Source organism: Ochotona princeps, chromosome 3 (genome assembly GCF_030435755.1).
Source record: "Ochotona princeps isolate mOchPri1 chromosome 3, mOchPri1.hap1, whole genome shotgun sequence".
In the NCBI taxonomy this organism is placed as follows: Eukaryota; Metazoa; Chordata; class Mammalia; order Lagomorpha; family Ochotonidae; genus Ochotona; species Ochotona princeps.
In genome coordinates, this window is record NC_080834.1 from 10,745,518 (window position 1) to 10,806,465 (window position 60,948).

At 44.7% G+C, this 60,948-nt stretch overlaps 1 protein-coding gene across 2 annotated transcripts; it reads right to left on the bottom strand.

Annotated features, from left to right (window-relative positions):
• Nucleotides 1-12,349: 12,349 nt before the first annotated feature.
• CLRN1 (clarin 1) lies at nucleotides 12,350-53,040 on the bottom strand. Of its 2 annotated transcripts, XM_004597692.2 has the most exons (3): nucleotides 52,752-53,040; nucleotides 25,629-25,808; nucleotides 12,350-12,711 (listed from the first exon to the last, which is right to left on the bottom strand). In XM_004597692.2, exons 1-3 carry the CDS (start codon nucleotides 53,002-53,004, stop codon nucleotides 12,446-12,448), a joined length of 699 nt encoding a protein of 232 aa, XP_004597749.1. In that variant the 5' UTR covers nucleotides 53,005-53,040; the 3' UTR covers nucleotides 12,350-12,445. The 2 variants fall into 2 exon arrangements, with proteins under 2 accessions (XP_004597749.1, XP_004597750.1); XM_004597693.2 differs by lacking the exon at nucleotides 25,629-25,808 and having other exon boundaries at nucleotides 12,446-12,711; nucleotides 52,752-53,004.
• Between the last annotated feature and the right edge of the window lie 7,908 nt (nucleotides 53,041-60,948).

A 60,948-nucleotide genomic window follows, 5' to 3' on the forward strand; every position in this document is an offset into this window, starting at 1 on the left:
ACTTTGGGTGAATTAATTCACCTCTCTGGTACTTAATTTATTCTTCAGTTGGAAAAGTGAAAAAGTGAGACTGCACAATGATTTGCAGATGAGGGTCCACCAACAAAGTTTGTTCTGCCATCTGCTTATGTGTGGCCTGCAAGTTAAGAATGATTTTGACGCTTGCAAGCAATTGAAAACATCAAATTCCTATCAGTAAATATTATTATACTATTTCATAAGAGAAAATAACTATAATGTGCTATAATGTGCTACAATATGTCAGATTCTGATAGTTCATGAAAATAATGTGAAATTCAAATCTGTGTCCACAAGTAACATTTTGCTGGAATACAGTCAAACTTCCTTGCTTACTTATTGCCTCTGACTGATTTAGCACTCAACAGTTAAATGGTTATGACTGGGAGCATGTCTCCATGCTTACAATATTTACTATCTGGCCTTTGACAAAAAAAAAAAAAAAAGGCTTGCCCATCCCTAAGTGAGATCATCTCGTAGGTCTCTGGAACTCCGTTTTACAAAGTTTGGCTGCCACTCAGATCAGCTCCTTCTCAACCTGGTTCAGAAATTCCAGACTTTAGATGAACCAGACCTGAGTCATTCTTTGGCGTTAACTTGACACTTTTGCCAACTCCTGAAAAGGACTGGGAAATGTTGACCAGAGAAAGGATTGGCCCTGTTTTCTGGGTCAGCCCAGACCTGGGGGCCAGGATGGTGAGCCACAAGCTTGCTCTGAAACCGAGGGCTGCCGTGGATCTGGGCTGAGAATGTAGCCGTGACAACAAGAAAGACCCAAAGCAAGGCAGAGGCATATCCGTCTTTCTGGTAAATGTCAGGTAATCCACTGGTCCAAAGTCACATGTCAACTGACTGTGATTTGTGGAATTTTATTTGGATCCCAGAGAAAAAGTCTTACGAGATAATTGGGGAAACTTCATGGGTAACATACATGCTAAAATAATTATGGACACAGCAACTTGATGTCTGGAAATTGCCTCAAGCCAACCCTAATGGGAAAGTTGGAAGTTGATAAAGCCATGCAGATGAAACAAAATTGGCCAGTGTTGGTAGCTGAAGATGTGTTATGGGCACCTAGGGATCTATTACACTACTTTCTCTAATTATAAATTGTATATTTCTCCATTACAGATTTAAAATTTCTATAATTGAAAGTTTAGAAGGTTTAATGTTCATAACCAGTGACCAAAAATTTCTAAAGAAATTTAGTTCATGAAAAATTTTAAAATGCAGACACACATACATTTATGGTTATTACACATGGTTTTTTTTTAAAGATTTATTATTATTGGAAAGCTGGATATACAGAGAGGAGGAGAGACAGAGAGGAAGATCTTCCGTCCAATGATTCACTCCCCAAGTGAGCCGCAACGGGCCGGTGCACGCCAATGCCGGGAACCAGGAACCTCTTCCGGGTCTCCCACGCGGGTGCAGGGTCCCAAAGCTTTGGACCGTCCTCAACTGCTTTCCCAGGCTACAAGCAGGGAGCTGGATGGGAAGTGGAGCTGCCGGGATTAGAACCGGCGCCCATATGGGATCCCGGGGCCTTCAAGGTGAGGACTTTAGCTGCTAGGCTACGCCGCCAGGCCCCACATGTGTTTATAATAGAAATATCTAAAATCAAATTTCCCTATGACCAAAAATCCTTTGAAGATGAATGATTGTGTCAAAAAGTACCTGAGTATTTAAAATTTCTGATGGACTATAGTTTATTCATAGTTGTACCACTGATAGCTACTTAAGCTTTTTGGATAGATAAATTAAGAACAGAAATTATTAGTGCTTTGGAAAAATATTCTCACTTTTCCTTTGTATTATAGTCTGTGTTACCACATTTGACTTTTGAAGGTTGCTTACTGTGACGGTGTGCATGATGTATTGTAATTTATTGTTTCTTCACTCTGACTGTTATAAAGCCCCTTCTTGGACTAGGAAATGAGTCTGGGATGGCTTCTCATATTATCAGGTAACTGGGCTCCTCCTGCTTTATGGCTGTGTCATCCTCATATTTGGCTTGCATCCCTGGTCAATCTGACTGTTTTGTCCCCTGCCCTATAGTCTTGTGTAATGGGAAGGAGAGCGGAAGGGCATGACACAGATTGGTGCATATTATTGTTGCCCACATTCTGAAGGTCAGAATCACGTGGCTATTAGTAGTAAGGGAGGTTTAAACTATCACCTTCTCTGGGCCGTCATCCATTTTTCTCTGATTCCTACACAGTCAGGGGGACTGCAGAGCAGCTGTTGTGCAGGAGTCTCCGCCATAGACAGACTCTGCATGGCTCCTTTTAGTCTGAGCCGATTTCTTGTCTTTCCTTCTCCTTTCCCCTCCCGTTCTTCTTGCCTTCTCAACAAAAGCTTGGTTTGGGGTCCAAGTGATCACATTTGCTCAATCCTGATAGTTGTGATACAGTTATTCTGATCTACTGCATTCCTACCTGTTGAGGAGATGTGGGTTGAAGTCCTAACACCTTTATTTAGGCTATCTCTGACCTTAGAAGTATTAACTAACTCATTTTCCTCTTCTGGAAGAAGGCATCATTACCTTATAGGAAAAGTCCCTGCTGAGCCCACCATCGTCTTGGGGCTCAGTGCTAAGATTCAGGCAGAGTCGTGCACACGTGTTTTTGTTGTCTGAAAGTGCGTGTGGTCAGCCCTGGACATGTCCTAATCTGAGTATGATGCCTTTCTCTCACAGGGACTCCCCAGGAAAAAAATTTCTTCCCAAGATCCCACCCCAGTTGTAGCTGGTTGGTACAAGTGCGTAATTCAACCTCAAGCTGCCTTGATTGTTTATTTTGGAAATACAGCTTTTGACTCAAGGGTCATATGATGATGACAGATTCAGTTTCTTTAAAAAAAAAATTATTTGAGATGCGGAGTGAGAATGAGAATAAGAAGAGATCTTCCATCTGGAGGTTCAGTCCCTAGAAAGGCACAATGGCTAGAGCTGGACCAGAATGAATTGAGGGACCCAGAGCACCCTTCAGGTCTTCCGTGTGGTTGGCAGCGGCCCAAATACTTGAAACATCTTCTGACTTCTCAAATGCATTAGCAGGGAGCTGGATCAGAAGTGGAACACCTGGGACTCAAACTATTGCTCCCTTGTGAGATACCAGTGTGGCAAGTGGCACCTTAACTTGCTGTCCATCAAGACCAGACCATAGATTCTTACTAGAGGCTGAGTTCTCTAGGAACCATCCACAAACCTGATGTCCTCTAGGTCAAAAGTCCTTGGATTCTAAGCAATGTCTTATTTTTTCAATAAACACCATTTATTTGCTTGAATTTGTTAGTCTCTCTCCCTTACAATGTCAGTGCTTCTATCATTGGCAAAATTGACAAAGTTGAACATTCGGTGCCTTGGTCTGCTAAATCTGTCCCTTTTTGTTGCCCTCAAGACGAAAGGTGAATGTCATTTCCTCTTTATTTCCTCGCTTTTCCCTTAATCAAAATGAGTTGATAGAGAAATCTCCAACAGCCATTTCTGATTATCAAGGATGTGTGTTTTTGTGATTATATTATGAAGGGCGACTATAGGCCTTCATTTTAATTACACAATAAGGCAGATTTTCCCTGATAGAAGGAATTCCATGGGTCATGAGAGTGGACTTTCTAGAGACTGTGACATGTTTTCTAGCCCGTATCTCCTACAGGGCCAGAGGGTGCAGGCGGCTGCCTGGTGCTTGCATGTATGTTCACACATGCTCACATGTTCTCACAGCAGGCAGCAACAGGCAAACCTGGCTGCACTGTACTTGAAGGTAGAAGACCTAGCTCCTGCTGTGTCCTCATTACCATTTATCCTTGCTCCTGAGGCACTGTTCAGGCATTTAGACCCCTTGTGTGGAAGCCCCCATTGCCTCAGTGCTTGGGGGTTTTTTTGCTCAGACCCCAGCTCTACCTTCTGCCTTCCTCTGCCCCATCCACCCAGCACATTGGTGCAAGTTGACTGTGGGTAATCGGGAAGGTTTCACTAGACATTTACTATAGATGGCAAGACAAATTTTGTTGAGGGTGGGGACCGAGACTTCAGGTTAGAATAATATCCCCTTCTACACCAAATCCCTTCCAAATCCTGGCTACCCATGTGCCTCACATAAGTTTCTGCCACCTTTTCTTGTCTAAGTCAAACTTTCTTCCTCATCGGAGCAAGTTTATTTTCTTTACAAAATTTGTGTTTATTACTTATTCCCACTTTATTTCAAAGTCAAATACACACATGCATGAAGACAGAGACAAAACCAGTCACAGAAGAACTTCGCACCTGCTGTGTGTTCCCCAGATGCCCACAGAAGCTGGGGCTGGGTCAGTCTCAACTCAGGAGCTCGCAGATCAGTCTGGGTCTTCCCCGCGGAGAGCAGGATTGCTAGCACTTGAATCATTCATTTCTGCCTTTCCATGTTCATGTTGCACATTAACAGGAAGCTGCAATTGGGAGGAGAGCCAGATCTCCAACCCAGGTACTTCCATGCGGGACAGGGCTACCCCAGGTGGGACCTGCACGTCTGCCCTGGCCAAGTTTGTATTCAGTGTTCTTGTGAGTTGACCAGTTTCTGTTTTGGTCCTGCCTGTTCTGTCACATCGTTTGCTTCCAGTGATCTGCTGCGTAAACTCTGAGTGCATGAGGCCCCTCCTCAAGATCTGGGCTTGCATCCTCTGGGTTGCTATGCAGAGTTGGCCTCCACCAGGGTACCTGGCACATCTCCGCAGTTGGGTAGATTTAAATCAGCTCTGCTAATGCCTTTCCTGGGCTCTGTCAGCTCTGGGCCCACACAGGCCTTCCTACCTCTAACCAGTGTCAGGATAATGCTTCAGCTGCCAGCAGTGATTAATTAGACTTACAGTCCAGAGTATTCGCAACTCAAGAGGTGCTGAAGATAGAGGTTTGAACTTTCTGAGCAGGGAGCAGACTTGGAAAGCCCTCAAGGTGTTGTATATGGAAACTTTCAGTTTCCAAAGTGAGCCATTAAAAAATATAAACCTTTCACTGCTAGCAGAAAAATGGGAAGTTACATTCATAAAAAAAAGAACATGAAAAAGAGGAAAGCTTTAATGTGAATAGGGTACAGGAAGGCTTCAGATCTGCCTGCCACCTTATTGTCTGTTTTGATGGCATGGGGGATCATGCCCCGGACTTGAGACTGCTAGGCTGTGGCGAGCCTGGAATCTTCTGCTGACTGCTATAAAGCAGAGAGAGATGCTCCTGTAATGAATGCATCCCCTGGAGCTCCGTGGTCCTCAAGCAGGGACTGCATGCCTTAGAATCATTAGATACACCTGATGCCTGAGGTTGCAGGGATTTGTCACTCGCCAGACCATCCAGCTGTGAACTGAATCCTGATGCTGCAGTGTGCTGGGACTCTTGTGGATGCCTTGACAGAACACTGACAAGGACCGATAAGAAACACATTTTCCTTTTTTGGAAGAAACTTCGCAGCTAAGTACCTAGAGAGACAAAATCAGGGATTCCTAACAAAAGGATGCGGGCAGACACAGGCTATTCTGACACAAACAAGACTGGTTAGGGCATGAGAGAGAGAGAGACAGAAAATGCACACAAGAGCATGTGTGGTAGCGATATGGGAAGGGGTCCTCCCCCTCTTTACCCCTCCCTCTTCTTTTACAGGCCTCAGTGCATTCTGGAACCTTGGGCTTGAAGTATATCCCATGGGAACACTTCTTGTCACAAGCAGTCTTGTCATAGGGGCCCCAGAGCTGCCTTGGTGAGGAAGCTGGGATGATAAAGTCATTCCTGTTGACTCAAGAGGACTTAAGAAACTCCCAGAACAAAGTGGGAGGGATTTGCAGGAGGGGACACGAATGGGGAGCAATGCTCAGGCTCTCTAACTGAAAGGATTAGTAATAGCCTTTGAAATTTGGAAGTTAAAGCCATTATAATATGCTTATTTTTTTAAGTTCACCCTTGGTTGAAGTCTGGAGATATTTAGATTAATTTCAGATAAGTAAATAAAGGTCAGGGAAAACTAGAAGATGCCCCAACATCACAAAACTGTGAGAAGAAGAGATTGGCATCATGACCCAGTGGGATTAAATTGGTTCTTGTTGGGCCTGGCTTGATTGCCTAGCGGCCAAGGGTCCTTACCTTGCGTGTACCAGGATCCTGTATTGGCACCAGTTCTGATCCCAGCAGCCCCACTTCCCATCCAGCTCCCTGCTTGTGGCCTGGAAAGGCAGTTGAGGACAGCCCAAGGACTTGGGACCCTGTACCCACGTGGGAGACCCAGAGGAGGCTCCGGGCTCCTGGCTTCAGATCGGATCAGCTCCGGCTGTGGCAACTTGGGGAGTGAATCATTGGACGGAAGATCTTTCTCTCTGTCTCTCCTCCTCTCTCTATATCCGGCTTTCCAATCAAACTAAAATAAATCTTTTTAAAAAGTTAGTGTTTGTGATGTTGGTATCATAGATGAGCGTTTATTTGAGTCCCTGGTGCTTCACTTCTAATCTATCTCCTTGCTAATGCCACTTGGGACAGCAGCAGATGAAGGCCCAAGTGCTTGGCCACTGCCACCCACCCATGTAGGAGACTCAGATGAAGCTCTTGGTTTCCACCTGACTCCAACTGTCATGGCCATTTTGGAGAGTGAACCAACACATGGAAGAACTTTCTGTGTGTATTTCTCCCTTTCTCTCCATAGTTACACCTTTCAAATAAATAAGGAAATCCTGAGAAAAACAAGAAAAGAACTGGTAAGAGGATGAATCTGGCCACAAGGTTAGTCCCTTTGTCATTTGTTAAGCCGGTTTGATATGGTTTCCCTAAGAAAGTGATTTCCAGGCAGTAGGATGCCTGTAACTCTCAGCAGCGGAGTTTCCAGAAGCAGGAGCCATGTGTTGTACTTCTGTCTTCTTCAGGGCAGATGGTTCACTCCAATATCTTAAGAGTCACTGGATCCATTCATCAAAGCCAGCATTGGTGTCTTCTCTCCAGTGTTAGGGTTGGAAAGCTGTGGCTGAGCAATGGGTCCGATCCTCACAATAGTCACCTCCCACTCAGCAAAGGAGGGAGGACAGAGTCACATTTGGAGTTGAGTGGGGATGGAGAAATGACAATACAAGATGGAGGATGGGGACTTCAGCCAAGTTGGAGGCAGATAGTCTCTGGGACAGCTTTTTAGGAATGAAATCGGTCCATTGTCACTTAAGAAACAGTTACCAAGTGCTTTTCAGATGCCAGACTATGTTCTAGAACCCAGCAATAGTCAGAACAGCATAAATGTGAAGAATTGGGGATAATAGCCCATGTAAATTTCTCCTCATTCTTGTAGAGAACTCAAGGCTTGGACTTGTATCATTTAAATCCCATCCTGTTGTACAAAACTTAAAGCAATTTATCAAGGCGTGTGAGATTTGTGAAAAGACTACAAATCAGGAGTAGGAGGGATAGACAACTAAGTTGTTAAAAATCAAAAGTATCAGAATCACAAATCAAGAATAACCTAGGCACTATAGGCTTTCCAGTAATGAAACCACAGTGAGTAATGGTATCACCATGGAACAAATAAACCAGTGACATCAGGAACAGTCCTTTGGAAGAAGATTACTAATTTTCACCAAAAGACCAAAGATCGAAGAATTGTCCCAACCTCGACACACACGCACAAAGAGTGCTGTGACCTTGAACTTCAGGACTCAGACTCAGTTGATACAGGGTCTCCAGGCAGGTATGAGTCCCTATAGCTTTATGTGCAATATTAAACACAGGAAAATGTGGAACCATTGAGATAAAGAACTTCAATATGATTCTCAGGACAGCTGGAGGCAAGGCAGGAGGAAGATAAGAAGCCTTGATGCAGTGTTCAGCAGGGAAGTATGTTTGTAAACTTGATTGGAACAGTCTCCGCTGAGGCCCATTGCTGCACTCCCCATGTCTTGATATAAGCGTGGATTTAGCCATAGGTGAGCTATGATGTGGATGAGCAAAGACCAGGAGAGATCAGCCACATTGGAACTGAATGAATGCAACTAGAAATAAAGCTCCTTTACCTGCTCATTAGAAATCACCTGGAGTGCTTTTCACTGTCTTCGGAGTGGGGAAAGTACAGTTTTGCCAACCTGGATATTTGTGAATGAGATAACAGAAAAAAAATATAGCTTCTCATCACCTTTGTCTGACTTTATAGAACAATAAGGTGGGTTAGAAGTGAAGACAATTAGGTTAGCCATTTTAAGACAAGATTTTGGACTATAAGGCCCTTCTGATTGATTTTTATGTATTGCATGCAGAATCACCTTTTTAAGCAACCATTACAGGCACTTTTGAGATATCTGCCAAACCTAAGAGTCTCTTCTCTTTTTCTGCCACAGCACTGGAGAAAGGTGGGAAGTAAAAAGTGGGGGGAGAACCTTTGTTCCTGCCATCTTTCCAAGTCCTATATCCATGCCTTTCGGGAGCCTGAATGGGCTTGCAGATTTGCCATAGTACCCTGCACCTGTGCCCTGTTGTTGGGTCTCCAACACTCACCGTCTCTTCACATAGGATGACTTAAATGAGGCTCCCCATCCCAGATACTAAGTAAAACTGAAAGACTTTCTTTCCTTTGCGGCTAAGGATAGAAGATTAACTGATACAGGCAGTATACATACGCTTCGTAGCTGTGTATCATAAGAAAGAAATAACCATCATGTATCTTGGAGTACACCATCAAGTTTGTTTCATGGCAAAGAAAAAATAATCCAAAGCGAGGACCTGCTCGGGTGGTGTTGCTGTGTTGGAATGATGTTTCCCTGGCTCTTTCCCAAGGGTTCCTTGGCACCTCCACGTTCCTTTCACTTCCCTTATGTCCTGGAAACTTCTACCCAGGCTGGAATAATTGTGTGTCCAGAAAATAAAGTGGGATTTTGTTTTAAGGTTAATAGTAACAGGTTGAGTTGCTAAAGAAATTTAGTAATGTTTGTATAGAATAAATTTATTTTCATCTCTAAACCAGAAAGTCCCAAGGATTGTGCTTGAGCAGGAGGGGAAAAGACGCATTCATAGAACACATCAGGCATCCCCGCTGGACTGAAGGAGCATTGGGAAAACTGAGTCAGGACCTAGCACGCTCTTGCTGCTGTCTAGGTGAAGACCAGATTGCTCTCTTGCAGCAGCCTGTTGGAGAGATCACTCGATCAAACACTGACCATTGAAGGACCATTGGTCCCAGAAGAGCTGAACAGAAGGACCAGCGGTGGCTGGGAAGTTGGAAAGGCAGGGCAGGTGGCTTGGGTGACCTTGAAGTAGCATGTCTATCTATAGAAGCCTGTTAGAGAAATGCATTTTTTGTTAAGGTTTATTTATTTCAAAGGCAGAGTGACATGGAGAGAGAGTGAGAGAGAGAGGGAGAGAGAGAGAGAGAGAGAGAGTGAGAGAGAGATCTTTTATCTGTTGGTTCACTCCCCAAATGGCCACAGCACCTGGGACCAAGCTGTGCTACACTGGATAAAGGCGCTACCTACAGTGTGAACATTAAATACAGGTGCCTGTTCAAATCTAAGCTGTTTCACTTCGCATCCACCTCCCTGTTAATGTGAAAGGGAAAGCAGTAGAAGATGGCCTGAGTGCTTGGACACCTGCACCCATGTGGGAGACCCAGAAGAAGCCCTGGCTTTGGCCTCTTTCAGCCCTAGTCATTGTGGATGTTTGGGGAATCAATCACCAGATGGAAGATCTTCTCTAATCTCCCCTTCTTTCTGCCTTGCAAATGAAGAGATTAAATATAAAAATAAAAATAAATATAAATATAAATATAATAAAGAAATGGTACAGCCAAGACTCATACTGATGCCCATGCAGGATACCAAAATTGCAAATGGAAGGTTAACTTGCTACATCCCTAAAACAACGTTTTTGGTTTATTATTATTATTATTATTATTATTATTATTATTATTATTTTACTGTGCTGGACCTTCCCAGGAAGAGGGATTGGAGGAAATTGCAAGTGAGGTTATAGCACCCTGAGAGTGCCTTCAGGCCTCCTTGGCTCCATTCCTGTTCAGATTTCTCCAGGGCAGATGTATACTGTTGCCAAGGGCAAGCCACATTCACCCTTCAGCAGGCTTGCCTTGTGCTGCTGTTGCACACTCTGATCCCTCCCCCATAGACTGGAGGTGCTGCTCCCCTCTCCTCTACAACCTGGGCAGAGGGAAAGCACAGGAGAGTAATTCCACTTGCCCGGATTGCCCTAGCCATGTGGGAATGTGTATGTGTCTCCAGCCACATGGGTTGGCCCTGAATGCTCCTAAGGTGACCTGTGAGCCAACCCATCAGACAGGCAGGTAGATACAAAGGCAAAAAACCACGGAAAAATTGCTGGGCCCTGGAGATCCTGCCTGCCCTTGCACTTGCATCCTCCTGAAGTTTCCACTGCTCAGCAGCCTTGGCTGGCCTTGGCAGTGGTCTACCTGGAAGACTATAGGTTACATAGACTCTGCTAGCCCCTTGATCCTGGCATCATAAGCCCTGAGGCTGTTGGAACTGAGGTTGTGGCGTGCCCTTGGAGCCTGCCCTTGGAGTGCGATTGAGGTGCAGTGTTCGTCACCCCCGAGCCAGCAGGGGGCCCTAGTCTTCAGAGAATGGTGGTACTGGCCTCGACCTTTGCTCTTCTGTGTGCCAAGTCCTTCGCAGGAGCTGTGCCAGCCCTGCTGCCATCTCCCATCCAGGAAATATTGTGTGTGTCTTTGCTCATTAGATTACCAGTGGCTTCTCCAAGTTTTCTTTCTCTTGTAACTGAACAGAGAATGACCAGGGACATCTTTTTTTAAGGAAGAAAGTCTGGTGTTAAAGGTCAGAAAGAAGCCGATTGAGACTGTAATGTGGGGAAAGGGGAGATCTTAGCCCCCTTGAGCTTCCTGGTCCCTTTAACTTCCTGATGCCTCTGAATGCAGACAGGAACTGTAGCCTTTTGCCGAGGTGAACCCCCTCTTCATAGCTACACTGACTTGTGGTCTTCTAAAAATTCTCCAGGGACTATTTCCCAAGTTAAGGTGGAGGAAAACTCAGGATGCATTGGAACACCTGCCTGCAAGGAGAGTGTATGAACAATGGTTTCTTCCTTGTAACTTGAGACTTTGGTGTAATGAGCACTTTGTCCCAAGGGTCTAGTGACTTGTTCTCTGTCATTCGTGGCTCTTTCCTGAGTTCTTTTGTTGAAGGAGCAGCTGACTGAGGAAGGAAGGGTCAGTTCCATAGTAGCTGTGGGCCTTGGGTCAGTTGCAGATCAATTTCCTGGTTAATTCAGAAAAAAAAAAAAAAAAAGGAACCATTTGGGTCACGCTTTGTAAGAGCCAGACCAAAAAAGACCATGCCAACATAAGAATCCCAGAATTAGTATAATTTCCATCATTGGGGCCGGGGCATTATAAGACATTATCATGGAACACAACAGCTTCCTGTGAGTCATTTTGCATCAAGTTTATAAATGAGAATAATTTCCATCATTCCCTGAGGGTCCTAGCAATTACACCCGTCAACAGCACAATTGTGAATATAGTTGAGGAGTAGACGCAGGAAGGCAAGTACCTTTAACTTTGTTCTTTATTTCTCTAGAGGTCTGCAAATTTTTGCCAACAGGCACGGTGAGTAAAACCGAGCTTTATACAAACTTGAAAAGTGCCTTGATACATCTTGTAGTTGTTGCTCATTTAATACACTATCATTTTAGGCAAACAAATCTAGCTTCATTTTCTGGCATCTGTAACACCAAATATGTGGATATATCAGAAATAGTATTTGTTTTTATTCAAATATATCTCACACACATTTGCAGTCCTCCCTGATGGAGCAGCTATCTTACACCATTATGGACATGTGGATGACAAATTCACCAATCGCATCAAGTGTTACTGATGGCCTGGGGACAGGCAATTCCCCAGGTTAAATAGTTTCTTAAAGTGTCCCTCTTGCATCCTTGATATTTTAGTCTGCAACATCAATACATTGTCTATAAATATTGTCACCAAGGGGTTTGGTGCTTTTTGGTGTTTTTTTTTAAAGATGTATTTTATTTTTATTACAAAGTCAGATATACAGACAGGAGAGACAGAGAGGACGATCTTCCGTCCAATGATTCACTCCCCAAGTATGTGCAACGGCCAGTGCTGCGCCAATCCAAAGCCGGGATCCTGGAACTTCTTCCGGGTCTCCCACACGGGTGCAGGGTCCCAAAGCTTTGGGCCGTCCTCGACTGCTTTCCCAGGCCACAGGCAGGGAGCTGGATGGGAAGTGGAGCTGCCAGGATTAGAACCGGCGCCCATATGGGATCCCGGCACGTTCAAGGTGAGGACTTTAGCCGCTAGGCCACACCGCCGGGCCCGCTTTTTGGTGTTTAAATGTGTGAAGACCAAAAGCATGGACACCAGCAATCACCTGTAAAAGTGACCAAAGCAAATTTATACCTTTGCTGTGGCAATCACAGAAATGTCTTTCAGTACATGAGATCTGCAGCCACATTGGTTGTCTCTGTGTCTTTAGAATTTGCAAAAGGGAACTGAAACCCAGCAAGTCGTATGAGGAGCCCATTCAGAAAATGCACAAAAAAGCAAATGAAAATGACCCAGAATGAGGTGGTATATTTTTCACTTTGTGTTTTGTAGGCGTAAGTCCCTTCTTTATAATTTGCAATTTTTTCTGAGAGGTGGTGGATTTTCACTTCAGAGGCAAATAATACCATGACAAGACAGCCACAGGAGCCTGTAATGGGAAGAAACAACACGTTAGGACAAGTGTTTTCTGATTATGGGGGGAGGAGGAGGGAAGAGGGTCATTGTGCAAACCAAGGAAAACCTTTCCCCATCATCTTCCTTGTGTTCTTATGCAAAAATCTATTGTCGAAAATGTGTGGTCTCTTTCATCTGTGTATGGAGGGTGGTCCCTGGATTACAGCCCTGGATGAGGGAGATTTGTACATGTATATGTCGAGGTCTACAGGGAGGGTAGGGACAGGGTGTGGTTAGAATCAAGCTGGAAGGTGGAGATGTGAAAGCAGTAGTGGTAATTAGAATTGAGCTGATCTTGGGGCCGGCACTATGGTACAGTGGTGGGTTAAGCTCCCTGCTGATACACCTGGAAAAGCAGTGAGTGTGGTCCAATTGCGTGGGCCCCTGCATCCATGTAGGAGGCTTGACATGTTCTAGGCTCCTGGCTTTAGCCTGCGCTAGCTCTGGCCATTGTGGCCATTTGGGGAATGAACCAGGGATAGGAACTCTCCCTGCTTCTACTACTTTCTCTAATTCTGCCTTTCGAATAAATAATTTTGTTTCTACACAAAAAACTGAGCTGATCTTACAAAGACTGGGAAAGATTTCTCCTTGCTTGACTGGAAGCCTGAATGGCAGGATTAGGCTACAAGGCAGCCACAGCTGTGATGTAGAGAGCACAGCGCACTGCCACAAAGGATCTGCAGGAGAAATGCCAGCTATGCACACACCTTGAAGAAAGACCCCAAACCTCTGCCCAGAAGGGTCACTGTGGCTGCTCCAGCTGCCTGCCTGGCCTCAGCTGCCCAGAGGAACACCTGGGCAGCCGCAGCCAAGGACAAGGTGTTGGAGTATAGCCTATCTCTTCCCTCTCTTTTACTTCTTTGTAAAGGCAGTAGTATGTAGAGATAGCTGCTGAGCTATTCCCCAAATGGTTGTGACAGCCTGGGACTGGACCAGGCCAATATCAGAAACCTGGAACCTGATCCGTCTGGGTCTCCCTGTGGGTGGCAGGGGTCAAGTACTCGGGGCGTCTTCTACTGCTTTTGCAGGTGTATTAGCAGGGAGCTGGATTGGAAATGGAGCAGCTGAGACACAACCAGTGCTCAGATGGGATGCTGCAAGCAAAAGTGGTGGCTTAATCAGGATGCCACAACACTAGTTCCTGTTCTCTTTGCAACACAATCCAGATTTTTAATTGGATGTGTGGCTGCTTTCAACAAAAATTTTGGATGACAGTAACTGGGATATGGCTGACAGGGGGGTGAGCAGGATGTTCCTCAATGTGAGCTGGTGTTAGGGCCTTGCCTTTCATCCCCACCCCCACTCCAACATTCCTTTATGCAGCCTGAAATCCGGAGCCCCTGAAAACATTCTGGAATAGCTGGCCTTTCAGTGGACGCTGTGCATTGTGGGAAAATAGGAAAGAAGGGGTCTGGATCCCAGAAGCCTGCTTCCAGAACAACTCTGGATTCCAGTCTCTAGTGTGTATGAGAGAGAAAAGGAGCATTCATTTTGTTTAATGTATTATTATTTCCACTTGTAGACAGATTGATCTTAACAGCTGCAGTTGTGACCCAGGTGAGCTCCTGGCAGGACAAGTGTGCTCCACAATTGGGGACCAGGGATCTGAGGTGTCATCTCTCTTAATGAGCAGATGGCATAGAAAGCAGAAGCAGGTGGCCCAAGGAACTCTCCCAGGAGCACATCGGGCAGCTGGGACTTCCAAACTCCTCTGGTGTCCCCGGCCACTCCAGAAGGGTTCCAGTTAATAGGATACTGTAGATGGTTTTCTGACTTAGACAAATAAGTTTGGGTTGAAACCTTTATTGTTTCATGAAGTATGTGAGATTACACTAATTTAAGCTCCCATCTTCTATAAAGGCAGCTAATATAAATAATACATAATTAGCATTTGGCATTAGAATTAATGCATATACAAAGGCTCTTCAAACAATCTGACGAAACATAGAATTAAAAGATAAGTTAATTTTGATAGCAAGATTTTTTTTAAGTCCATGTGTAGTTTTTTCATAATACACATTGTTCATGAACTTTTTGAAGATGCATCATAAATGCTTATTGGTTTTATGTATTTCTTAGAATACCTTTTCATAATCCCTTACCCACCCAACCGAGGAAAACTTATGCCAGAGTAGGCAGTCCAGCATATATGCTATAATGCCCGTTCTTCCAAATACTCTCCCACTAAGTTTACGACTCTTTTCGGAGGACTGAATGTTCTATGTTCTTCAGTTACAGTCAATTCAAATACCATGGGAGCAGCAACACAGTAGCTTCAGTTCACATTCATTAATTCACTCATTCATTTGTTCAGTTCAATGTATAAGGTACCAAATAAAGGGATAGTGGTGGGTAGATAAACACTGAGTAAAACATGTGATTTTTGCTTTCACAGGGAGTATAAGCAGGCAGGGAGTAAGTACAGGGTGTATAACAGCAGGCAGAGTACAGGGTGCTAGGATAGAGAGGGTGCATGGGGCTTGGCAGTCTCCTTAGCTGCAGCTGGGAGAAACCGTAGAATTTAGGTGAGCAAAGGCCACAGGTCTGCAGGGAGAGAGCATTACAGACATGGGGGACTATGGTACTAATGATGACCCTGGAGCCTGGCATTGTGGTGCAGTGAGTTATGTCACAGCCTGTGGCATCAGCATCCCATATGGGCACTGGTTTGTGTCTCATCCCTTTCACTTCCCAACATCTCCCTGCTAGTGTGCCTGAGAAGGCAGGGGACAATGACTCGGGGCATGGATCTTTGCCACACATGTCAGGGACCTGGATGGAGTTACGGGCTCCTGGCTTCAGCATGGTCCAGCCCTGACTACTGTGGTCATCTGAGATCTCTTCCCCCCACCACCTCCAAACCTTGCCAGCTGTGCAACTCTGCCTTTCAAATAATTAAGTACATCTTTAAGAAAACAAACAAACAAACAAAAGTCCCAAATGATAGCACCCACCCTGTTATAAAGATGCACTTCAGGTTGGGGGTAGAGGCAGAGATAAAATGATGAGGGCCGGGAGGTGGGGTGGGGGGCGGCAGACATCAGTTTTTCCCATATTTTTAGAGTCTCAGGTGTCTGCTTGGCTATGATCACAGAACACCCTCAAATAGCCAATCAAATGGTATAGTTTTTTGAAACTTTACTTCCTAACAGCCTCGGAGAGGTAGCTGAGAATACTCCATTCTGGACATTGTCAGGCTATTTTTGTTATTCTGAGCTTAAAACCAGAGCTCTCCCCTGGCAAACCTGCCTTTTTCCTTTATTGTTAGATCCTAACACACACATGAAAAGTGGCAGGGCTGTTTGTTCTTTATCTTTTATTTGAAAATTGCTGAGAGAATGCCATTGCTTTTACCATAAGAGCTCCTTTTGTCTGGGCAGCAGTGAGTTTCAGACCCAAGTGAAACACTCCTTCCTTAGCACCTGGTAGGAAAACTCAAGTTCGGTTTCCTTTTCAAGTTGTTAAATATTTTACACGTGCTGCTTTGTTAAGCAGACAGCATCATGGTGAGCCTGCAATTCCAGTTCCTAAAGGGCCAGGGACTTTTGGGGGCTCCCAGGTTTTTGCCATCATGAATATTTCAAGTGTATGGACTCTCTGCATAGGCCAAGGAGTAGAAAGGAAACTGTGAGATTCCATCCTGGACTTGGGTTGACTAGGAAATCAACTTTGTCATTTCAGAGTCTACAGAGAGAGAGAGAGACAGGGCCTGAGTCCCCAACAGCCTTTCTGTGAATACTAAGTAGTGTGAAGGGAAATGACTCCATGTGAATTTCTGATGTATTTTGCTGCCTTCTGTCCTTGGCTCCAAAAGAGATGAGGAAGGAAGGATCTCTGATTTACAGATCCAGATCCACACAAAGACCTTCTCTGTGGTCTGACTGCTGGAAAGGTTAGTGATGGTGAGAAACGAGTTCAGCAATTTCCAGTCTGACCCTGAGATGCCAACAACGGGGGATCTTCCTCTGGGGGCTGACATTATGCTTCCACTTACACGCAGGTATTCTATGTTGGAACAGGGGTTTCAGTTCCAGCTGCTTTGCTTCCAGCCCAGCTCCCTGATAATGCACTTTGAAAGGCAGCAGGTGATGGACCAGGTGCTTGGGGTCCTGCTGCCCAAGTGGGAGACCAGGATGGAGTTCCTGTCTCCTGGCTTCTCTGTGGCCCAGCCCTGGCCATTGCAGTCACCTGGAGAGTAAACCAGTGAATGGAGGGTCTGGTCTCTCTTCTTCCTCTCTCTTGCTTTCCCTTTCTATCTCTCTGGCTCCTTGCATACCTTTTCTCCCCCAATCACTGGGCATTTCAAATAAATAAATCTATTTTAAAAACACACACACACACACAGCAGATCCTGCCGTGTCTATCTGTGGAGAGCTATTTGTCAGAGGGGGAGGAATCCTTCAAGTCAGTAGCTGCTGGAGGGGTCTGGTCAGAGCTGGCAGGTGCAGTGGAAGATCCATCCCAGTACGTTTGTGGCTGTCTGTGCAACATAGCCAGGCAGGGGACAAGGAGTGGGTAGAGCAGGGGCAACTCTGTTCTTGTCACCATGTTGTTCTGTTCCAGTCTTAAAGGCCAAGAATTCTCAGTTTGAATGGGGTTTTTCAGGATTTTGTGTTGGGATATCTGATTTTTATGTAGCAATTTTATTAACATTACACTTTAGACATTAGGATCCAACCTGTAGGCCGCCTTCCTCTTTTTCCCAGTCTTTCATATGCCCCAAGAAGCAAACAGCTGGAGCTATTTGATGTGCTTCCCATGTGCCTGGCTATACCGCCAGCACTGCTCCTGCTCTCTAGACAGGTCATAGTGAACGGGGACTTTCCCAAACCTGGCGTGCTCTGCTGAAGCTATGATTTGGAATCTAAGACCTGGGTTTTGCTGTCCAGTATTGACCTCAATGACCTGCAGGCATTTTTCCATTTCATCTGATTTCCACACCATCTAGCTGGTACTGTCAGTTTTTTTTTTTCTAATGACTTTGATCACTGAGTTAATTTCTGACTGAATAGAATAGCTGACTTATAGAGCTGTCACATCATGAATGATCAGCCAATTAACCAGCGTTTTTAGTGTGCTATACAGCAGCACACCCATGAATCTCTGCTGGCAGTTGTCTGGCACTGCGGGTTAGGCGTCTGTCCCCTCCTTCAGAGCTCACAATTGGGGTAGCAGAGGTCGCAGCCCATGAGACAGTTGCTTCATCATTCCTGTGTCATCCTGCCAGCATCCTCAGATGATATCTACTGGTTTAAATTCTCAAAGGGGGAAGAACTCTTGGAAATATTTTCCTCCCATCACTAAGTTCAACTTTTTGCAAATAATAAATTAGAATTTCAGTTCCATTCAAAGTAATGACCAGCATTCTTGGAGAGCTAACACAGCATCTTCCAGTTTTCCTAGAGGTGGCAAATATTAGTGGCCTTCCGTTTCTAATACAGAGTAAGAATGGATCATTTCCTTCTTTAAGTAGTCTTGGGAGATGATAGATGGGGCTGGAGGAGACTTTGCGGGTGTAGGTGCTAATTTTCTGTGAAATTATGCAATCTTGCTAGGAAGTCGGTAATCAAAGGTGAGGTCACCAGCAATGATGTCTTCCTACAGTAGAAGGGGCTCTGACTTCGTAGTGCTTCCGGGATGTGTGCCTACCTTCTAGAAAAGGCGGCAGAGGGACTTGTTGAGCAAGTGAATATCTAAGCATAGAAGCTGAGGTCCTGAAGGCAACCAGCACTAATCAGAGCTTTCTCCCTCTGTCTTGTGCAAAGGAGAGCTGAAGAGCCATGTCTAACCTAAGTATCACAAATGTCATGTTCTTGGGAAGTGTAATTAGTGTAAAGAATATAGGTCTTAAAAACACAATGTAGGGGTCTGGCACCATGGCTCAACAAGCTAATCCTCCACTTTGTGGTGTTATCGTTCTATATGGGCATATGGGAGACCTAGCTGCTCCAACTCCAATCCATTTCCTTGTTTATGGCCAAAGAAAGCAGCAGAGGATGGCTCAAGTCCTTGAGGCTTTGATCCCACATGGGAGACCCAAAAGGAAGCTCTTGGCTTTGGATCTATTCAGTTCTGGCTATTGTGGTCATGTGGGAAGTGAACCAGCAAAAGGAAGACTTTTTCTCTGTCTCTCCTTCTCTCTGTAAAGCTGCCTTTCAAATAAAAATACATCTTTAAAAGAAAGAGATAGAGAGAGAGAAAGAAAAGGAATCCCAGAATGCTGACTTAATTAGAACTGATTTTCAGAAAGGAATGTCATTTGTTAGCAGGAAATAAACAGATCTACTTGTAGATGACTTATCTGTCCAACAACTATTTGTTGTATGCTTGTTGCACTGGTCCGGCAATGAGGTTACAGCAATGAATAAAATAGACAAAAGTTTCTTTCTTCTTGAAGCTTCAGTGATAGGGAACAATGGAGAGAAAGAGAGCAAGCCAGAAAGCTTGAGAGAGGCTAAGCCCAGTCTTCACATTATGTATTGAGGAGGAGAGTGAGGCAGGGAGGGTCCTCGGAAGATTAAGAAAAGGATGATTAGGAAAGGACTCCTAGGGAAGATAAAAGTTGAGCATATCTTGAAGGGAGGGAAAAGGCAGGCATCTGGGCAGAAGGGTATTTCATGCTGTGGGCACCAAGCACAGAGGAGCCAGGAGGTTTCAGCAGGGGAGGAAGCAAGGAAAGCAAAGTGCAGTGAGAGTTGAGTCATCTGTGTGTACATCTGCAGTGAACACCTCAAGGATGCTTGGGAGCTGACAGTGACGTCTGAGGCTTTTGGAAGAGAGGACACAGGTTCTAAACACAGTGTGCTTCTCTTTGCAATTGTGATAGAAAAATCCTGAGCATCCGCTCGCAGAGTATCCCTGTGCAAAAGCAAATGCAATGCAGTCCTCTTACTGAACCCTCAACCCGACCTCAGCCTGGGTCCAACACTCTGGCTGGTGATGCAAGCCAAGTGCTTGCCCAGTGACATCATGGGCTGTCTCAAGTTACTTTCTTTTCCCTCTGTGACCTCTTTCCAAAGGGTTGTGTGGAGAGACTTGCAGAACACCTGTATATACATGGTTTCTGTTTTCATTGCTGCCTTTCCCTCCCGCCAGTCCTTCATCCTTCCCCAGGCCCTTGGGCTTTGATGGCTGAACATCCCTGGGTCTCTTAGACTCCTGAACGGTAGCTCCTTTATGAGGACCTGAGTGGGAATAAGACACAGACTTCGTCCCCCACCCCAGCACAACTGCAGAATAATATTCCCTAGACACATTGCAGAAGCCAGTCTTATTAATACTGAAAGTGCTGTATACCATGAGCATTCTTCTATTTTTGTGCTGTTCTTTGTTTTCTTGTCTCCATGCTTCATTCACGACTGCGCCTGTTTATGTTCCATGCCATCCTTGTAATTATCATAATTAATTGCACCCATCCCAGAAGCATCCCCCCTTTTGAAAAAAGATAGCAATTGTCTTTGTTTGGCTGGCTTGGTATAACTCACATGATATGATACCATATATAAAAGAAGACTGGAAACACAATTTTCATCAGATTTGCTGGGTTATATTGCCCAAAAAAGACTTGAGCCAATGCCTTTCACGTTCTCAACCTTGCATGTTGTATCACTGATCCACCTGCTCTGTTCTCGTTCATGTGCAAATCTGAGTAAAGCCCTGACCACCAGTGGGGGAACATCTAGAATTGATGTTCAAGTATCAGTACTCCAATTTGAAACTGTGGTCTAGTTACTTCTGTGCTCAGTTGGCTCCCTCTCTGCTCCTCAACTTGTGTACCACTCTGGCTCTTTCCCTCCCACCATATTATAAATCCAAAGGAAGGGTTTTTTTCCAACCTCTTTTTGTCCTTCTGTGTTCCCCTGCCTCCACCCTTCATTCATTCTCTCAAAGCTCCCTGTTGCGGGATGCTCTTGACACATTCCCCCAGTATGGCCTCTCCCTGGCAGAACACCTGTTCTCTGCTTTTCTCTGTCCTCTCTGGCTATTTCCCACCAGTGTCCTTTGCCAGCCCCTCTTCCTCCTCCTGCAATCTGACTGATGGTGTTCTGCAGGGATGGTGGCTGGGCCAAGTTTTCTCTCTGCACAGTCTCTCCCTAGATGATCTCATCCATTTTCATTGCTCTACATAATATCTATATCCTGGCAATGCCTAAAATTATGCTTTCCGTCTAGACCTCTTCCCCAAGTGCCAGACTCATATTTCCACCCCTCTGCCTGACTTCTCCCCTTGACCTCTTTGTCTTGAAGCATGTGGATTTGGTCTGCCTTGGGCAGCACACTGCATCTCAGGGGTTCAGCTTCTCTCCCCAACCTGCCCTTGCCCTTAGCCACCAGCCTGCTCATCTCCTTGTCTTATCCATCTTAATGAATGCCACCATTGTCTATTAATCATGCAAGCTACCTGAAAAAAAAGTTTATATCTACTTTCAGAACATTTTAGAATCTATTCAACCCCATCTCCAATGCAGTACAGCTATCAGTCATCTTAAAATCTTTCAAAAGTTTCTCATTAGCAATAGAATCAGTTCTGGAAGTCTTGTCATGGCTTTTGAGGTCTGATGTTAATTGGCATCAAATGAATTCTAACTTCATGATTGCTTATTTCTTTGTTGTTGTTGCTGTGGCCATTGTTGCTCATTGCCTACCACTGGCCACACATGGGGTTTCCTTTGGTTCCTATGGCAAACTGACCTCTTAAACTTCTCCACTTGGTGATTTCTCTGAGGGTTCTCAGATCCTTTTCATCCTTAAAACTCAGCTACTGAGGAGGGCTCTTGGCACATAAGTCAATTTACGACTTAGGACATACACATACCAAGTTGGTTGCAGGTCCCAGCTCTGCTTCTGATCCAGCTGCTTGCTAATGTACATCCTGGGAGGCCGAAAATGGAGGCGCTCAGTGGCTGTATCTCTGACGCCCACATGGGAGAGCTGGATTGAGTGACAGGCTCTTGCCTTTGGCCAGGCCCAGCTCCGGCTTTTCAGGGCGTTTGGGGAGTGAACCAGCAGATGGAAAATTTCTCTCTCTCTCTACCTTTCAAGTAAAACAGCAAGTTCAGCTCCTGGAAGCAGCCTTCTCTGGCACTGCATCACAGCCTGACATCTGCTATTGTCTCCTATCACACAGACCAGCTAATCCCGCCCGAAATGATTGCAATCTGAGACCATTTAATTCTCAGCATACACTTTTGTCTGACTTTTACCCTGGATTTCTAGTACCAAGAAGGCAAGACTATGTGTGACTTGCCAGTGTCTATTACAGTGGCCAGCACATAGTAGGTGATGAGTTGTGTTTGTCAAATCACCTCTATCTGTGGTCCTTAACATTGTCTGTGTAATAGAATTACCAGGATGGCCAAACGAAGAGCGATTGCCCGCCCCCATACCTGTGATCCCTTTCTGGAGACTCCAATTTAACTAGTGTGGTATGGAACTCAGTACTTTCAGAAAGGTCTTCAGGTGGTTTGAAAGTGCAGCCCGGAGAGAGAATCACTGCCCACAATGAATTATGAGGAACCATGAAGGGATGTAAGTCCTATCTTGGGAAAAGGGCTTCTCAGAACTTGGCTTATAAGTTACAAGACGAGAAGAGAGAAAATTACCTGACACACAAGGTCCTGGTGGCAGTGATGGTCAGAAATGCTACATGGTCAAGGCTGAGGAATAGGAGCCCAGCTGGGAGCTGGGAGCAGGGGACAGATGGGTGTTTGTCCCAGAAGGCAATGGCTTATTAGGCCGTAAGTGTGAGGAGAGTTAGAGTGGCTGAAACACTTGCTGGCCCCATCCCAGTGGATTATCCTTCTCTTCCCACAGCAGGAGTCAGAAGAAGATGCCTGTGGCAGTGTGACTAAGCAGCAGGTTCCAGACAGATGATGCGGAAGAACTTTTTTCCCTTCCTTTTCTATTTTGTCATTGCTCCAGGATGCCAGGGCTTGGGTTTCCATGCAGAAGAAAATTAGTTAAATAAGTGGTCCTGCGATGGTTTTAGCACAGGGAGGGAGAACCCTCAGGAGCCAAAAATGAGTGGGGAGGAGAAAAGGCGGAAGAGGGTTTTTCTGTTAACAGGAAGTGAGGCTGCCTGGGCAGTACACACCAGCAAGAGAAACAGGAGGAAATCCCATGGGAGAGAGTTACCTCTGGGGTCTCTCGATTGTGATTCCTCCACCCCCATTCCAATACAACCTCTGGCCTCAAAGTGTCAGTGCATTGCTTGACATTTTAAACGTTTGTGCAAAGAACTCTTCCCTGCCATAGTAAGTGTTTAGAACTGGGGTCTTGCCTGAATGTTACAATGCTAGAGAAACACTTCCAAAACTTGAGGGGGTTCTGGGCACCATATATGGATTTAAGGGGAGACAAGCTAGTCTGTATTTGAAAAGAAACCTATTTGACCCTCAGGCATGCTTTGGTTGTTATATACAGTTTTTAAAAATTATTGTAAAGGTTGGAGCTTAAAAATAAGGATTAGAGGCCTGGAGGGGTGGGATGGAGAAAGCGCTGGGTGGTTTGGAAGCATAGGCCTTTGCTCTCTGCAAGATGCTGAGCAGGTTCCTGGCTTAGCTTTCTCCCCGGCTCTTCCTTCCTCCCCTGCTTCACAGACCCTTACTGAGCACCTGCTTTCACAAGTTTGCTGCTGAACAAGATAGGAAAGTAAGTATAGGGTCTGACTGTTCCTGCATGCATGTGCTTGCTCTGGTTCTTCTGGCATTAGGTTGAGCCAAAAAAATAAGGGGACCTTACTTTGAGAACCACTGGTGTGTAATAGATGTTCTCTGACAAAATGGTGTGCATTTTGCCATCTAGCCAGGTTCCAGCTGACTCAGTGGGTCTTGGTTGGTTGGCCCACACCTTGCTCCCGAGCTCCTGCTCTTACTCCCTGGTGTAAAGCCCTTGACCTCCTCCCTACTGATGCTTCAGCCCATTCATCTCTAGCTCATGTTCTACTGACTCTGTGCACCTGTTCTGCTAATCCCAAGTCACTGGAATTCTGTCCTGTACTGTCTAGGTGACCATGTTAACATCTCCTTCCTGGGCTTGCTTTCTCAAATGCACCCAACCATGCCTCAGAAACGTTTGCATCAAATCAAATTAAAAAGTAAATTTACTTTGGTGCAAATATTGTTATCAATCCATGCATTGCTTTCTTATAAAATGCATTTCCCAAAAATCTTTTTATGTGCTCCGTGTATTGATTCATTTACTGCGGGCCAAGCCTCAAGCTGGATGCTTTGGCCAGAGATACAAAGATGAGAAACACTCGGCCTCTACCCTCACAGGCTAATCATGACCTGGACCAGGAGCAAATGTATCATAGGCTTGTGAAAATGTGGAGAGAATATTAGCAGATCCCATGCTAGATGCTTTGCCTGGGTAAACAACTGGGTTAGCAAGATTGGCTAAGATCATAGGAAATGTACTCAAGGGACAGCAGGCAGGACCAACATAGCCACCTGAGATGAGTGAGCCATTGTTAACTGCAGGGCTTTGCTCTATAGAGAGAATCTTCCAGGTGCTTGTGAGTGGAGAGGGATTGTGTGGGAGAAGGAAGTAGTGTCCAGAGAAAAAAGGAGCCCCTGGCCTGGGGTCAGGAGGCAGAAGGCAAAGGGCAACTTTAGAAGAGGCAGTCAAGCAGGGTTTTCTTCATGTTGTTGAATGGAGTGAGTTGTAATCTTTCTCCAGGAAACCATCAATAGGAGTACTAGCCTATTAAACCATTTTTGCTAGTCTGAAATGCAGTAAAAACAGACCACCTAAAGAGGAATATCTACGTGTGGATTATGTATGTGTCTGGTTGTCATTTTCTTACCTTTTTTCTTTTGTGCTTTGTAAATATATTTTAAGTGCCCTGTGACATGGAGTGTATTTTATGTTCTTTTCCATCAGTCAGTTCTGGTAATTGAGTGACACATATTTATTAATGAAATACTTCCTGGGTTTAGAGTGTATCCTTGGTCTGACCCACCTTCTGTTAGGTTTTACCAAATACTTACTGCTGTAAATAAGGTGACTCATGTGAGTGGAACACTGCTTTCTTACTCTTTTGTGATGGCAATTATTTAGATAATAAATTTTAAAAGCACAGTATAAAATATTTAGGAATACTGATAACTATAAAAATTTTAAAATCACCCAGTGTTTCACTGATCAGAGATAAATGCAAACAACAGACCATAGTTTTAAGTGACAGTCTCCATATATACACATGCATGTATCTACATACACATGCATAAGATATGCAAAATGTATTTTGCATGTGTATGCTATATTTTAGTATCTAATCACATTGCATTCATGTTTACAAAATTTTGTATACTGTTTGTCCACTTAATTTTTAAATTATACCCTCAAAAATAAGTTTTTTTGCTTTTAAAACTTTTAATAGGGATACTAAAATTGTGCATATCTGTGGGATACTGTGTGAGGTTTCCTGATATGTACATACTGTTTAATAACCCATCAGAGTAACTATGTTTTTTCTTTTCAAGCATTTAATACCCCTTCATAGTAAAAATATCCAAAATCCTATCCTCCAGTTTGTTTTAATTAGGGAAATACAAAGAACATTACCATTACCTATAGTTATCCTACTGTACAAGAGAACCCCAGAACTTCTGAGTCCAATCAAATCACCAGCACTCAGCAGTCAACCTTTTCCCATTCTTCCTTCCCTGAGTATCTCTCCAGTACAGGGTAGTGGTCAATCAGTGACCACCAGCTGCGGCGATATTATCAAGATATAATTTAATGCCAGCACATCATTCATATAAATGAGTATGATACAGTTACTGAACTCCCCTTGTTGGGCAATCGGGATACTTCCCACTTTTTTTTCTACAGTGAACATTCATCTATGTATACATTTGTGTCCAAAAATAAGTTTTTACTTACCTGAAATGAAAGTCAAAAGATATAGTCCTAGTGGACCATGTAGAGTTTCAAAGGGTTTTCCAAAAGCATTGTACATGAAGAAGGCGGTCCCCACCATGGTTAAAATGATAAGGATTGTGGAGAAGAGAATGACATTGACGTGGATGCTCACTGGGATTGCTTGGAGCAAATCTGGGAAAACTGAAGATAAAACAAGAATTAGAAGAAATTTTATTAGCAGCAGTTTGCAAGCATAATTAAACAAATAAAATCCCTCTTTTAAAATTTCAAAATCGCTAAAAATCCCTCTGGTGAGTATATTCGCACTTGCTAATTTACAAGGGATTTACAAAAAGGTTTAAAAATAGGATCATTTTCTAGAATTCACCAGTAAAAACTAGACGGGAGATTTGAGGCATTTTTTTTTCTGTCCTTGTTCACATGTAATTATCTAATTAATATAATCAGAAACTATATATCTGGACGATCAAACTTTTAATGACACTTCTCAGTAGTATTTCATAATGCCATTAAATCTGGGGAATGTTTGGGGAAATTCAAACATCAGGTTTTTAGATTTACTTTGTCTCCATGCCCATTCCCCAAAAATGGTTTCAAGGCTATACCCAGAATACAGAATGAGCTATTTCTCAGCTAATTTAAATATTTTTGATGTGGCACAAAGCTGTGGGAAAATAATTTCTAGTGCTGAAAAATACCCTTATTTCCCACTTCTAGGATTCGTGTTCAGTACAAGTTCCTCTTTGCAGGGGAAATGAAAGACTATAGGTGGAGGATCTTATTTGCAGAAGCGTTGGCCTCAGCAGTCTGGGCACGGCCAGTCTGAAGGAGTTCAGTTGAGCCCCTCTGACTTTGCCTGACATTTATTAAGTACTCAGCTGACTTGCTCAGTGCCCACTCTGTTGCAGGCACTGTTCTAGGAATTTCATGTATCACTATCAGGCAAGATCAAGTCCTTCTTTCCTCATGGAACTTACAACCAAACACAAGTGGACAGACAGGAAGCAAGGTGGTCACTACGTGGGGCATGCGGTTGGCCTAAGATGCCCACAGCCCATGCTGCTGTTCCTGGGTTTCAGTCAAGTCCCAGCTCCGCTCTCCATCCAATTTCCTAGTAACACACACCCTGGAAGGCGCAGGTGATAGCTCAGGAGACAGGGTTCCTGTCAATAGTGTGTCAGGCCTCAACTGAGTTTCTGGCTCCCAGATTTTGGCTACTGGCCATTGCGGGCATTTACAAGGTGAACTAGTAGGTGGAAACACACACACTCTCTCTGGCTTGCTGTCTCTCAAATAAATTAACAACAAATTAAAAATATGGCTGCTCTCAGCAACTCCCCTTCTTCCATGCGCATCAGTTTCCTATGAAGAGGCGGGGTCTATTCCTCAGTGCCTGTAAGCTTGGGCAGGCCTGTGACTGCCTGGACCTCCTGTGTCTGGCAGTGGAACTCCAGGATGTCAAATCCAGGCCTTCCCTACAAGAGGACCTGCAGTTTCTGCTGCTTTGCTCTTGGGGACTTGAGCTGACATGCAGGAAATCCAGGCACCCCGAGGAGCCCAGAGGCAGCAGACTTGCACAGAAACAGCTGTTTTCAACATCTAACCAGGAAAGCCACTAGATGACTGTAACCCAGCTGCTGGATACCTGCCAGGGCGCAGGACAGCAACCAAAACCAGACTGAATGGCTGAACTCATGCATTTTTATTTTAACCTGCTGAATTTTGTGGTGGGCTGATATGTAGTGGGAACAATAAGATGTGGTTGGCCCTGGGTGTTCACGGCTGCTGGTGCAACAAATCGTGGATGGAAAATATTCAAGGGAAAAAAAAAGTAACATCTGTGCGGAACACATGCATGCTTTGTTTTCCCTTGTCAATGTTCTCTTTCTCAACAATGCCGTAAAGCAACTGCTTATGTGTAATTTGCTTTTTCTTAGGCATTACAACTAATCCAGAGATGACCAAGTGTCCTGGACAATGTGATTAGGTCATAAACAGACAGCACATCTTTTTATGTAACACCAGAGCATTTGTGGATTTTTGTATCTGCAAAAGTGAATTTAGTATAAGCTTGACTCTCTACAAGGATTTCATGGGTACAGTACTCTGATCCCCACAGAACAATCCCACGTCCACCCCCTCCCACCGCCCCTCTCAGCAGGCTGCCCCTCTCTGGCTCCATCCTGTCTCAGCGTCCACGCATGTCTAGGGATGACTGTGCGTTCACGTACCACTGCTGTGGTCCAGGGAAACAGCAATGAGGGATTTGGAATGAGTTGGTGAGCAGATGAGATGGTCAGGGCAGTGGCACTGGAGCTGAGACCCAAATGCGGAATGAGAAGGCAGACGCATGAAAAGATCAAGGAGAAGAACATTTCCCAGAGAAGGATTGAGCCGGTGCCTGGAACCTGCTGACCGGTGGGGAGTAGGTAGATGAGATCCTAGTAGGAAGTCTAGAGTTCATTCTAAATTGACTGGGACGCCACTGGAGATTCCTGAGTGGGAGAGTGACATTATCATCTTCCTGATGTCCCAAGACCACTCTGACTGCCCAGTGGTGACTAAGGGGGTGACAGAGGACAACGTGCTTCAGGAAGACCTGGGGGAAATTATTTGCAGAGGAAAGGACAGGAGCCATGCCTAAGGTGGTGACAAGTGGTCAAGTTGGGGAAATAGAAGATCTTTGCCTAAGCAATCAAATAAAGAGTGATACTGTTAGCTGAGATTGCAGGGTATTTCCAAAAGCTAGTGGAAAATGGAATTAAAAGATAAGTTTGTTTTGGTACAAAAAAATGAAATCCATGCATAGCCTTTCATAATATGCATTTCCATGAATTTTCCAGCAAGCAGAGGAAAGATTTGGCAATGTGGGCAAGAAGTGAAGTAAGAACTCTGCTTTATATATTTAAGTATAAGACACCATTTAGATCTTCATGTACATATAGCAAGTAGGGTCTGTACATCAGAGGTCAAGGAGAAAACTAGTGTGAGTAGCAGGGCTGAACCTAGCTGAGGCAAGCAAGGCACCTAGGGATTGCAATGAGATATAATCAGTTTTGGATGCTAGCCCTTCAGGGTGAAGCCCAGAGTGGATGTCTTAGATTTGAGGTGCAGGATGCCTCCAAGGCCTCATCCTAGTCCCAGCCCTGCGATTAAAACACATGGATGGCCCAGCACTGTGGTATAGTGGGCAAAGCTGATGCCTACAATGCTGGCATCCCTTATGGGTGACGTTTCAAGTCTCTGCTGCTCCACTTCCTATCCAGCTTCCTGCTCATGGCCTATGAAAATTTTTGCAGGGGAAGCTAGTCTAAGTACTTGGGCCCCTGCTACCAATGTGAGAGACCTGGAAGCAGTTCCTGGTTCCTGGCTTTGGTATGACCCAGAGCAGGTCATTGTGGCCATTCGGGGAGTAAATTAGCAGGTGAGAAGCCTATATCTCTCCCTCTCTCTGTAACTCTGCCTTTTGAATAAGTAACTTTAAAAATAGAATAAAAATCGGGCCCGGCGGCATGGCCTAGCAGCTAAAGTCCTCACCTTGAAAGCCCCGGGATCCCATATGGGCGCCGGTTCTAATCCCGGCAGCTCCACTTCCCATCCAGCTCCCTGCTTGTGGCCTGGGAAAGCAGTTGAGGACGGCCCAATGCATTGGGACCCTGCACCCGTGTGGGAGACCTGGAAGAGGTTCCAGGTTCCCGGCTTCGGATCGGCGCGTATTGGCCCGTTGCGGCTCACTTGGGGAGTGAATCATCGGACGGAAGATCTTCCTCTCTGTCTCTCCTCCTCTGTGTATATCTGGCTGTAATAAAATGAATAAATCTTTAAAAAAAATAGAATAAAATAAACCACCCACGATGGAATGGATGTGGCCAAGGGAGAAGCTAGAAAAAGCAGAAGGGGACTGGAAGAAGCCCCAGCCTCCTTCACATCTTTATTGTTTTAATTATTAAACTTTTATTTGCTTGAGACAACGGAAGGGAGGAAGGATGGAGGGAGAGAAAGAGAGACAGAGACAGACAGAGATTCTTCTCTTTGCTGTTCCCTCCCCAAATACCTGCGGTGGCCGGGATGCAGAAGCCAATCCGGAACCCAATCCTATATGGGTGGCAAGGACTCAATTCTTGATGCCATGCTGGCAGGAAGCTGGAATTGAATGCTGGAGCCGGAAGAAGAAACCAGCTACTTGCTGTGGGATGTAGACCTCTTACCCTTTTTCTTAATGGCGGAACCAAACACCTGCCCAACTCCGTACCTTTGTTAGATGGTTTGGCATTTTTTTAGAAACTTTTTCACAAGCATTTCTACCCAGTGAAGACATAAATAACCTTTTAATAATTAAAGATAGAATACATATATCTCTGCAGCTGCTATAAATGGAAAGAAGCATCCAAATGCAATGTGTAGATATTACTTGTAGATACGGTTTGTGTTTTGAATAAACCATTTGTCAGAAGAGAGTTTGAACATGGATTGCAGATTAGGTGATATCTTATAATTGTAACTGATTTTATTTGGTTATGTTAATAGTGGGTAATTGGATGGAGAAATTATAAATATGATTCCTCAGCTTGAAGGAAAAGGTGGTGGCAACTCGCAGGCTGCATGCTCACAGCGACCGAGTTCCTGTGAGTGATTGCAGGGGCCACTCTGCCCTGTTTTCCAGGCACGTTGCTGTCCTAGAGTTCCAGAGGCGTTGCTGGCCTTATGTTATACTTCCTGCCTTCGGCTATTTCCGAGTGGTGACACAGCACAAACAATGTAACCTGCTAGTCTTGCACTGGGTCAGTTGTTAAGTTGGTTTCTACAGTAGTTACAAAAACTACCTGCCTTCATGCAGCTCCCCACCTGTGAAACCTCTGACACTCTAATTGTCTAAATTGAAAACCGTTACCAGATTGAAACAAATGCAGAAAGAAATTGCCCTGATTTTGTTTCTGGAAAGAAAAATCTAGAAGCCAAAACAGTCAGGCACTGCATTTTAATCATTAGGAATTCTTTTTCAATCCCTACTGCTGCACATTATGCTTGTATTCTTTCAGTGTTTTCCTTTTCTTCTGTCATTTTAGATCAGAAGGCCCTGCATCTAAGGCAGACATCTGGCCCAGCAGTTAGGGTGCCTGCAGCCCCCCATCGACCCACCTGACTCTGATTCTCAGCCTCGCCCCGCCTCCTGGGCGGCAGCAGTGATGGCTCGGGTAATGAGATCTCTGCCACCTTTGCAGGAGACTTGGATGGAGCTCCTAGTGCCCAGCCTGACCTCCGTGAAGCCTAGCCCTGGGATCGTTTGAGGAATGAGTCAGTAAAAGCAAGGCTCTCATTCTCTCTCCCTCTCCTACGCCCTCTTGCTTTCCCTCCCTCTTGATCCACTGCTCTTACTTGCTGTTTCCAAAACAACAACAACAAATATCAGGAGATGTTCTTTAATGATGCTGAATATTGTGTACCTAGAGTCTTATTTGGTCTTCCTGTTTTTTGGGTCTTTTTTTAAGGTTTTGGATTATAGTACAGAAAAAGCATTTGAGCATTTTGATTGGTGGAGGAACTATCATTAGTCTAGTAAGTCACTTCTGGCCTCCAGAAATTACTTGATTAGCTGTTGACAAGTGAAAGAGAATTTTTTTTACTGTAACAGGCAGCTGATGCCACGGTAGTGGCATGGCTTCGGGCTGTGTGTTCAGAATCGTGCTCCCTCCGTTTGGGTCTCTGAGCATGGATTCCATCCCCAGGTCTTTGTATCAGTGCGTCTAGCTGTCATCCTGAAAACACCCAGAACCCAACTCCCCTCTTTCCAACCCATGATCACCGAACTTCTCTAAAGAGCAATGCAGAACAATCAAAATGAAATAACCAGCAATTGCATAGCATTTGCTTTAAATGTATTGTATAATGCAGGCAAAATAGAAAATAATTCCATCATCTGGGAACTCCTCCTGCCTGTGCTCCACCTGTCCCCTGCCTCCTGCACCTGTTTGTGTAACTTTTAGAGAAAAGCCAGGTGTTTTCCAAAGCACTGGTGCCAGTCCCACCTTTCTGCCAGGAGTGTATGGAAGTCCCTGATGTTCCGCATTTTTGCTGGCATGTGGCAGCTCTGTTTTTTTTAATGGCACCCTTTGAATAGTTGTGTAGTTTAACTTTCATTTTTAAAAGATTTATCCATGTTTATTTGAGAGACAGATTTATAGAGAGGAGAAACACCCATGCATGAACACACACAGAATTTGCATCTACTGGTTCATTCCCTAAATAGCCACGATGGCTAGAGCTGAGCTGATCCGAAGCCAGGAACCAGGGGTTTCTTCCATTTCTCCCACATGGGTGCCGGGGCCCAAGGGCTTGGACTATACCCTGCTGCTGTTTTCAGGCCACAAGCAGGGATCTGAATGGGAAGTAGAGCTGCTGGGACACAAACCAGCAAACATACGGCATCCTGGCACTTGCAAGGCAAGAATTTAACCACTGAGCCATCACTCTGGGCCCCTGTCATTCTCTTATCAGTGCCTTTGAAGAGCAGTTGTTATTTTTATGAAGTTCAACTTATCCATTTTCTTATGTCAAATCTTAGATGATTTTGCTTAGCACAAGACCACAAATATTTTCTTTTATAATCTTCTTCTTCCAGATTTCAGTTTAACGTTCATGTTTAAATCTGTGATCAACATTGTAAACATTTTTTGTATATGTACCAGGCAGACACAAGAAACGGCCTACTCTGTGAGTGCAGCATTCTACAAGAGACAGGATAATGAGGGCAGGACATAGTTCTATGGGCTCCCCCAGTGGGATGGGAGCAAGAGGGGGTTTTGGGAATGATGGAAATATTGTATCTCCACTGACATGGTCCTTACAGGTCTAACTGCATTGGCTGAAATGAATAGACCTGTTCACATCAGAAGAATACATTTTACCATATGTGAACAACGCCTGTAAGATACCTGATTTAATACAGGATGTGGAACAATAGGCTTTTTTTTTTTCTAGAGATATGACAATTTGGGACACAAGAAGGAAGGGCTTCCTGAAAAGAAAGGAAAAGGACAACTGACAGAGGTGAGCATCCCAAGTTTTAGCTCCCTGAGCTCCCTGAGAGGTGACAAGTCTCGGTTTTCTCCTATAAGTGAGATGTCCAATGGGGCAACCTGAGGAAGGGCCGGGTATTGAAATGAGACAGAAGAGGTGCCCATTGCAACTTCTTTTCTAACTGGGAGCTCCCCACGCCTTGATTTCTTTATAAGAAAAACATGGGTCCTTCAAAAAATTGTGGAAAAATGGAATTCAAAGATAAAATTTATTTTGATACACACTTTTTGAAATTCATGCACATGAGGGGGTCTTCACAAAAGTTCACAAATTATGTATAGCAGGAATAATAGTATGTGTAGATTTCAAAATTTATTGCACCCAAATAAGCAGATAATGGAAAACATAACCATTTTCCATAAACTGGTTAAAGTGTCGTGTAAAACTCAGAGTGATTTTCAGTCAAGTCTGGGGACTCACTGTCGTCAAGGAGCGAAGTCCCTGACACGGGGCAGGTGCTCAGCAGTGGCTTCCCCGAGGTGTCTCCATCTCCCTGCTCGCCTCCTTGAAGATGCTGTGGAGGCAGTATCACTGCTCCTTTCTTGGCCATGTCACTGGCTTCCCTTTCTCTTCTGGATCTACCTCATATGTGCACAGACATGGTGGCCTTTCCTCATCTCAAGAAGCAAACTAAACCTCACTTAAGTATTCCTCCAGCTGTCGCATCCTTGCTTTATCTGTCTTACTACAAACTCAGAGTTGCCTCTCGCCTCAATTTCTCTTTCTTCTCTCCACTTGGTCTTTTGCAACTATTGTGCTGTTACAATGCAACAGGGCCCCAGTATATCTCACAGTGCCCATCCAATGGTCAATTAGAGAATTGGCCCTCATTTTATGGGGCCTACGTTTGTGCCAGAGCCCACTACCTGGAAATGTTTCCTGTTCCTGGCCCGCAGAGAGCCCATGCCCCTAGTTTCATTCCTACCACAGTGGCTGCTTGATTGATCTGCTCTGTTGGTCCAGCCTCATCTCCTGAGTCCCTCTGAGGCTGTCCTTGGACCTCTTCCCCAGCCCTCTCTCTCTTGGTGCTCTATTCGCTGTGACAAACACAATGCACAGATTCCTGAATGTCCTGCAGTGCCCACTCAGCTCCCTGAGCAGGTAACAGGTCCCTATTTTCTTCTGTGATATGTCTAATGGGGCAGCCTGAGGAAGGGCCAGGCATCACCTTTCTAAGGACTTGGAACTGGCATTTCAATGAGTCCAGACTGAATCTGTGTGCTTCCCTTCATCATACCTGTTCCTTCAGCCATCTGCAGTGCAGTGCAGCTGTTGGCTGATCTAGCCTTCCTCAAAACCCATCACCCTCGATTCCTATTTCATATTCCACTCACCACGAGCACCCAGTGGTATTGCTTTCACAATCAGACCATTCTGCACCTTCCTCACTGTTCTACCCTCACCAAGCTGCCATCATCTTTCACTTGAACCATGGCAAAGCCTTCCTAGTTGGGCTTCATGCTTTCACACAAGCACTTCCTATAATTTACTCTCAACCCCACAGTCAGGACACGCTTGAAGAAGTGATCTGGTTGGACCAGCACTGTCATGCTCCAGGTTCACCAGCTGCTTGCGTCACAGCATCTTGTATTAGAGTTTGGGTTCAAGTCCCGGCTGCTCTGCTGCCACTCTAGTTCCCTTCTGATTGCCTGGCAAAGCAGCAGGTGATAACCCACATCCTTGAATCCCTATCACCCACATTATAGACCCAGATGGAGATCCTGACTCCTGGCATCAACCTGATACAGCCCTGGCTATCGTGCCTTTCAAACAATAATCAATCTTTAGAAAAAGGAATAAGTTGATTTGTATCACTCTAGTACAATCACCTCTTACTCCGAGTACAAGTCGACAATGGCATAGTCACTGGGCCTCTTGCCACAGCTCTGACGTCACCTGCTGCCTGTCTCCTTGCTCCCGTGTACCAACCATTGGGCTAGCCTGGTTCTTGTTACTGTATTTCTGCATAGCAATGACCATGGTCTGAAACACAGTGCACTTCCACTTATCCGTTTCTTGTTTGTTTCCCCCACATCAGGAAGGTAGGAGCTTCTTTTTTTTTTTTTTCTCCGTAGGGTTCCTAGCCCCAGGGAATGCCAATTGCCAGGCAGATCAAGATTTCTCACTGTCTGTTTTTCATTATCATACTAGCTGTCCCCAGCTCAGGAGTCTTTGTTATTTTTCTAACCACCCTGCCCATGAAATTATCCTGCCACAGATAATATTGTATATTTCTCTCTGTGTTATTACATGCAAGCATTTCTTTTTAAACTGTAAGGGTTTTTTTTTTTTTTGTCCCCCATTGCAAGCTACTTTTCACTTCCTCAGGAGGACATTGTTTCTGCTGAATCCGTGATTGTTTTGGACCCATACATGTTTGCATGTTGGGTATCTTCATACATGTTGGATGACTGTGGTCTTCTTTGACTTGAACATGGAGACGACAGACTCTGCTCTGCTTAGGCCTGGAAGTTCCTGACACAACGTGAGTGGGTCACAGTGAATGCCACAGAGGTGAACAGACGAGGAGGAAGAGGAGCAAGCGTGGACAAGCCAGGGCCAGAGAACCAGAGCAGCCCTGGTGGCTTCCACCATATGGGACTTTTGGTTAAGAACCTGGATTTTTCCATTGGGAAGCAAGTTGTGTTAAGCCATTTCTGGGGAACCGTAGCAAGAGAAACTGGAGTGAAAGGGGTTTGGAGGAATCCGGGGACACGGAAATGACGCAGAGCAGTCTGGAGGTGCTAGGACCCAGGGCCCTGGGTGTTTTGTTTTGTTCCATTTTACTTTTAGAAATTGAAAGACCTGAATTGGCAACTGGAATGGAATTTCAAATCCTTTTATTAAATGGAAAATGTTAATCCACATACTTGGGGGATTGTCAACTTATTATATGGTAACTGCCTGCTGTTTGGCAATAGGTTTAAAGTTCGGGGTTTGAAGAAAGAATGTGTCTCCAACCTGAACACAACAGATCTTGCTTTTTTTTTTTTCTTTCCTGGTGAACAGAGCGTGAGGAATAGAGGAAAACTTACTCCTTATCTTGCTTTTCATTTTTAAAAAGGTTATTCAAGGAGGACGTTTCTTATTTGTGGACAGTACCATAACAATCTCAATCAAAATAAAAATTTCACCCTTGGACCACTCAACATTAAGGCAATCTTTCTGTCTTTTCTTTTTTCTCTTTTTCACATTTTTGTCATTTATTATTTCTTTCTTGTGTTACTACTATAATCACAATGTAACTTTGAGATCACCTTCTATTCTTTTTCTTTAAAGGTCTATTTATTTATTTGAAAATTTAAGTTATACAGAGAGAGGGGAAGAGAGATATGCCTTCCATCTGCTGCTTCACTCCTCAAATGGCCACAGTGACTGGGGCTAGCGCAGGCCCGCCAAGGAGCCTGGAACTCCATCTGGGTCTCCCTTGAGGGTGCAAAGGCCTAAGCTCTTGGACCATCCTCTACTGCTTTTCTGGGTGCATTAGCAGGGAGCTGGGTTGGAAGAGGAGCAGCTGGGACTTTAACAGTCACACATATGGAATGCCAGGACTTCTGGAGGCAGCTTGAGCTGCTGCTGCACAATACTGGCCCACATTCTGTAATCTCCACTCAGAGTGCACGTAATTTTCTATGTCATATGTGCTGCCTTCCTAGCTATTATTTAGATAACTGCATGCATTATTTTTCAAATCGCTTTTTCTTTTTTTAAAATTTGAAAATTAGAGAGAAACAGAATTTTCTGTCCTCTGTTTGGTTCATTTCCCCAAAGCCTGTAACAGACAGGGCTGGGCCAGGCTGCAGCTGGAGCCTGGAACTAACACAGGTCTCCTGCAATTTGAAGGCACCCAAGTACGTGAGCCGTCATCTGCTGTCTTCTAGGGTGTTCATCAGCAGGAAGCTGAATCAGAAGCAGAGCAGCCATGACTTGAACTAGTCATTCCAATGTGGGATACAGTGTGTCGAGCAGTGACGTGAGTCACAGTACTAGATGCCTACCCCTGAGTGATTTTACCAAACTGATACCCTGCTGTCCATTGGGTCACCTCCTATAGTTGAAGTATTGTAGTTCATGCTACCCAAAACATCTTAATACTCTTTTCTTCTTTATTTTGGGGATAGTGATGAATGGGAATAACGTTTTGGACATATTTTCAAGAAGAATGTGACTTGGTGTGGCACAGAAGACTTGTTAAATTAATACTAGGTATGGCAGAGAAATAGTAAGCTAAACACCAGGAGAAATGCTTTGTAACATGCTTATGAAACTTTTTCTACTGCATTCAAAGTTTTATCCCCCTTCTGATAAGTCTGGAAAACAAATTATTTAAAAAAAAAATACATACACATGGGGGAACATAACAACAGTTCACTGAGACCTGCAGAGGATGTCCAGTGCCACGGAGGGCAGAACAAGTTGGAAAGCTCTTTTGGCCAAGCTTTGACATCACGTATCTGGGTGAGCGGAGACTCTAGGTTAGACTATGTCAGTCAATGGGCCTTGGAAGGATTTCCTCAACCTTGCAGCACTGTAATCGACAGCATCTCAGAACTATCAAAACCACTTAAGCAGGAGCCTTGGGACATGCTCTACACTGGGGACCCTGGGATGACATCCGGTGACCATCCCCCATTTATGGGTACTGATGCAATTGGCAGCTGTAGTGTCCCTCCTCTCTTTCTCCCCACATTCCCCAAATATAGGAAGAAGAAATGGAGATTGGAAACAGTTGTCTCATTCATTTTCCTTCATTCTTCCGTCCTCCCCACACTAATAGGTGGTCCACATGGGCATGCATTCTATCTAAACATTATCAAAAATAAAACAAATTTGTTCTATTAAAATAACAATAATGCAGGCAGAACCAGAGAGCTGGAAGAAATTAGGCCTTGGGTTCACTAGCCTTGTAGCAGAACAAAAGCATCTGAATCACAGCAGGGACAGTGTGAGGAAGGAAATCCGCCCTGCCCGTCTCGGTGTGCAGAGGGAGGCTGTCACACCCAGGTTACTCCAGTGTGCTGCTAGGAAACAGTCACTCAGCAGTTAGTGACTGCATGGCAACCCCGGCTCAGAGATCCTGGCCATCAGAAAGCTGGCCTCCTGAACTCATGGAGGGAGTGGAGTCTTTAGGTCATGTCCGACAGTATCTGACTCAAAGGGGCTCAGAAAAAGCTGGTGAATGGAACTTTCAAATTGCACAGAGGAAGCAGAACCTATCAACTCCATGGCCACTCCCTATACCTTCTCCATGGTCTGCGTCCAGCCTTCTCCTTGTTCTTCTTGAAAGAATCAGGGATGTTTTCCCCCTCCTGTCCAGGGTTTGTGCATTCAGACCCTCCTACCCTTTCCTATTTCATTAGGGTCTTTCCATTACCTACCTGGCTGTCTATTCCTCCTTCTCTCCTGTTCTGTTGCTCAAACCTTCCCATTGTGTACACACACACACACACACACACACACACACACACACACAGCCAGGCCTCAGCTCTTCCCCAGCTAGTTCCTGACTTTCAGGTTTCTCTTTCCATCCCCGGTTCTTGTGGCTGGGCCCTCACTTCCACTCTCCTCCTTAGCTCCTGAAGGGCCCCCTTTCTGCCCCACTCCATCAGAGATGCTTGGGCAGGATTCACCTGTGACCTTCTGGTTGTAGCATTTGAAGAACATTTTTATGTGACATTTCCATGCTGGTTGGGCTGATGACCATTGCTTCCTTGATGACAGTCTCTGCCCAGCTTCACCACAGCTGATTTCCTTCCTCCTTACTGACCCCTCCCTCAATCTCTTTGCAAGTTCTCTCTCTACCAAGTCCCCGCTCTCCACCTGAACCTATCTGTGGCTTCTAGGACACGCCAGTATCCAGCCTTTCATTTGATTTCCTTCCTTGGGCACCTTCATCTTCAGTCAGAGTTGAACAACCGCCTCTCCTCTGCCAATTCCCACGTCTCTGGCTCTACTCAAGGTTTCTCTCCTAATACCCACCTTTGTGTTACGGATGGACACCTCTTGGTTTAATTTAAAGCTCAAGTTAAACATGACCCCAAACAGTTTCATCTTCCCTCTGCATTCTGGACTCTCTATTTCTTATCTCAGTGGATTGTTAACAACAGAAATCAGTGGTTAGAGACCGACAGAAACACTGTCGTTTCTGTCCAGCAGAAATCCAGAGTGGATCATCTGGAACCTCTGCTATTTTTTCATTCTGAATCTTTTAAAGAGATCCCCCTTCCTTTCCTCTTCCTCGAAGGTCTTAGCTTACTCCCCCATCTGTGAGTACTGGAGTCACTCTCTGACTGCTCTATCTCTCTTGGTCTTCTTTTAATCCATCTGCTGTCCGGTCACAGATTTTAACTTCCTCTGTTGCTTTCACCTTGCCTACTGGATAGAATTAATTCTGTCGGCTCAGCAGACACGACCTGACACATTTGGCTGCTGCCTTCCTCTGCAGCAATGCCTTGCCCCTTTTCTTTATTCTTTCTCTCATTATAAGCTTTTTACATCTTTGCTCATGCTCTTCTTTTATTGTAATGCGTATTAATGTCATTTAGTGAAATATAGCTTATCCTTAAGAAACGTGTTCTGGTTTCCCTGTGCTGTGCCCTCCATGTGGGACCTTTATTGATAGGGCTTTCTGAACAAATACAAGAATTGTGAGAGTGATTAATGCTATTAAATGGTAGATATTCCTAACTCTGGCTTGTGGTAGGATTGCATATACTGGACCCTCTGAGATTGTATGTGGCTGTGTGTGACACACTTTGGCCAAGAAAACATGAATGAAGTTGGCAAGTATCAGTTCTAGGTCAGAGGACTTAAACACCACAATCCTTTCTCTCTGTTGTAACAGAGGGGCTGGGCTCCAGGTTGGACATCTGGCTGATCTCTGAAAACACATACTTGAGCAAACACATACATCTCTGTGCATTTAAACTTAGCAAGTTTGGACTTGATTGTTATTAAAAGATAACCTAGCCCATCCTGATTGATATAGAGTAATCATTTATTTGAAAACACTTCTGCTAGATTCCAAGTTGTTGCACAAACTGTCTAATTCTTTTCCCATCTCCCAGTATAGCACAAGGCTTAAATACATTGTAGATACCCAGTGATCTTACTGTGGGTAGAGTGCTTGAAGGCACAGTTACTCTTTAACTTAGAAATCACCTTGTCTTCCATGGGAGGTCATGCTGTTTTCAAGAGGTCATTGAGGAGTCACAAGGATGAGATGAGAAACATTTGCCTCTACTAACTGTTAAGGATGCCCCTTTATTGCTGACCCTTAATTCTTGTTTTATTTGATTTCTCTAAACGTATGGCTTTCATTTTAGTTGTCTTAACATTTTATTTTCTTTCTGCTGGGTTCTTCTGTTACATTGTGTCCTGAAGTATGGTTCTGCTCTTTGCTAATGTTGATTCCAATCTAAGAATCATAGCTTTTATCCTACAAATCTTAAACACGGATTAGTAAATTTAATCTAAATCCATATGTAATGGCATTTAACTAGGAGACATGGGTGACTGGAATATAACATACAATCAAAGTAAAGGAGGTACAGATACTCATGGCAGGGGGGACAGAGAGCCAGGCATTAACCGAGATGACATGGCAGGTAGACAAGAACATGGGAAAACTGGTGGTTAGTCTGATTTTGCCATTCACCATGCATGTGGCTCCCTTGTCAATGGCAACAAAGTTGATCTTCCAGAAGCTGAAGGTAGAATGGTGATTACCAGAAGCTAGAAAGAGCAATAGAGGGTGAGGAGGAGGTGGGAGGAGATTACACAGCACAAACAAAGTTATAGTTTCATAAGAACAATATGTTCTGGTATCCTGTTGCATAGTAGAATGACCATAAATGATAATTTGTGCCAAATATTTAAAATAGATGTTAAAATGGAATTTTGAATATTTCATTAAAGATATGATTTCTGTTTCTCTCAAATGAATAAAAATGATTAACAACAAATGATCAATGGTTGAGAGGATGGATATGCTGATTCTCAGGGCTTAGGCATTACCCAATGTATACAGGAATTGAAACATCACATTATAAAGAGAAATCTCTTATCTGCTGGTTTGCCACCCAAATTTCCAGAATAGCCAGGACTGGGCCAAGCCAAAGTGATGAGCTAGGAGTTCAATGTAGGTCTCCCCGCTGGATGGCAGGGGCCCAACACCCTGAGGTGCTACCTACTGCCTCTCAGGATATGTACAGCAAGGGGTTAGAATAAGGGGCAGAGCTAGGGCTCAAATCCAGTGTGGAATATGGATGTCCTTAGTGGTGACCTAATAACTACACTCAATGCGCCCTCTGAAACATACATTATGCTCCCACTTGTAGAATTATTACGTGAGAATTAGAATAAGGCAGGTGTTAGGGTGCAGTGGGTTAAGCTTCCACTGAGGATGCCTGCACCCCATGTTGAATGCCTGGGTTCTGTTCCTATCTCTGTGCCCAGCACAACTTCCTGCTAACGTGTATCCTCGGAGGTAGCGATATTTGAGTTCCTGACTCCTGAGTTCAGCTGGGTCCAGCCCTATCTGTTACAACCACTTAGGAAGTGAAGCAGCAGATGGAAGATCTCCATCTGTGTCCCTTTATGTCACTCTTTCAATTGAAGGAACCTTTAAAAAGGCACAGAGCCTACAAGTAACATAGATGAGATTACTTCTATGGAAGTTCTTTGTAAATATTAAATAATTGCTGCCATTTTTTTTAACATCATGAGAACAGTAGGAGAGTTGTATTTCTGAGAACAACAGGGAATGTCAGCGCTCAAGGCAGGGAGAATGTCTGTATTTTTGTCTCTGGAACAGCCGTTGGGAGCAAATGTGTTATTTGACCCACAAATGGTCAGAATGAATCTGTGCATTGGGATTAAAGAGCGCCCCCCTTAGGAGTCCTTGGAATTCAGACAAACTTTCTGTGCAGTGGCTTAGGCTTGTTCCTTCCCAACCAGGAGGGTGACTGTTGCTATAAATACTCCAGGAACTGAAGATTTAGGGTTACTGATGTGATGCTGTCACACATTGTACTCACTGTCTAACAGATTGTTCCCATTCTCACTTTGGTTCCCCTTGTGCAATTTCCTGGACAGTCTCTGTAATGGCTTGCTTAAAATGATGTTTGGACTGATAACCCAGCTCTGAAGGCGACCCCGGAGAGGCTCTGTAGGAAGCAGACTCTGTCCACGGGAGACGGACAGATGGAGCTCAGAAGGCCGGCTGGCTGGCTTTCTCTATTAAGCATGCTTGTTTTTAAAAAATATTTGTTGTTTTCATTTTATTTAAAAAGCAGAGAGAAAGAGATAGGTTTCTATATATGTGTGTGTATACACATATATACATGCAATATATGTACACAGAGAGGGAGGGAAAGTGAGGGAGGGAGAGAAGGAGTGAAAGTGTGCTTCTGTTTGCTGCTTCATTCCCCAAATGCCCACAAGAGCTAGAGCCAGGCCTGGCTGAAGCCAGGAGCCAGGAGCCAGGAGCCAGGGGCCAGGGGCCAGGAGCCAAGAGCCAAGAGCCAAGAGCCAGGAGCCAGGAGCCAAGAGCCAGGAGCCAGGAGCCAGGAGCCAGGAGCCAGGAGCCAGGGGCCAGGGGCCAGGAGCCAAGAGCCAAGAGCCAAGAGCCAGGAGCCAGGAGCCAGGAGCCAGGAGCCAGGAGCCAAGAGCCAAGAGCCAGGAGCCAGGAGCCAGGAGCCAGGAGCCAGGAGCTCTTTCCTTCATGGGTGGCAGGTAGTCAAGTACTTGAACCATCACTCATCATCTACTGCCTCCCAGGCTGTGTATAAGCAGAAGCTGAGTGGGGGAGTGGGGACAATGGTGCAGCTGTGTAGCAAGCTAATCCTCCGACTGCTAATGCTAATATTCCACATGGGCATAAATTCTAGTTCTGACTGCTCCACTAGTGATCAGTCACTCTGCTTACGGCTGGATGACCCAAGTCCTTGGGACCCTGCACTCGTGTAGGAGACCTGGAAAGATCTCCTGGCTCCTGGCTTCGTGTCTGTTCAGCTTTAGCCACTGCAGCCATTTGGGGAGTAAACTGGCAGATGGAAGACTTTTCTCTTTGTATCTCTCTTTCTCCGTGTTAAAAAAAAAAATCATAGTAAGCAGTAGCAGCTGAGTAGGTGCTCGAACCTGGGCCCTCTGACGTGGGATGCAGGTCTCCTGAGTGGGGGCTTAATCACTGCACCAAACGCCTGCCGTCTTAGCTCTATTTCTGCTAGAGTACTTCAGGAACCTGTCTTAGATGTTGCACCAGGTTCTCCAAACTCACCAGCTTAACCCACACAGTTACAGGCATGGTGGATTGCTGAAGGCTTCCACGCCAAAGGCAGAGCTGACTCCTGTGCCCCAACCAGTGGGGATGCAGCTTCCTGTCCTGGCTGGGCACATTAGCCAAGAGGAGATGCCTCTGGATGCAGAGCCAAGCGTACTCCATTTTTACTGCAGATACCTCAGTTGGGTCATTGTCCACCCTGAGGCCATATGGGTATGGATAAAGCCGAGCCCCCCCTTGCAGAAACAGGTGAGTAAAGGAGGATCTCAGCTTGAGTTGGACCAGAATACCTCCCAACTGTATAGAAACAGTGTCGAATACTGCTCGCATCAGGCCCTCCTTCCCCAGGCTTCCCCCATCGCTGTCAGGGAGGGCTTGTAACTCATGGCCTCACCTGATTCTACATATCACGGTCACCATCCACCTCAGTAACTCCCAGCCTCGGCTGCTCGTGAACACTGTCTGGGGAACTTAACCACAATTCTGAGGCTCCGGCCCCACTCCCTGAGTGCTGAGTTTGGTTGGTCTGGGATAGATCCTGGCATCAGTAGTTTTCAAGGCTCCCTGGGGCATTCTGAAGTGCTGCACAGGTTATGGGCCAGTGATCTAATGGCTTCGGTCTCTTCATCACATTTTGCCTTCATCTGGCCAGATGTCAGATGCAGAGAGCACCATCTGTGAAGCCCTCAGAAACAAGGCAGCCTCTGACGATGATGTCAGCAACGGTACAGCAACTTCTTAGATTAAAGCTAAAGAGGCGGCTGCAGAGGCTCTGCATTCCTGCACACAAAACGGTGTGTTAAAGAAGGGCAAAATATTTGGCCCTTTAGAACTCAGCTGTTCACTTTCCTGAAAGGAACTAAGAGGAAAGCTTGCTTGCTTCTTCCAGAAATGCTCGTGGTCTTTCCCTTCAACCCATCCACAGGCAGTAGAAGACATTCCCGGACATAAGCCCACTGCGTTCATCTCCTTCTCACATCACCTCAAATCTCACATCCAGAAATCCAGCCAGACTTCTTTCATTCAGGAGAAATTAAATTCATGGCCCCAGTACTTAGAAGGAGGCCCCCTGATGATAGCATGAAACAATGTATGCTGCGATGCTCCCAGGTGCTCACCTGGGATGTTCTCCACTGAAGCGAGCCCACCTGTCTCAGCCCATTGTGGAGCAGCCCAAACAGGGCACTTTAATCAACCGTAGTGGCTTTGGGAACACAACTGCTTTGGCACATCCATGTTTCTAGTAGTAGAACCCATTGCACAGTTTCTGATGCACGGAGGTAGGATTCCGTTGGCAGACTAACTCTCAAGAATGCCTTTGCCACACTTAACAACATGCTGAGATGGGGGGAGTGTGAGCCCTGCGTAAATTATGCTTCCCAGCACAAAACTGACTATTAGACACGGCAGTTGCACCTGTAACAGAAGTGTGTCCCCCACAACCCTTCTGGATGTTTAGCTGTATGACTAGAAGAAAAATAAGCTAGTCATTATGTAACAGAGACGTGTTTTAAGAAAAGGTGTGTGTAACCTGAGGAAACTACCAGCATATTTCAGAGATAAAAATGAAATTTTGCTTTTCATTCCATTTTTAAAAATGAGATTTTAACTGACCTACTAACTCTATACACTGACTCTTAATAAGGGAAGTTTTGAAAGAGAATCAAGTACTGTGTGCCTACTTTTCTTTTGATCCTTGACTTGAAGCTTATCATGTTCCTGCAGGAGAGCCTGCCATTTTGGTATGGGCATGGTGAAATAGTTGCTGCAGTCAGAGTAGCTGACTTCAAGGATGACAAAGATGACACCGCAGAGTCCTGAACTGCTGTGGCTCTCACCAGCTAACCACTGCTTAGACCTGTCAGCATAAAGGTAATTTAATTGCATAAGCCAGGTTAGCAGCTAGCCTGTGTCCTGCTCATTCTAGATTGGTGAATGGCGTTGGGCTCACCATTCTGTCTCCCAAAGGTCACAGGGTAGCATTTACAGAAACCGAACTGAAGAGGCCATGAGTGAATTCACGTTGTGGGACCAAATACTGTCACCCAGATACACAGGAGCAAACTCCTGTGACGTCTAGACATCGTTTCAAAAACAGTGAAACAGAAAGCTAATCTTAGAATTTCTCCATCTCTGTATTTTTGCTTACAAATTCTAAGGAGATAAAGTATGTCAAAAAACAAGGCAGAGTGTGATCTGTCATACACATCTGGAGTTGTTTGGATCCACGTCTGCTGCCCATTGGCTGTATCACTTTGTGGGATTTTTGTGACCTCCTCACTGTCTCCAGTTTGCATATTTGTTCATGAGGAATAAAATCATAACCCTTTCCTTGAAAGGATTGGAAACAAACACACAAACACCTTGCATATGCAAGGCACCAATTAAAGGGACAGTGGAAGTAAGAATTGTTTGTTTCTGAGATGTCAGAAAGGCTATAGATAAGATGTACTTATCAGAAAGAGAAAGCTGCAAGTTGAGAAGTTTTTGAGTTGTGTTTGAGCAGATAAAGAGAGCTTGTAGAAGTCTCACTTACAACCTGCCAGAGTGCTGTACAAGCAGCTCTGCAGGCCTGCTCTTCATCTCCCAGGTTTGCTCAGACCATGCTGCTAGCGTGGGGGGTGGTTTTTGTTATTTATATGAGAGAAAGGGAGAAAGAGCAAGAGTGCGATCACACTTCCCCCTCTTTTTGGGTCATTCCTCCAACGCCCTTGACTTGGGCTAGGCTGGGTGAAAGCCCAAAGCTTGGAGCTAACTCTAGCATGTGGGTGTTTGGGATCCAGCCACTTGAGTCATCAGCTGCCACCTGCCAGGGGGAGCTTTAGCAGGAAGTAGCAACTGGGAATGGAGCAGAAACCTGAACTGAGGCACTTTAATAGGAGATGAAGGGGTCCCAACTTCTAGGTTAACCTGGAGGTCATCGCCTGTCCAAGGAGTTCAAATGTAGGGTTATTTAAAGGGAAATCAAAGGTGTGTGGGGGTTGGTGGTGCTCATATACAAATGTATACATATGCATAATTAGCATTCTTAATGTGGATTTTGTGATTTTTTTTTAAAAGTTCTTCCTTCCTTCCTTTCTTCTTTCCTTTCATTCTTCCTGCCTGCCTTCCTGCCTTTCTTTCTTTGAAAAAGGGAGTGGAGAGAGAATAATGTTTTCACTGCTAGTTCCCTTTCTCAAGTATCTGCAGTATTAACAGCAGGCAGGGCTGGGCAAGGTCAGATTAAACCCAGGCACCTCTGCATTAGCAGGAATTGGATTGGAAGTTGAGCAGTCAGGACTTATATGGAATGCCAGCATTGCAGGCGGTAGCTAACCTACAATGCCAGTCTCTGTGGATTTTTTTTTTTTTAGTATTAGAGAATAGTTATTAAGAAAAAGGAGAGATTACATAGGGGAAGTGGATATTTCTTTCTTTAGAAATGTTGCCCCATGTTTCTTTTCCATCGGGGGAAAATTTCTGCATCAGGCCCCTTTCTTGGGTGAAGAATACCCTTGTCAAGTCAAATATGCTGAGCACCGCTAGCTTCCTGCAGTTGTAAGTTTAAGAAATCAGATTCAGCAAAGCAAGTCTTTGTAAGGGAGAGTGGAAGAGGAGAAAACAAACAGGAAAAATCGCCAAGAGCAGATCGGTGTCTTCCTGTTGGTCATCCCCTCCTGTTTCTGCACCCTTGCCACCAGCATCCCCCTTGCTGGAGCATTTCTGACTGCCCCTGCTGTCCAGCTCTTGCCAACCCATTTCCTCAGAATCCCAAAGCATCTCATTCTTCTTTGGCTCTTTCTTCCACCTGCAATTTCCCACACAGAATGTAGGATGGGCAGAGAAGAAAAGAGGCATTCACTTTGATCATGAACTTTTGTCTGGTTTCTAACAAATGGTAGGTATTTCAGAATACTTTGAGGACCAGAGTAAAGGCACACTTCTAATGATGACAGCCGAAATCTATCAGCGGAGGCTTCAAGTGACTGAGACTGGAGGGGCCATGTGATTTTAAAGTGGCAATGACTTTGTCTAGAAGAGCCAGCTCCTCATTATACAGATCATAAAGCATTTGAACTGGCAAAGATGTTAGAAACCCATAGTTTCACCTCTCCCTTACAGATGCAAGAACTGAAATTCCGTGGTATGAGATTCGCTCAAGGTCCCCAGGGAATGGGGGGAACTAGCTCGAGTCTAGGTGCCTTAATCTCAGCAGTTTCAGTTTGTGAATTGTTTATCAGGTACTTCTTTGTCCTGGACACCGACCCAAGCGCTGGTTTGAGGGAGGACCTAAATGAACAACTAATGGCTCTCCCAAAAGCTTATGGAAAAAGTGTATTATTTTAAAAATACATGAATTTCAAATTCACCAAACAATTTTTTAAAATTATTATTACTAGAAAGGCATATTAGAGAAAAGGAGAGACAGAGATCTTGCATCTGCTACTTCATTCGCCAAATGGCTACAACAGACAGAGTTAAGTTGACCTGAAGCCAGGAGCCAGGAGCCAGGAGCCTCCTCTGGGTCTCCCACACAGGTTCTGGGTCCCAAGACTTTGGGCTCTCCTCCACTGCTTTCCCAGGCCACAGACAGGGAGCTGGATGGGAAGTGGAGCAATTGGAACACAAACTGATGCGCATATGAGATGTTGGCACTTGCCAGGAGAAGAAGATGAGCCAATTGAGCCATTACAAATGACAATCTTTTAATTTTATTTCCATGTACTCTTTAAAGTATCCTTATCTACTTCATGCCTTCTTGGGGATCAAGGTCTCCTTGCAGAGAAATATACACACTGCAAAACTGCCAATCTTGCTATGTTGAAATGATAGGGTGAACATAAGGCCTAGGAAAGTCAGAGGATTGGCTCGCTGAGAACGGGTGAGGTCTGTTCCCTAGTGGTGCTGCTCATGCATTGTTGTCTTCTGCTCTGTTGAAAAGCACCTTTGCTCCAATGGGAGGTAAACAAAACTTGTATTTGCTGGGTTATTTTAGTAGGTGATGGGACTAGGCAATAAGCTGCTACACTGCAAGGCAGGAGGGTCCACGCTTGCTAGGTAAGATGGTAGAAGTGACTTCCTTCCTTTTTTATCTCACCAGCTAGCCTTCCCAGGTAAGGTCCATAGGCTTCCCCCGCATTCATCAGATGCCTGCTTCCACACACCAGGAAGGTACAGGAGAGTTTGGCACTGGGGCTAGAAGCAGGTGCATCAAAAGAAAGAATGTGGAAACAACGCTCTTACCCACTTTCCTGTAGCTTTTGACCCATTGTGCCCTAATAAACTATGTAAAGATTAATAAAATAAAATAGTAATTTTTGAAAAAGCAGGTGCATCATAGCCCTTTGAAGCTGTTCTATAAGCAAGGCCACAGGATAGAGGCAGCGTGTGTAGGCTGGTGACCAATGGACCTCCTGTGGTAGGTCAGAAACAAATGTCACACTCACAGGAGATGATGGCCATGGAGCTCCCACTCCCAACTATTCTGTCTTAAAATAGGCTTGAGAAGCTGCCTGCCAGAGCCCAGAAGTGATTTCAACATCTCCCCTGCAATCTGGGCCATATGCTTCACTTGGTAAGGAAATAGTTATTCTAAAACATGAATGAAGCAAAGTCTCCATTAAGCTTTAAATTTTTTTTTCAATCATCCAGTCCACATTAAAGTGCTTTTCAAAGTATGGCTAGCATTTCAAGGCATGATAACGATTGGTTAAATTTTATTTTTTTCACATCTTAAAAAAAAATCATTCTGTATACATACATATATTTTTACCAGCTCATCGAACTGTCTTGGCAATGAATAGATGACTATATCTAGGAATGATTGATATCATATGATTTTTGGGCATCATATTTTGATGATGCTCTGAAGTGTTTCAAACCACCAAAACAGAAATCCACCCACACACCCTGAGCTCAAAACTGGCAGTTTTTGTCTTGATGGCTACAGTTAGAGTTTAAACATCATCATTAAAATTTTATAGGTGGTGTACAAGGAAAAATTAAGCCCATCCATTGTGTTGCCTTGAAAGGAAAACATTCTTTCATCGTAGTGAATGAAATTGCGTGCTAGATATGAATGCTGGTGACCTCTGGAAAATGAGCCAATGACCCATAAATGGAGGAGAATTGGGCAGAATAAATGAGGCAGAAGTTTACCCAGCAGAGCTGTGCATGCTGGCAGGGCAGACTCTTGTATAATTAAGAGAGAGAGAGAGTGGTCAATAGGGAACATTTAATAGGCACAGACATGGCTACCCTGCCAAACTATTTTTCCGATCCATTCTTCATTCTCCAGTGATATATCCGGTAGCCAGCGAAATGACCTGAGTTAGCTCTTGTATGAGTGGAAGATAGATATGGGATTTTGAAGTCTTAGGACCAAAAAGAAAAAGAATATAAAATATCTCAAAAATTTTATAATGCTTATCTATTAAAATAATAGTTTGAAGATCCTTTCGAAAGTCTGTGGGAAATGGAACTGGTATAAAAAATTCTGAAATCCATAGATAATTCATTCACAATATACATTTTCATGAACTTGAAAAATCTCTCTTGGTTTTGGATAGCTTCAGATAAAAAAGGTACCATTCACTGATTATCATCATTAAATGAGATAGTGATTCTAATTTATTTAAATGATTTATTTATTTACTTGAAAGACAAAGTTGCAGAGAAAGAGGGAGAGGCAGAGAGAGAGAGACAGAAAAAGAAAGTGAAAAAGATAATGAGAGTGAGAGCAGGAGAGCTCTCATCCACTACTTCACTCCCAGATGGCAGCAATGGGGGTGCTGGCCCAGACTGAAGCTAGGAGCCAGGTGCTTCATCCGATTCGCCCATTTGTGTGCAGGAGCTCAAGTACTTGGGTCATCTGCTGCTCCATTCCTAGGCATAGTAGCAGCAAGTTGGGTTGGAAGTGGAGCAGCTGGGACTTGAACTGGCACCGATACAGGACTTGGAGGCTTAACTTACTATGACACAGTGCTGAGCCCTGATAGAACATTTAAAATTACGTGTGGGGCTTGCATTCATCCATGGCATGGATTATATTCCTGTTGACTCATAGTGATACAAATAAAAAGTTTGGATGAGCAAGATAGCATTTATTGATCCAACAGAATGGACATAAAAATCCACATTAACTGTTGATAATATGGCTACATGAAGAAGACTGCCACTTAGTGATTGATGCCATTACTTTCCCATTTGTGCTAGGCTGTAAGTCTGCAGTTTTCAGTGTTCACTTCTTCCCTTTTTAAATGCACAATAAATAAATGTGCTTGATTCAAAGTTGGGTTTTGTGAAAAACAGAAGAAGGTCCCTAACCTTGAAGTCCCTGGATTTTGCCGTAAGGAAGTCATGACTGAGACAATGTCTCTTATTCCTTTATACTAACAGGAAGAACTGGGCCTAGTGCAATGGTCCAGTGGCTGGGATCCCATATGGGTGCTGGTTCATGTGCTGGCTGCTCCACTTCCCATCCAGTTCTGTGCTTATGCCCTGGAAAAGAAGTACAGGGTGGCCTAAAGCCTTGGAACCCTGCACACGTGTGGGAGACCCAGAAGAAGCTTTGGGTTCCTGGCTCAGCGTTGCCTGTTACACTCTCTTGGGGAATGAACCAGCGGATGGAAGATCTTTCTCTCTGTCTCTCCTTTCTTTCAACAATATGTTGAAAACATCATTGACAGGGGATGGCATTTAAATGAGAAGATGTGAACTGTGGAACTGTATTGCAATGGGAGCATAGAGTTGGAGCGTCCATTGATTCAGAAATTTTAATGTGAAGGGAGGGTGCTTATTTAATGAGTGTTACACTCTGTGCAAAACCCTGTGCATCTATTTTTATGCAGATTTCACAAGTACTTCATATATCCCATTGAAACACATATGTGTGTTCTTAGGCAGAACAGGGATGTTACAGGTGTGCTTTGCTGGGCCTCACTCAAATGCTTGGGGTCCTATGGAGAGAGGGTTGTTACCACAGAACAAAGAAGCAACTTTGATATTTTATTCAACAAGTGGTGAGGAGGGAGGCTCAGGGTACTCTGGGAACTATTGCAATTGTGTGAGATAAGTGAGAGTGTTGTTTCAATCCGCCAGTTCTGTGAGTCCTCAGAAACAGGGACAGGCCCCTGGCAGGGCCAGCACAAGAGGACACAGCCACAAACAGCATCCACTGAGCCACAGACGTGCAGGACAGTGTGAGGGGCCATGGAAAAAGCACTTGGTATGGCATAAATGCTGAGAACACATCTTATTGTTCTGAAACATGTTCAGTCCATGAGTGGAGTTTATTTTCATTTCACTAGAGAAAATGCAAAGGTTCTAGAACGTTCCCCGCTCACTCCCTGTCATTGTCTATGTTCATGTATGAGAAGCTTTACTCACACTTTGGCTGCTGGTGGCCCATGATGAAATCATTTTACTCATCTTATTTCCTTTTATAGTTTCTAATGTGGTTGCCAGTCACATATTACTCTGCTTTGTGCCTCCCTCCCTCAAAAATCTGGGCAACTCCCACATCTCCATTAATTTAATGAATTGAAGCTACTCAATGAAAAGGTTTGGTGTGCCCATCATCACAGGTAGTCAATGACAAGGTTTTGAAAAGCTGAGGACAAATTTTGTGGGAGGAATATTCTGGAACCCTGTGAAGATACACATCACTTAGTAACCCATGTGAGCTGCAGGTGCCCAAAGACTGCTTCCAAGACAGAAGGAATGTCGCAGAAATATAAATAGGGCAGCACTGGAATTTAATTAGACACTTCATATGTTAATAATAAATTCAATTAATTTAGCCTTCTACCTATACTGGAGGAAAAAATAATCCCAGGCAAATAATAATTCATTTTAAATGCCTCAGTTGGTAGCCTCCTTCCCTGAAGAGTGATTTATGCAGTAATTTACTGACTGTGTCTTCATAAGATTGTTCCAAGCCAGCCCTTTTGAAATAATAATAACTTCTGAATGTGTGTTGTGAGAGATATAACAAATGACTTCTTATTAATTTTCATTTAATGAGGTGCCTATTCACATGGTAATTTTTTTCAAATTCCCTCCTTACGATAAACAGGTTATAAATGCAGTGGATAACACTTGATTTCACAGAAATCACGATGGGAAAAATCTGCCAGTCTCTACCTGATTTGAAGGTCAACCAGCTGCACATTTTCTATGCTAAACAGGCATATATTTCTTCTACAGTTAGCACAGCACATCATGTTAAATTTCTGTAGCGACATGATTCCAAATTGGTTAACTAAAAAACCATACTATGTATCAGCAGCAAAGATCTTAGCAGAGATGAAGTAGGGGAGAGACAGACAAATAGTCATGATCAAAGTGGAAAAGTAGAGTGGGAGGAGGTTAGCTGAGGAGCCCATAACATTTGTCCTTTGTTAAAGAGAGAAAGGCGTGAGAACATTTCTTATAGCTTTCTTATTTCTCCAAGTTCCCTCGTTTTAAAAGAGCCCATGTTTTGTTATATAAATGTGAATAGTTCAGAATCTCAGTCACTTATATTTTCAAGAACCTTGATTACATATTAACTGATTAACAATATGCTACCATAGTGAAAGAAAAAGCAAGATTAGAATAATTTTAAAGAAAGACAAAATAACAACAGCTAGGAAGAAGAAATTGCTCAGAATCCTGGATATTTCAAATCAGTCAGACGGGCTTTTGAGAAATCTGCAGCAGACAAGACTCTTAAACACAATTCCTGCCACACGTGTGAGAGTGTTCCTGAAGGATTCGTTAATTCAAACACAACTGTTACTTACATGAAAATCGAAAGGGCCTGGCTCCTAATCCGCACTGCCTCACTCCCTCTCCGTGGAAAAGCCCATACTGCATCTCACCCATGAACTTGTCCAGCTCCTTCCCAGAGGCATTGACCAGCAGAGCCCCTGTCTTGCAGAGGACGGTGGCTTTGATCCACACTGGGGTCCCCAGGGCTGTCACAACTCCAAGGGCACACACAAAGCTTAACACCCCGGCTGTACAAAAAATGATCTTCTTCTGTTGGTTTGGCATGATGAGAGCCGCCTTTTGCAAGAGCACAGCTCCAAAGCAAGATCTCTGTGAGCAAGCAGAAGGGCCTGGCCCTTTGACTGCATTTATTACACAGGCTGAACGCACAGATCCCAGCCGCAAAGGCGACTGCACCGTCCACAGTGGTTCCTGCCAGTTCCAATGGCAGTGAATGAGGGTTCCTTCATGACTTCTGTTGAACTTTGCTCCTTTTCTGCTTCTTCCTTGCTCTCATTTGAACTCTTGGGACTCAGAATTTGTAAAAGAAAACTTTCAAAGTGCCTTGGAGTGTCTCCTCTCGTGTCCCTTGGTAACAAGTGTCTAAGATAACAGATGGAGTCCTCTGTGTAATTTGATCAATGCCTTCTGCCCGTCCCAGCCTTTGGTCTGATTGGGTGAGTGGAAACTCACAAACAGCTTGGACTCCCATAGTACACTTTCTGCAACGTGAGAACTTCTTTTATGAATGGGTTTTCTGCTAGTTTCTTTGTTGGCGGGGGAGAGAAGAGGAGGTTTGGCAGAGGTAGAAATAATGTATGTCTCTGTGTTTATGTATAATTGATTTGGAAAAATTTTAATTGTGGCGGTATAATATAGGGTAAATTGGGTCTTTTGTGGATACAGAGTGCCCTAGGCTAAGCCCAGGGGTTTGTCTTCCCAAATTTATTTCTTTATTTGATCTGTGCTTTAGAACTGATGCATCCAAAGGGACTTTAATTCCAGTTTTTCATTGCACACACAAAATATAATTTTGAGGATCTAAACATCCAGCATATTGAATGTTTTTCTTTAGCTGCTTGGGAATAAGAGCAAAAGAAGGTGGTTCTGGCTCCAAACAATACCAGTGCCTATGAAGTCAAGGGAATTGTCCAGAAAAATGGGGCTGTGGTCTGACAGATGGCTCTGAGTTTTCCTTGGAAGAAAAGGGTTCCCACCAAAGTCATACAGAGGAAAATGAAGTGCCAGGATGAATCTGATGAAATTGTCAAGAACTGAAAACTGACAGCTTCTTTTTCCATTTTGTTTATTTGTGAAGCTGAGGGACATAAAGTTAAAGTTGCCACCAGCTGGCTCACACCCCACATGTCCACGGTAGTCAGGACTGGGCCAGGACCAAGGCCAGGAGCCCAGTCTTTATCACTGGTGGTAGAAACCCCATCACTGCAGCATCCAGGGTCTGTATTAGCAGGAAGCAAAAGCTGGATCTTGGAATTAGATCCAGGTTTGGTTATATGGGATGCAGGTGTCTTAATCACAATGCTAAGTGCCTTCTTCCCTGGTGACAGCTGCCTGACTTGGGATTTCCAGTGGGATATTCACCCTTGCCATCAGACACAGGACTCTCTGTGTTTGTGCGTGTGCCTTGTTTATGGAATGCCTATTACATACCATGTTATTGTGCTGAATTCCCACCTATGACGTAAACTTTTTAATAAGAATTTAGTGTGTCAAGTCTTCTAAGGATTTTATCTAAGTTACATTATTTCATACTCACAATTATTCAATCAAGTGATGAAGAGGAAGATCACCATGATAAGCCCATGGTTTATACAAAGAAATGGAGCTCAGAGAGATGAGGCAACTTGTTGGAAACTGCACTTCAGTCCCAATTCCTGTGAGTTTTATGTCCTAGTCTAGCAATAACCCCTGACCTGCAAGAGATGGGGAGCCCTTCCTTTTGGGTGTTGATTGGCTTGGGGTAGCCCATTATTGATCTTGGAAATTTGAGAAACACAAATACCTTCAAAGATTTTCCCCAACAGGCCTAAAGCAAGTGCTTATGTTAGTTTCTATTCCTTTGATCACTTTTATAGAATTAGTAGAAATTAGCAATAAGGATGGATTTCACATCACCATCATTTCACCTTATACACATATTGGAAGGAACGCTCAAGCGACCTTTGAGTGCAAGCAAACTTCTCAGCACAGCTACCCTCTCTTAGTAGCTGCCTGAGTTGTCTTTTGTTAAGGACAGACCACTCAGAATAGAAGTGACTCAAGAATGCCCTCATCCCTGCAGCAGAGAGAAGCGGGGGGGGGGGGTGTCACACACAACTGGCCAAGGAAGAACTGGGCAGGCAGAAGCTTCTGTAAGAATTGTTTGAGTTAGGGTCTACCCTGCAAGTAGGATAAATGCTGCAATGCAAATGTGAATAAACAAGTCATCACAGATTACTGGGCTTCCTTTGGATTTAGTGAAATTTCCATCATTGTCCAACAGCAAAGCAAGAGGCACCGTGCCCCCACCAGGCAGTTACCTGGCGGTCATTTGTGCCGCATCCAGCCTTGAAGTCTTAAACTGTGTAAAGGGAGGTGAACTTGTTAAATCAACACTCATTAAGTGAAACAGAAAATCCCCCAAACCTGGGATCAGATATTACCAGTAATCTAATCAATGCTATTGATAACTCCATAGAAAGAATATAGCAAGATGGAGTAGGTAGCCTGGGAAAGTGACTGAATGAACGAAGACCCAGCCAAGCATATCTAAAGTCATACAAGGAGGAAGGCTCTAATTATGGAGAGGAGAATTTGCCACCTCGCTTCTTAAATTTATATCCATTTACAGTGAGGTGTCCCCTAATCTGTGAGAACAGCAAAAATAAATATAGAATGATGAATTAATCTCTTATGTCAAACTTGAGCCTTTCTGATTTTTGTTAAAATTTCCTCTTTGTAAAGGACATAACAATAGTTGAATTTTTAACGTCATCGCTGTAACTCAGTGGTTTTCAACTTTGGCGGCTTATTGTAGTCACTGGAGGAGCTTTTAAAAATACTCCTCTTTGAATCCTGATCCCTGAGATTCAGAACTGTGCGAATTTGGAGTATAGCCTTTGTGTCAGATCACCCCGTGTGAAGCCAAGGTTGCGGACCTGTTCTTAGCCCCTTCTCACACAGTTTCCTTCTGATGAGTAAGGTAGACTTTGCAACTATGTTCAAGAGGCAATGTGAGCAGGCGTGAACAGCCCAGGTACTGGAGAGGAGTACCACATAGTACATCAACAAATAGCAGCAGTGGGAGCTCTCACTTGCCTGAATGCTTTCATCAGCAGGAGCATGGTCATGGCTTACGGTTCCTGATGGGGGTCAAGGTTTCAGCATGTCCAAGACTAGATCTTGGACCTAGATTTACCCCCACCATGTGAATATCCTGGGCCATGGTCCTCATCATGGGAGGCGACCCCGAGCCGGGTCCTATGCCCACCCTCACTTCTTCACGGTTTCCTTCAAACTTCAATATCAGCCACCCACAGGCTGCAGAGTAGTGTGTGAATGCACCCCATGAGAATGAATATAATGGAGCCTGGCAGTCATTACGCATGACAGCCTTCTTTTAAATTTCATCTTAAATGTCTTGAATGACAGTGATGACACCATCTATCTTGCAGTCTCTCTGAGATTTGAGGCATTAATGTCAGCAAGTTTTCACCAGTATCCCGTTGAAATCTTTGCTTCTCTCAATCTTAATAGAAATGCATTTGGTAACATGGGAAAGTAGAAGTAGGCCTCTGCCTCTCCCTGGGACCTCCTTCAGGTGTGGGATGGTGATGTCATCTCTCAGGGCAATGGAGATGGTGGAGAAAGGAACACAGCAGCAGCTTCTGTTGGTGCGTCCAGTGCCACTCTCCTGTGTCCTCCCATAGAAATGTGGGCACCCTGGTGTTTCCTTAGCATCGCTTGAACAAAAAGCAAAAACCAAAAAGGCCTGAGTATCACAGCCTGGTAATTCACACCTGCTTTGTTTCCTGCCTTTAAGAGACAGAACAATATGGCATGAAAAAGATGGGATTCAGGGTCTCTCTAAAAGGCCTGAAGATCCCCCAGCTGTACCAGTCTGGAGTGGTTGTCCTGGTTCTTACTGTGTTGACCTCTTTAGGGCTGGCAGCCATGTGAGGAACTGAAGTTCCTAGCATCATCTTCCTACAAATTATATCATTGATTTATATTCCTGTTTGTCATTCCAAATAAATAAATAAATAAATAAATAAAATAAAGTGAACTTCTTCATCCCGCTGGCATTCATTTTCCGTAGCCAGGAGAGGAGCGGTCTGAGCTACCTCTGTGATTCTCAGCTCATTGGAACCAGAAGAAACACTTCCTCCCCTGAACTGGGCGTAAGAGGAGCTGCTGGACCCAAAGGGGGTGAGAGAAGAGGAACGCTGGCCCTGGGTCCCTCGCTCCTGGCTCCTTAAAGCTCCCTGGCCCTGCCCTCAAGTCAGCACTGAGCAGTACAGTTTTAATTCTTCTAACTCAAGAAAAGTGTTTTGAAAATAAGCTATGGAGTTAAACTATGTCCATTTGCTAGATTATTTCTCTCTCTCACACGCGTGCACCCTATGAACCTGTTAGCTGCTGCAGAATACAGCATTGCCTTTGAGATACTATGCAGCTGATGATTTCAATGATTAATTTTTTGATTAGTTAATGAGAGATTCTGCATTTTGTCCGATTTGTCACCAGCAGGACTGATTTTGCTTTTGCTCCAAATGGGTTTTTATGCTCCAAGGCTCAGAGAGACTCAGCCAGGCTCCGTCAGCCTTCCTGTTCTGAGACAAGAGGTCTTTGTGAATCTATCCCATTTTGTTCATCTTTAAAGCAAAATCTGGCAAATATGATTGACATTCCTTGACGAATTCGAGTTGCTGGTGATCTTCAAGTAGCATTGTAATTCTCTAATGACTGTGAGGGGGGAAGAAACACTCCAAGGGAAGAATTGATTGATTTATTAGAGAGAAAATTACCGCATGTGCTAGACCTTGATTGCAGCTAATATTTGTGGAGCTAATTGCTTGAACTAGAGGATTAAAAGGATTGAGGAAAGGGAAGAAAAAGAAAACAAAGTTCTCTTGGAATACAGATGAACCCACAGAGGAGCCACACTAGAAGGAGGATTCAGCGCAGGGGCTTGGGGGCTGATGGTAGCTGTTGGGGATGCTTACAGAGAGCAGAAGAGTCAGGCTTCTGTCAGAGCAGTTGGAGGAAGGAAGCAGGCAGGGGAGAGAAGCTGCATCTCATGGGATCTGTCAGCCAGGAAATGCAACACCCCTGGGTTTGTCTGGGTTTCTTGTTATCTCCTGTATAGGCAGTGTTGATTCTCCAGACATTAACATAGCCAGAGGCCTGAGCTGGAAGGAGGGAAATGTGACCCAACTTGGAGAGGTTGGGTCTCCCTTAATAATGAAGGGGCTGGTGTTTGACCCAGCTGGTCAGCCAGGGGTAGGAACCCACATTCCTTACTGGGATACATGGGCCCAAGGCCTGGCTCTGCTCCTGAGCCCAGCTTCGTGCTAGTGCAGGTCCTAGCAAACACCAGACAACAGCTCATGTAGCTGCACTCCTGACGTCAACATGGAAACCAGGATCGCTTTCCTGTTTCCATCTTAGGCCTTGCCCAGCCCCAGTCATTGGGGTCTTTTGGGGAGTGAACCAGCAGATGGGAATTTCTCTGACTCTGCCTCTCCTCTTCTCCATAAAGTGCACCCTGGGAGGCAGCAGATCATGGCTCCAAACAAGCTCCTTGCTGACCGTATGGGAGACCTGGGTGAAGTTCTGGACTTCTGGATTCCGAGTCTTGTGATTGTTGCAGACATTTGGACATGAGCCAGAGGCTGGACTATTTCTCTCTCTCTCTCTCTGCCTTTTAGAAAACATGAAAATAAAACTCTTGTGATAAAAGGATAGATTAGTTAAAATCCCAACAATCAATGAGTTAGATTCCTAGGTAAATTTTGGAGTAGTTTGAGCATGATGTTTTCCAACAACTCTTCTTGCATGAATGTTTCCCTTTGTGTCAGGCAATACTTAAGAGACTGATTATTTCCTTAATGACTTACACCAACATAACATGAGTAATGTTAGCACGCCTCAATGCTTCATTCCTGTTCTAACTGCTTTCAATTCATCTACTCTTCAGGTACCTTGGGGCAAAGATTGGATTTCCTACTCTTTCTCTGTGAGATTTTCCTGGTGATGCGAGAGCTTCTTCTTGGGGGAGTTAGATCACTGTGTTTCCTAAAACACTTCTGTCATGAACAACTACAGTAGACTTAGATCCTGGCAGGTCTCCAGAAACAAACAATGTTGATTTATGGAATAATGCCAACCAGAGATCTTGGGACTAATTCATCCATATATTTTTTATCAGTGGCATGGATTAAAACATACACTATGGTTCATTCAAAATGTTAACTTCAGATTAAGTCTTTGTTAGAGCATTAACTCTGAGCAAAGATGGCTAAAATATAAAATAAAATAAGAATAGGCCAGGGCCCGGTGGCATGGCCTAGCGCCCAAAGTCCTCGCCTTGAGCGCACCGGGATCCCATATGGGCACCAGTTCTTGTCCTGGCTGCTCCACTTACCATCCAGCTCCCTGCTTGTGGCCTGGGAAAGCAGTCGAGGAAGGCCCAAAGCTTTGGAACCCTGCACCCGCGTGGGAGACCCGGAAGAGGTTCCAGGTTCCCGGCTTCGGATGGGCGCAGCACAGGCCTTTGTGGCTCACTTGGGGAGTGAATCATCAGACGGATGGAAGATCTTCCTCTCTGTCTCTCCTCTCTGTATATCTGACTTTGTAATAAAAATAAGTAAATCTTTAAAAAAACTAAATAAAAATAGGCCAAATGGAGATTCGAGATTGTCTCAGTAGTTCATAAGAATAGTGCCCAAATCACAGTTCCTGCCAGGACAGGAGGTGGACCAAGTCAAATTAGGACAAAGACCCACTGGTGTGCGTGAGATTTGACCCTGGGGGGAGACCTGAAAGAGGAGCTTAGGAAACTCCTCTGTCAGGATGCAGTCCGTGCAGGTGAGTGCAAGAACCAAGGCTTGGAGCAGCTTATACCAGGCTAGGTTACCGTACCTGCCAGCATACATGTGGGTCAGTTCTCAGGGGCAGGCCAGGCTGGGCCTGTTCATAACACCCACTGGCAGATCCAAGAACGACAGGGATCAGGACAAGCTGGGTCAGGATGCAACACCAGCCAGTTCACACTAGGGCCAGGACTGGGGTCTGATTTTTGCTAGGTTGGGAGGCAGCACCCAGCAGCATGAGTCAGAACTAGGGGCAGATTGGCCCAGGCCAGGCTACAATGCCCAGTGGCGGGCCAAGCCAGACTGGGCTGCAGCACCACCAGCTCACATGAGACCCAGTGCAGGGGTGGAATGCAAGTGCGGCTAGAGAGACTCTGGGGGGCTCCCCTGCTCCGCTACTGCTAGCAGTGGTATGTAGAGAACTGGGATTGGGGGCAGACCAGGCTGGTCAGGACTACAAAACCTGTTGGTTTGCATGCGAGCTGGGTAGGGGATGAATCAGGGTGGGCTAACCAACTGGTTCATGCATATCCTCTACGGGACCCAAAAACTGCCGTATCCTCCCTGTGCATCCTCCGTGTCTGAGCCACGGTCTGAGCACTGGTTCATGCATAGACCGGAGTAGGAGTAGACTGGTTGGGTTTTACCACAGCATCAGCGGGCAAGTGCTGTGGCTAGGAGCAAATCCTATCAACTTAGACTGCAGAACCACCTGGAGAGTGGCAAGATCCAGGACTGAGAGTTGGTCCAGTAGGGAAACTGTGGGCACCTCTGTGATGGGTTATAACTCCCACTGATGAGCATGAGAAGCAGGGATGGGGCAGAGCTGGCTAGACAGGCGGTGGTACCCACCAACATGAGTATGGGCTGAATAGTGGGGTTGGTTGAGTTGAGCTAGGCTTCAACAACCATTGATGTGTGCGAGAGCTGAATGGGTTATGGGACAGACTGGAGCAGTCTGCTAAACATACTGGCAAGCACAGGAGCCAGGCCTTGGGGCAGGCCTAGTGGGAATTATTGGGGGCTGTTCCAAAAGGTCTACAGTTCCCGCTGGTATATGTGAGGGCTGAGTGGTTTGTTGGCAGGACTGACAATTGTAACTACCAGTATGTGCACAGGCTGATGTGGGTGATGA

Excerpts from the sequence above, each read along its gene's own strand:
- CLRN1 (XM_004597692.2), bottom strand. The coding sequence starts at position 53,004 with ATGCCAAACCAACAGAAGAAGATCATTTTTTGTACAGCCGGGGTGTTA. Across the intron at positions 25,809-52,751 it reads CAGGCCCTTTCGATTTTCAT|TTTTCCCAGATTTGCTCCAA; the intron begins GTAAGTAACAGT and ends TTTTATCTTCAG. Across the intron at positions 12,712-25,628 it reads TCTTTTGACTTTCATTTCAG|GCTCCTGTGGCTGTCTTGTC; the intron begins GTAAGTAAAAAC and ends TTCCCATTACAG.